Source organism: Lytechinus variegatus, chromosome 9 (assembly GCF_018143015.1).
Source record: "Lytechinus variegatus isolate NC3 chromosome 9, Lvar_3.0, whole genome shotgun sequence".
In the NCBI taxonomy this organism is placed as follows: Eukaryota; Metazoa; Echinodermata; class Echinoidea; order Temnopleuroida; family Toxopneustidae; genus Lytechinus; species Lytechinus variegatus.
The window spans coordinates 29,954,819-30,025,670 of record NC_054748.1 but is presented as its reverse complement, the minus strand read 5'-3'; the positions used below and the strand labels follow the sequence as shown (position 1 = coordinate 30,025,670).

Sequence of the window (70,852 nt, the reverse complement as noted above, 5' to 3'; positions counted from 1 at the left end):
GTTCAATCTCTAGGGTGTAAGTTTAACACCTTAGGGTGTGGTCCTCTATTAACACCAATTGGTGTCAGTTTTAACACCACAGTTTTTACAGTGCACTTTTTGTCGTCATTGTAATCATATCTCACTAAGCAAATATTGCAAGCGTGAAGTGGGAGCTGAAATTTTTTGAAATGCAGACCAAAAAGAGGGGCATTCTAAGACTTGTTTGTGGGAATCCATTAAGACCATACGTATTGCATCAGCCATTTTTTTTTTATTCAGACCAGAAAAAAAGGACAATAATATAACTGTTCATGGAAGAGAATTCATAAAAAGCAGACATATCTCACCAATCCTCTAATGCGAACTTAACCCTACCTAAGCCGGGCTTTTTTGGCTGTTCTATGGCCGTGGGGGTTAATTCAACTCCACCCCCCCCCCCCCCCGAGATCTCGGCCGCCGATCGCGTGAGCGCCGCAAAAATTTGCACGCTGGTAGTGTGCGATGTAATCTACAAGGCTGTATGGTAAAATTTTCCAAAATAATGAGATTTTATTTTATATGAATTAATTATGCTAATTTATGCATAAATCATACTTTTTGCCCTAATTCACTAAATAAAGCTTCTAGAATTCAAATTTTTGGTAAAAATATTCTTTCTGGCATTCTTAACAATCGCAATTGAAAAAACTTCGTTTTGGAAATCAATTTCTTATGTTTTTTATTGTTTTATGAATTTCTTAAGTATTTCTATGTTTTTCAACCTTTTGTTTTTCTTTGTTTTTTCACCAGATTTATTGCACAACCTTTTTGAAGCATAATTATGCTAAAATCAAATGATTTCAGCTGTTCAAAGTAAAAATAATCATATCTTTATGAATAAGATGAGAAAACTCAATTTGCATTGACTTTGTACACAAAATCACGTTTTGGAACAATTTTTGGTCTGACATGCACTTAAAAATGTTGCGTAATTTCAAAACCGCGTACCCGAATGTCGTTAATTTGGTCTCAGAAGATGCGCAAGACTTTAAAATATATACTCTGTGAGTGGCGCGGTCAAAAAAATTTGCGCGGCGGAATGATCACAGAAAATGTTGAGGGGGTCGATTCAACCCCCCCCCCCCCCCGGCCATTTTAGAGTTAAGCACGGACTGGAAATGTTTGTATTCAGACCTAAATAGGGGGCAATCATATAAAGCAGTCATGCAAAAGAAACATATGTCACTATACTGTCATGACTGTATAAAATTACAAAAACTCGAGGTGCGAGGAAATATATTTGGTGTATATTGTCTTGACAACGGGATGTTTAAGTAACATTTAATCACCTTTAACATGATTATTTATCTCATTAACGGACAAGTATACCCCAACAAAAAGTTGATTTGAATAAAAAGAGAATAATCCAACAAGCATTACACTGAAAATTTCATCAGAATCGGATGTAAAATAAGAAAGTTATGACATTTTAAAATGTGGCTTAATTTCATGAAACAGTTATATGCACATCCTGGTCGGTATGTAAATGAAGAGACTAATGACGTCACCCACTCACTGTTTATTTTGTATTTCATTATATGGAATATGAAATATTCTAATTTTCGCCCAATTGTCAAGTAAAACAACGATTAATTCCTCCCTGAACATGTGGATTTTGCATTGGTTTATACTATATGGTTCAGTCAAGTCGGTCCCTATTGTCAAATCTGTAAGAAATGAAACATTGTACAATTCAAGCAATAAAAAACAAAAGAAATAGTGAGTGATGGACATCATCGACCGCCTCATCTGCATGTCGCTGAGTTGTGCATATCACTGTTTTGTGAAATAATGAGGGAAACTTTAAAATGCCATAACTTTCTTCTTCTAAATCCGATTTTGATGAAATTTTCAGCGTTCTGCTAGTTTGATTTTTCTCTATTTATTCAAATCAACATTTTTCCGGGGTGGACTTGACCTTTAAACAGAACGTGCGAGCACCAGGAGTAATGCACGCATAGGTACTTAGCAAATTATGTTTAAAGTAAATGTTTAAGTACCATTTAATCACCTTGAACGGGATTATTTATCTCATTAAAGGACAAGTCTACCCCAACAAAAAGTTGATTTGAATAAAAAGAGAATAATCCAACAAGCATAACGCTGAAAATTTCATCAGAATCGGATGTAAAATGAGAAAGTTATGACATTTTAAAATTTCGCTTAATTTCACGAAACAGTTGTATGCACATCTTGGTCGGTATGCAAATGAAGAAACTGATGACGTCACCCACTCATTGTTTATTTTGTATTTTATTATACGGAATATGACATATCTAATTTTTGCCTAATTGTCAAGTAAGACAACGATTAATTTCTCCCTGAACATGTGGATTTAGCATTGGTTTATACTGTATGGTTCAGTCAAGTTGGTCTACTTATTGTCAAATCTGTAAGAAATGAAATATTATATATTTCAAACAATAAAAAACAAAAGAAATTGTTAGTGAGGGACATCATCGACCGACTCATCTGCATGTCACTGAGTTGTGCATATCACTGTTTTGTGAAATAATGAGGGAAAGTTTAAAATGCCATAACTTTCTTCTTCTACATCCGATTTTGATGACATTTTCAGCGTTCTGCTAGTTTGATTTTTCTCTATTTATTCAAATCAACATTTTTCCGGGATGGACTTGACCTTTAAACAGAACGTGCGAGCACCAGGGGTGATGAACACATAGGTACTTAGCAAATTATGTTTCATAAAGTTATGAAAAACTATATCTTATACAAATAATGTAATATGATATACATTATATAATATACAATAACTTCTTCTTCCACTACTTTTCTCTTTCTCTGTCCCTTTTTAATCATTTTCTCCCATTTTTTTTCTGCCAGCCGATTGGGGGAGGAGCACGTACCCCATCCCCCCCGTAGTTACGCCACTGCCATCATCATACAATCAACTTTTTTCTCAATATTTTGATATCTGCTATAAGACGAACACTTCATGCATTGATGAGCAATAGAGTTTAAAATTTTAATTGTTCGTGATACGACAACCGTGTTTATCGACAATTGGCTCATTAAAGCACTTCTTTTGTATTCTTTGTGATCCTTGAAATAAGAGTTAATTCGGATTCACACGTGAGTGCCTGTGCATACCATTTCTGACATGCCTCAGTATTAATTGTTTGTAATCTGCCACGCGCGAACGATTTGCTAAGATGTTGGGCTTATGTTAAGATGACATTCCACTCTTACCATAATATATCAGAAAAAAATGATAATTGTGAGATCTGTCTCTGAAAACGGGATTTCATTTTTTTGGGACGCACTAGACTTCCCCACCAAGCCTAAAATTAGTATTTTATCATAATAATACCATGATATGCAAAGTCTACATTATTATGTATTTGCTTTCAGATATATAATCGTTATCATTTCTTGATTACCCATTCACCTGAGCTATTTATAGTTCTTAGATTATTGATTTAGAGCGATTGAGGGTTGAATATGTATGACAGTTTGATTTCAATTATTATAAACTCCAACTTTATCAACAAAGTCACTTTAAGGGCAAGTGGTACGTGATGGAAAGGAATGGACGACAAATGTCAGAAAAGGTTCGTTGACATGGTTGAAGACATGGTATGATGTAAACATGGTTGCAGATATTGTATTCAAAAAGACCAAAATTGGATGTGCACTGCAGAAATTGCTTATATGGACTGAAAAATTTATAATTAATAGAAAGGAATAAAAACCAGTCAAATTCAGGAAGACACTTTTAGGATATCTGTGATTGAAAAACAAAAGTCATTTGATTCATCTCCCGGGGAGCCTAATCATAACACAGGTGAATAAAAGGACATTTAGACATTGCTTCGGGTCACTTTGTCACTAAGCCCTCAGGTTTTATCTCAAATTAAAGACAAGTCAATGTCAGTTCAATGTCAACTATCTTCATTAATGTTTGTATTTGACAAGACGTGTCAAGGGCACGCAAATGATCTTCTGATGTTGTTGACACCCCCCCCCCCCCCTCCCATGGAGAAGTTTATTGTATTTCCTACCGATCCCACCTTACATAATTGAAACCAAAGAGCTTAAACACAAACACCCACACTCCGCATGCACGCACACACACTACCAAACTCACACCACCCACCCACAGACACAACATCCACCTGCACCCACACACACCATGCAGCTCGGGAAGGTGCAAACTTTAAGAGTGACCAATCACGATTAGCAAAGCACCTGGCACAATCGCTTATCTGACCAATCAGAGTTCGTCATCCACTTTACATGTACAGGTGAACTTGGATAATACACCGTTATTCGGACTTTTGGTCTCATTAGGCATGAAAGAAAACGAACCTTGTAATATAGTTTGTTGCAATATATATCACAGACCTGAATTTCTTCCTTCATTTCTTGTCAAAGGACCAGTCGCTGAAGTTCTTCTTGCTGCTTTCTGTCGCCTTTTTGTCAAGTCTCCTTGTGCATCCCGTATCAACAGGTAAGTCAAGTCGAGGGAGCGATCAGCACCAATGCTCATAAAGCCCTCACTCTAAAAAATATTGGGTAAAAATGCTCCATGAGGTAATTATGTGTCCAACCAACATTGGGCATTTCTTTTTGGTATTTTTATCTATCCAGTGTGATAAAAATTTTGCCCATCCTAAACTAATTGCTCCTTATCTGTTAACCTTGTGGTGCACTCAACCCAGGTGAGGTAAATGGGTACCGGTAGGAAGTAATTCCTTAAAAAGCTGTGTGCGCTATGAACGCCTAGCTTAGCCGGGTAATATAGAAGCGCCTTGAGCACCTAACAGGGTGGATATGTGCGCAATATAAATACCCTATATTATTATTATTGTTTATCTCATCATTACCATCATTGTTTAATAGCAAATAGTCTTCTTGGGAGCCTTCTTTGGAAGGGCGATTTGCTCTTAGTTTTCTTTAATATATTTCTATTTCGATTTAAAGTTTTGCGCTTCATCGTTTTAAAGCATAATCAAACTTCCTCTGTACTGCAGTCAATGTCAATACTTGTTCCTTTTTGACCAAAACCAATCAAACAAAAAACATGTGTATTTCATTATTAGAAGGAAAAAACAGATGTGATAAAATGATTTGAAGTTTGAATTTGGGGCACTATCGGATCTGTCAATTCCTTTTCACCATTATTTGAAAGACAGAGTTGATATAACAAAGAACGGCAAAATATATAAAGTTTGCCGTTGTGTTATGATTCGGCATTGAGGAAATTATTACAACTTTGAGATAAAAACAAAGCTTACACTGAAAGGCACATTTTTTTATTCGTTCGCTTTGCTCGCCTGAATTCCATTTAGAATCATCACGCGCTACTTCCCCCTAAGATTTGTAACGCCACTGCATCCCTCTGTTAAAGAACAGTTGTCCACTGACCATGCTGAACGGTTGGAAATCAGTATTGTATTTTTTTTTCTTCAACTTTTAACATAATCTGTGTTTGGTCCAAGTTTGTGTTTGCAATTTGATAAGACAGCCAAGGTTCTAAGCCAGGGGTCATGGCAATTTTTCCCACACCATTGTTCTTTTCTGTTTTCTTTGAGGAAACTGATCGACTTTATGTCGAAAAAAAAAATCAATAATTCTTGATAAGGAAATCAACATATACGTTGCGACCCATATAAGTTTCAGCCGAAACAGACAAAAAATTACAAAACAGACGTTTCGCATCCAAAATCACTCGCGTTTAGGATTTCGGTACGATTTCATAGTTTTTAATGATGGTGTTTTCAATTACTCTTTATAATATTTTATTTTGTTATTTTTATCATATCATGTCTTACTGTGCGAAAAAAATAAATACATCAACTAAAATTAATTTAGGGTAATGATGTCACAGGCCAATATTTACATGTAGTTCTTTTACGATATAAAAAAATTGATTTTTTTTTAAATCTTAAACACTGATATTTCAAAATGAGTCTTCAAGCCCAAGGTTATGCATTTGTAATTCAATCCGTGATTCTTTATTTATAGAAAACGGACCCATCCAGAAATGGCCCAAAAAGTTACGCTCATTACAGGCTGCTCCACTGGCATAGGGCTCACTATAGCAGCAAAACTTGGCAAGGATGCAGCGAAAAAATATTTGGTTTATTCAACCATGAGAAACCTGGGTAAAAAGGGTGAACTTGAGGCTGCCTCAGGTGACGCCCTCAACGACACGATGATTATTCGTCCTCTCGATGTCGTCAATGATGACTCGGTAAAGAAGTGCGTCGATGATATCATCAAAGAACATGGTCGAATTGACGTTGTCAGTAAGTCAAAGAAGAATATGCCTTCTATTATTTTTGTTATGATTGTGCTAATGATGAATTAAACATTTCCTGACACTCGATCGATTCCTTATTCTTCGATATCTAGTCTTAAAAATCCCACAATGACAAGCGATTGCAATCTTATATAAGTTTATTATTTATTTATTTTTCTGTTTGGACGATTTTATTTGCCATTATGTCCTTGTAAATTAATTTCATTTCAGGCTTCGCCGCTATGATGATTTGATTCTTATCAATAAATCATATCTACCAACCTATCTATAAATATGGATATATAGTAACAATATTTGTAATACTCTATATCACTAAAATGTCGATATTATATGTCATAATATAACTTGATATTCTCAGCACAATGGGTAGACTTCGTTATTGACAATTTACCTTCCATTGTCATTAATTTTTTATGAAGGTCATATGATTGAAAAACTGATTGAAACAAAAACAGATAAGACTAGCTCCATTTGAATATATTAATCGAATACGAATGACGTTTTCGTTGATAACATGGTTAGGTTTCTTTAACTATTAAATCATTTGGCATTTTAAAAAAAGTGTAAGTAACTTTATCGTTTAGATTAACTATCTACTACTAGCATGAAGAACAATGCTATACGTATTTTTAAACAGTTCTATGAATAAAACGGGGTAACTACCCCAATTCGTAATCCTATTTTCCGATTTTGATGACATGTTTAGTTATATGCAAGTTTAGACATTGACATTCTCTATGTTCGAAACTCGTTTTGGTTTTATGGTGCTCAGACGCGGCTAGCATCCACTTCCAAAGTTGTATTTCATTCGAATATTTCGTTTGAACCATACAAATTATTGATGATATACTCGAAACCAAATTGAAGTGGAATCGTCCTCATTGGCACAAGGAGATAAAACTAGGCAACATTTCAAATGCTCCTTTTTGCGAACTTTATCTGATAAGGCCGGGTTAGACAGTTCAAGTGTAGCCAAAAGTAGCAACGGCGCGACGGCTGGGGCCTACTCGAAAATAAAACAAGCATGTTGGTAAATTCTTTTATCGATGTATTTCTTTATCAACACATGCACGTGTTGAAGGTTAGGTCACGTATAGTAAATAAGAACTACAGAGAAATAAATTTCCTATCTACTGGTAATTAATATAAGCTCCTCAATATGTTCTATATTTTTACAAAATATTTTTTACTGCCATTTTCGCTAACATTTTCAGGCGTGAAACCTATACTCTTTAAAAAAGAAAAATGTTCGAAAGGTAATGTCACATACCTAGAATCCACCGGAATAAGCTCTAAGTTAGATCGTCCGTATACACCGGAATTATATGCGTATATATAATATATGTGTATGTATATGTGTATATATATATATATATATATATATATATATATATATATATATATATATTATATATATATATATATATACAATTATATATATATATATATATATATATATAATTGTATCTCTCACTATGCTTACTTTCTTAGTTTCTCATATCTTTCTCCCCGAAAAACCCTTTTTGCAGTTAACAATGCTGGTGTCGCCTCATTCAACCCGATCGAGTTCTCACCAATATCAGACGTTCGGGACGTGATGGAAACAAACTTCTTCGGCGTTGTCCGCATGATGCAGAACGTACTACCCTACATGAAGGAACAGCGCTCGGGACATATTATCAATGTTAGCTCCGTTGCTGGTGTCCTAGGTATCTACCTTTACAGATAACAGTTTGAATATTAAGTTTAGTTTACGATTCTTACCGAAAATGCTAAAATTAATAAACTGATACTCGGGTTTTTTTTCTAAAATATTCTAAAGATGAGGCGGGATGGTGAAGAAGGGTAGGAGGGGTCGTCTGCAGGTAAAGCAGTATTCATTGAGTGCTTGGAATAAGCCAGTTCACGGTTAGCTCATGATCAACTTTTCTCAAATGACCTTTGTGATTTTACATTAGGATAAGCACTATCATTTTTCAAATCTAGATGTTGCGTAAGCTTTCCCGGTTGAGTATTCAAATTCTAAGAACTAAAGGCATTGTATAGACCAGGAGAGTGTTGCATCAAGGAGGTTTCAAATGAGATGGAGTAACAGCAAATAAAATCTATTTGAACAAGGTTAAAAGCCGCCAGCAGAAAGTATGTCAGGCATGCACTTTGCTCAACATCTCGTGCAATTGTGTAGACAAATGATTTCCGCATGATTCTGCAGCTATAGGTCATATATAAAGGGAAACATGCAATTGTGATGATAATTACTTTTTCGCCACATCTGGTCTGGTTATATGTGTAGTACATAATTCGGAGGTATGCGAAAATAAACTATGCAATATGTCATGAAATATGACTCAAATTTCCTCGACTGGGCATGTGCGGGCACTCATCTGGCATATACAATAATGAATAGCAATATTCCATCGACCACATTTGAAATTTTCATTTGCCGCAAACGATCGGAAAAGTGTTAAAATCTGGTTTCAGCGAAGGTCAAATTCTTACTTTTTCCACTAATTAAAGGTAAATTGATATAATCTGGGCAAATATCTTAGCGTAATAGTGCTTGGTTATTGATGTCTTGTCATGCGTACAAATTTCTGTTTGTTTATTAATATAAAAGATGGAAAATTGATCCAAATGGATATTCGTAAAATTTCACTCGTCGGATTTCTTCACTGAAACCAAAACTGGCGGCTTCGAAGGCTAACATCAAAAAGGTCTTAACCTTCGTTCTTTCTTTGTGCTTCTTTAGAAATGAACAGCTGCTTGAATAAATGTGTTGCCTGTTGGAACTCCAGTCATAGAAACTTCTTGGTTGCATCAACAATTTTGTCCGACAAGTTGTTAGATCTGACATCTTTCTCTGAATCTGATTGGCTGTGAGGCATTGTTACTATGGTAACTGTCGGATAAAATGGGACTTGTCGGATAAAACGTCCGACAAATCCTTTCATGAAACACTCCCCAGGGGAATAGAATAGTACATCGGGGATAAAGTTTGGACATCTGTTTTATTGCCTGCCTTTGGCACATTTGACTATTGTTTAGGCTACTGTCAAATACCAGTGATTATGAAGGCTCAATTTATTACTCTTCAGCTTGGATGTGACAAAATGAATATTTTGAAAAGAATACATGAATAATCATCAAATCACAAATGCCTATGTCAGTGAATTTGAAAGCCACCTTCCTGGTCTATCTGAAATGACCTTTTCTGCTCGTGCGCAGTTTACAACCGTGAACAGGCTCATTGTTATCATATCACTCAATTTCAGGTAAGACGGAATTCATGACGTGATATTGAACCGGAAATTACTTTCCAATCTTTTTTAACAATAGGGGCGTGGCACGGGGGTTAGGTAGTTCGTCAGTAAAATATTTCTATGACCCTTTTTTTTTAATCACCCCTCTAGCTCACCCTTTTTATGACGCGTACTGTGCTTCTAAGCACGCAGTGGAAGCGCTTACAGAAACAGTGGCTTTAAGGATGAAACAATTTGACGTCAAGTAAGAATTTATCGTCTTCATTCCTCATACTTCTCATCTCCGTCTTCATTAGTTAACTCTTTGCACGCTGAATTATTTTTTTGGGAATAATAATGACAATTGTTTCCATGTTATTTACATGATAAACAATTGACACTGATGATTATTATATTTTTGCCACTTATTAGCTTCTTCAATGAAATTAGGGGAGATGACTAATTATTAGAATTGTTGAATTAATTAGTACGAATGTGCTAAATTGCAACATCAGCATGCAAATGGTTAAATTGTGAAATTATGTTTTCCTTAAAATAATACATACAGTACCCATTCTCCTTACAAATATATCTATCAATTTAATGATTTAGCGTCTATGTTTTTTAACAATCTGCCTATAATTATGATGACTTTCCCTTTTCTGTAAATTGTGAATGTTAAAATGATTCGGTTGTATGTAATTTTTGTTGGGAATTGTAATTTGAGCACACTCTATATATGATTCTTTCCTAAGAAAGTGATCACAGTACGAAGTTTGTTTGAAATGAAAAACTGTCCTCCGCAGCTAGGGCCACGAAACCGGGGACTGGGGCCTTCAGCCCCTCCATTTTTTCCTAAACCGTGTAAAAAAAACACCGTAAAAATTGTCATCTGATCATAGTTTTGTATGTTCAGCCCCCCCCCCCTTGACTCAGCCTGCTCCCACTATCAAAATCGCGGCCCCTGTTTAGAATGATAAGAACGGAGCAAAACAGAGAGAACACATTTTTCGTCTTCCTCCTCATCTTCATCATCCATCATCATGTACCATATCTTCCATAATAATCATCATCATTGCCAATATTCTCCTCCTCATCGTCATGTTTTTAACATGTTATTATCCTCACTGTTATACTACTGGCCCTAACATCCTTTGTGATATAAGATAATCATCTTTTCTTATTCATTGTGAAGCAATATTGTCGTCATCGAGAGTGACATAGATTAGTTTCTCAATATATAAATATATATATATACATATATGTATACCTAACATGCGCACAAAAAGAAAAATGATCAAACATTGAACGCAGAGAAATCGGTTTTAAAAACAGGTAAACACATTTTTATTAATAAAATTAGAAGTAAAGATTGAAGGCAGTCCAATATAGGGGTGGGTACCTGTTTTACAAAAATTGTGAAATGTTATGTTGTATGTTGTTCATTCATTTATCTATCCTCTTTTTCTAGAGTATCATCCGTAGTACCTGGTCCCATTGCTACAAACATAAACGAAAACCTTGTGGAAGGGAACCGACTTCCACCAAGACAAAAGATTGATCCTATCACCAGAGAACAACTCCGATACCTAGCTACTCATCAGAAGTAAGGAATGAGGCAGGGAAGGACCTTTTCCTTCTCTTTATTTTTTTTTTTTTTTGGGGGGGCTTCAGGTTTCTGAAAAGTGTGATTAATGGTATTATGTTTGATTTTTTCTCTGTCTTTCCTGTTAGTTTTTCATCTTTTTCAAGAGGGCCCCTACCCCCACCCCGATTAATCCATGGCCCTGAGATGCTGACCCAAAGATTTTTTCTAGGAGTGCAGCGTACGATGTTGTACCACCTGCAACCCCCCCCCTGAAAATTGGGTTGGTATGTTAAAATGTAAAGATTTGACTCAAATCTGCTTTACTAGGGAGCGAAAACCTTTTTTTTTTTGGGGGGGGGGGTTCTTTATGAAATTTTATCTGACCAAAATTACCTTCTTTTCAACAAACCAGCACCCCCATTTTAGAAATCGTTCTAAGACCAATGCTGCACAGCAAAAACTGTGGTGTTAACCGGTGTACATAGAGGACCACACCAGTTATTTTACACCGGTGTTAAATTGGTGGTGTTAGTTTTACACATATAGGTGTTATTACAACACCTTTTGTTGTTACATGTACACTCTTTGATGTTATGTTTAATCTCTAGCATGTCTAGGGTGTAATTTTAACACCTCAGGGTGTGGTCCTCTATTAACACCAATTGGTGTCCGTTTTAAAACCGTAGTTTTTACAGTGTGGGTCCGCCCCTTAGATAGTCTAAACTAAGTGCTTTAAAAACAATACGAACTCGTGAAGGAAATTGAGTTAGAAGTAGTTAAAAATAACAATTTGATTTAATAATCCTATTAAAAGGCAGTTTACAATGAATTGAGTGGTTTTACATGTACTGTATGTGGTAATTTGCAAAAAAAATCATCTCTATGGATAATATAATCATTTTAGTGCTTCAAAAAATCTTTAAGAATAAATTTACAATCCAAATCAAATCATATCAAACGATATTTAATACAGTTAGAACCCCCAGCTCAGAAATCTAAAGATATTTTTTCAGTCGCACATACCGCACTGCAAGTGTCTTTACAAAATTGATCATATTTTTCATTCCTGATTTTTTTATTTATGAGTAGCATTCCAACACACGTCAAACTTTTTCAACAACGAATGTGTTAATGCCTTTAACAGAATCTAGTTCACGATCTTTAATCTAGACCTAGCCTGGCCCTTTAATAGATTGAGAAACCAAAAAAAAATACCAGTGTTGGGCTACAGGTAAACTGCGTTATCTTTCCGGCCCGTCCAAAATCTAGCCGTGTTATCTGTATAAATATTTACCTGATAGGGATTTGATCTCAAATGGAGTGTGCCAGCGCCACAGCATTGACCTTTCATTTAATATCTAAAAATCTATGCCAGTTATTATCACTCCGAAGTAATAATGACACAATGATCTGTGGCGTCATTAGCTAAAAAAAAAGAACAATTGAGGTGCCGAATATTGCCTATCGGGCAAGATTTATATAAAGCTGCGATCGAGTGAACTGACCGAGCACAATTTTCGTCATAACAATTAGAAATAAATTTTGTGATCAATTTTGACATAATATTATATTTCAAATTTCTATCTTTCTTTCACCCGTTTTCTTTTATTTTCTTGGTGGTGAAGAAAGTGGATGTACGCCACTTATAATGACATTTTTCCGAAATCAAAATGACAATAAATTGTTTCTACATAATAATTCAATTCAATTCAACCATGGTTTATTTTGTATAAAAACAGTACATGTTACAAAGCCAGAAGGCTGAAATTAACATGTTAACAAAACACGTTCACAAGTCATGGATAAAAGCAAACAATTTACAATGTACATAGATAATAAATACATTTTAAAGAGCAAGTGTACATAAGAATTCATTAAATAAAATAGAACGAAAAAAGAAATGCAATATTAAAAAGTGATGAATATTAGACAATTAAAAATTCAAAATCAATTGGATTGAAATTGAGACTAAAACAAAGGCAAAATTTCGAGTTGATTTGAGGGTAAAAATTTATTTAGAATTTAGTAAATCAATTAAATATGGTATTGCACTTTTTCTAAAGCGATCTGTTTTGCATTTTAAATGAGCAAAGTTTGAAACACTCCTTAATGAGATTGAGACATTTTTCCTTTTTGGTAGCCAGTTATTACAGTGAGGTTTTTTTTAAAAGAGACTTAGCAAACTCCATACACAGTCTTTTTCGTCTTCTTTCAAGACATTCTAATCCACATTTTGTTAGTGCAAATTTATGGATAATTATTTATTCATTTATTATTTCACTTATTCACTTAGATATCACTTTGAGAATGAAGTCCAGCCCGTAGAGGAGGTTGCTGAGATCGTTCAGAAGATCATTGAGATGGACCTTTCTAACGGGCCGGTTCGGTTTCAAACCAGCGACTATGTACGAGAGAGAGCCGACATGAAATATTCGGATTTCGGATCTGTCACGTGGATGAATCATATTCGGAAAGTCATCTATGAGACGGCCGATTCCGATTCGAACCCGAAGCAAGATGAATCCAAGGTCTAATATGTATATTTTTTTTTCATCAAAAGTTGGACTGAGCTTGTTCTCTCATGCAATTTATTGAGAGTTTGAACATTTTTCCTGGGGAAAAGTCATGAATCTCGGATAATGGTGCCCCCCCCCCCTGTTTAGAGGAGTTCTTGTCATTTGAAATCGAACCTCACTCTTTCATGCTGATATTCAATTTTCGACTTGAGTGAGGGTCTTTGAAGGGGCATTGTGGGAGAAAGTCGGATCAGCCATTGCTTGTTGCAACAGAGGAAGACAAAGAAAATAAACTGTAAAAAAGAATATCATGTGACCAATTAAATATGAAACGATCATCCTCTTTGAGTTGATTCGACTTTAACTTTATTAACTGGTTCAACCTTATTTCATTTGTTATTTATGGCTCTTTCTTCTTGATTGCCGTGGCTGTCAAATTCCAAATTCATCAATTTGAACAAAATTCAACATAAAATGAAAAAGGTTGGGTTTTTTTCATCAAAACTTGTTTTTTGTGGAGGTATAAGTAGAGATATTTTTTTTTACAAATTTTCACCTATAAATCAAGATTAAGGGTTTTAACTTTATTAGGTCCAAACATACATGTATCATGCTAGTCACACTGAAACGTCACAAATATACAGTGCGTCCCAGAAAAAAACGAAACCGAGATTTAGCGATACTATAATAACTTAATCACAAATACAATGGACAAATGACCTACCAATGCAAAGCTTAGAATCACTTCTTTCATCTGATATTACTCATATTATTCTTCATTCACGCATGAGTGAGCAAAAACAATTTGAAGAAAGGATACCAAAAACTCATTTGGCGGGGGTATCTGAATTTCAAAATGAAAATCACATGCCTAAAAAGTTTTTTGTGGGACGCACTGTATATGTCACATTTTTACAGTGATCAAGACTCAATTTAGAATCGATGTATGAAGAATTCAATCATGCTCATGCCTTAAGTTTGAAATAAATATTCCAGATAAATGCTTTCTCTACTGGAAAAGAATCTAGGGAAAAGAATCTAGTCAAGCAAAATTAGCTCAGAATCGTCAACGCGTCGCGTAACGTCATAGCTAAAAATATAGTAATCTTAATTAAACATGAATGCATTGAATATCAAATTGATATTTTACAAGTTGATATAGGCACGATAGGATCGCTGTTGATGCCAGTTTAATCCATGTAGTTCAAACGTTATTTTATAATACTAGTATTCACTTTTTCAGTCTTGCAATATTCTAATCTCAATGACTTCGAGGTGTTCTATTTTTTATTACTTATGTATATAAAGAAACTGATATTCATTGTATAAATTTCCAGTCAATTTGAAAAACATTCCCATTTTCGTTGACGTTTAAAAACTCCATGCTATTGTCTTTAAGGTATATCAAAAATAGATATTTGGGTATTTTCAACTGTGAAGTAGAATGTGTCTGGTATTGCACCGTAAAATGTCATTTTCTCTGTTAAATGGCTAATAGTCATGTGATGGTGTAAATATGAAATAACCCATTCGTTGTTTCATCAATTCGAATTGAAAATTCCCTTTGAAACTTCGATGGATGGAAATGTATTTATTTTTAAAATATTTGTTAATGCCATTCGTATCATTTCTTTCATGATGTAATATATTGTCCTTTATTTTCATTGTATTTCATTGTATTTTCATTGTATTTCTTATTCTAAAAAAAATCATTTCATATGAATTTGCTATATTGTAATTTTAATCACTTATGAGAACTAGATTCTTTTATTACTAATGTACATAGAGAATACAGGGTTAGTCCCAAGAAAGTGTCTTCTTTCATCCAAGTGATATTCATGACTTCACATGTTTTGCATATTTAATGAGCTTGATGCGGACCAAAACACCTCTTTTCATGTAAAGGAGAAGAATCATTCTTTGAGGTCATGTGTTTAGATTTATTCAAAGATTTTGTAATATAGGTTAAAACTGTGATCTAAAATATGCTACAAAATAAATATTTTCACCTGACAAAAGCTGCTTTTTCACACTTTATTTTTGTTTGAGCCCAAATGATTTCTATATCATGATAAAGCTAACTATATGTATGCTTTGAAATGATATAGGTTTCAAATAGAATTGGTTTAATCGGGTCAAGATCACACTTTTCATTTGCCAAGTACATAAAGCAGTTTGAAAACAAGAATACTGCACTCTGATTGATCAAAGAGACCACACCATGGCAAATTCTAACGGTCCCAGTGCCTGGGTTCGTGGGAAGGTCACACTTCCCATGTGGTAATCTCCTCAAATACCCCGCGCCTGTTGTTCTGTGAACCTTATCCAGCCAATCAGAACTCTGGATTTCATGCAAGTACAAAATTTCAGAAATCTCGCTTTGTACCTTGGTGGGAAACGTGTGATCTTGACCCGATTAAAAGGTGCCGCATCTTAGGAGTGGCATTGTGAGAAAGTAGAGAAGTTCAGCTTTATGGTGATCATTGAGGTTCAAAATAAAAAAGTTTTGCACAATTTGCAAAAGAAAACAGAGTAAGAAAATTCAGTTTTGAGGCACATTTTTAGGCTAGAAATTTACTTATTTAACAAAATATTGTATACAAAATAAATGACCAATATGAAGGAGTAACTTTTACTCTACCTGATGGTCCAATAATATTTCATTTAACTTGAGGTTAAAAATCTTAAAAATCTTAGAGAAAGAAAATCTCACGAATCACGAGATTTTGCGAGGAGGATTCAGCCGAGTGATGATTTGGATGGCCTTTTTACTCATTAGCATAGGGACCTGCGGTCTGACTGATAAGAAATGTAAATATCATCAATTATTATTAATTTCGTCATTATTATCATGATGACGATGGTGCTGATAAAAGTAAATAGAATATTGTAATGAAAATAGTAGTAGTAGTAGTAGTAGTAGTAGTAGTAGTAGTAGCAGCAGCAGCAGCAGCAGTAGTAGAGTAGTAGTAGTAGTAGTAGTAGTAGTAATAGAAGTAGTAGTAGTAGTAGTAATAGTAGTAGTAGTAGTAGTAGTAGTAGTAGTAAGTAGTAGTAGTAGTAGTAGTAGTAGTAGTAGTAGTAGTAGTAGTAGTAGTAGTAGTAGTAGTAGTAGTAATGATAATTATAAATTTAATGAATAGATCTGAAAAGCTACCGGCCTGTTGCGAACCTCATGTTCATTGCTAAGATCTTGGAGAAAGTCGTCTCGGTACAACTACGCGCCTATCTGCATGAACACGGGTTGTTCCCACTTATGCAGTCTGCATATAGACACTTCCATTCAACAGAGACCGCACTTGCCAAATTGATGGATGATCTCCTTCTCGCCGTTGACAGGGGCCAAGAAGCGATTCTTGTCCTACTGGACTACTCTGCAGCATTTGAGACAATCAACCATGAACTACTCATTCACACACTGACTCATAGATATGGCATTCAAGGAGTTGCACTGAAATGGTTAATATCCTACCTTGAGAATCGCCATCAGAGGATTAGAATTAATGGAACAAATTCTAAAATGTTTCCTCTCCCCTGGGGTGTCCCCCAAGGGTCAGTGGTTGGCCCCCTGGAATTCATCTTGTACACAGGTCCGCTGACTTCTATCATTGCTGCTCACCAAGGGATTCATCATGTAGTATACGCTGATGACACTCAGATATACATTGTTGTTAAGCCTGGTGATCAAACGGACGCTGTGGGTAAACTACAGGGATGCTTGGATGATGTTCGACGGTGGTCCGTCGACAACCAGCTCATGCTGAACGGATGTAAAACTGAAATCCTCCATGTCACTTCACAGTTTAGGAAGACCACACCACTCTCCGGTCTGCGGATTGGTGACAATGCTACCTGTTCCACCTCTGAAACTGTGCGTGATCTGGGCGTCACACTGGATGACAAACTGACTATGAGACAACACATCAGAAACACGTGTCGGTCTGCAGGGTTTGGATTATCCAAAATAGGAAAGATTAGGAAGTATCTGGATAGTGCGAGTGCGGAAAGACTTGTACATGCTTTCGTCACAACACATCTTGATTACTGCAATAGCCTTCTGATCGGACTTCCCAAAACTCAAATAACCCCATTACAGCACATCCAAAACGCCGCCGCAAGGCTCATAACACGCTCAAGGAAATTTGAACACATCACCCCAATTCTCCAATCCTTGCACTGGCTCCCAATCCAACAAAGGCTGCAATTCAAGATCCTTCTCCTCACCTTCAAGGCCAAGCACGGCATTGCACCTGCATATCTCACCTCACTGATCACATCCAAAGCGACTACTGGTTCCCGTACACTTCGTTCTTCAGCACATGCACACCTAGATCTCGCACCTGGACCCCGCACCTGCACGAGAGACGGCGATCGCGCATTCTCTTCAATTGCACCCACGCTCTGGAACAGACTTCCTACCCAAATCCGTGATGCTCCTTCTGTGAATGCTTTCAAGAGCAGACTAAAGACATTTCTGTTTAATTCTTCCTGAATTTCTTAATATCTTTATTATGTGGTACTTAAGTTATTTAAATTTCATTATTATTATGACTATATTATGAATGTATGTTGAACTTAGATTTTTGTAAAGTATTATATACCTGTATATTAATTTGTTATTGTAAAGCGCATTGCAATGTCATTTAATGCGCTATATAAATGTAACTTTTATTTATTTATATTAATATGTAATCAAGCAAGTAATGATCTATTGCAATGTTGTTACCGAATAAGACAATTTCCTATTAAAAAGTTTGAAAGCTAAGGATTCCTTTGCCAAACAAGATAAAGTTACACCTCGGATCATTATCCATTTCATTATTATAAGTTTAAGTAAACCTATTACTAGCACAACGACTATATCATCAGTAGCTTTAACCGTAAATAAACTAATATGAAATCTTTTAATAGCTAGAAGTTAACATGCCATGGGATATTTTGGTGAACCATTGGTGAACCAAGACTAAATTTTGTATAATTATAACTCGAAAACTGTAATCATATCGATAAAGAGATTTTAAACATCTTTGGTGAAGTATTACATTTCTTTTATCTCTAAACAAATAAAAACAAAATTTAAGCCCTTCAAAATCTATTTCAGGCATTAATCCGGGAATAGCACCATTGAATGAGCTATTTTTGTGAACCAAGACTAAATTTGGTATACTTTGTTATTATAACGCGAAAATTGTACCCATATTGATATCATATTTAAAAAAAGATGGCCTACCTCTAGTGATATATCAAATTTCTTTTATTCTCTAAACAAATACCCCAAATAAACCTTCACAATCTACTTCAGGTATCAATCCGGGGTAAAGGCACCAATGAGTGAGCTATTTTTGGTGAACCAAGTCTAAATTTGCTAAAATTATAACTCGGAAATGGTACTCATATCGATAGAGATGACCAATCTCTTTGGTGATATATCAAATTTCTTTTATCTCTAAACAAATACATTACAACCAAAATTATTCTCTAAACAAATACCCCAAATAAACCCTTCACAATCTACTTCAGGTATCAATCCGGGGTAAAGGCACCAATGAGTGAGCTATTTTTGGTGAACCAAGTCTAAATTTGCTAAAATTATAACTCGGAAATGGTACTCATATCGATAGAGATGACCAATCTCTTTGGTGATATATCAAATTTCTTTTATCTCTAAACAAATACATTACAACCAAAATTATTCTCTAAACAAATACCCCAAATAAACCCTTCACAATCTACTTCAGGTATCAATCCGGGGTAAAGGCACCAATGAGTGAGCTATTTTTGGTGAACCAAGTCTAAATTTGCTAAAATTATAACTCGGAAATGGTACTCATATCGATAGAGATGACCAATCTCTTTGGTGATATATCAAATTTCTTTTATCTCTAAACAAATACAATACAACCAAAATAAACCGTTCAAAATATACTAAGGTAACGATCCGGGGAGAAAAAAAAATATGAATTAAGATTGTTTGAAAATTGTTTAAAGGTTAAGACCAACCCAGAAATGTTGATGTGAATCAAAAGGAAAGTCCAACAAGCACATCACTCAAAATTTAATTCATCCAAATCGAATGTAAATAAGAAAGTTATGACATTTTAAAGTTTCGCTTATTTTTCACAAAATAGTTATATGCACCACTTGGTGACATGCAAACGAGATAGTTCAAGATGTCCCTTATTTACTATTACTTCTTTTTTATATTATTGTTTGAATATTTCAATTTTTACAGATTTGACAATATGGACCAACTTGACTGAAACACAAAATGTTAAAACAATGGTTATTCCACATATTCAGGAAGATATATAACTCCTTTCACGTGCAGTGAGGAGAAAATTAGTATATTTCATAATTCCTTTAATAAAATACAAATTAGAGAGTGGATGATGTCATCAGTTGCCTCATTAACATACCGACCAGGATGTGCATATAACTGGACTTGTCCCGCAACAACAGAAAATGCTCTATGATGTTTATTGAAGATCAAGGGGACATTTCACAAAGAAAACAATAACGCAGAAAACTAATTTTCAAAGTGACTTATTTTATTTCACAATATAAAAATTTCGGTCATGCCGTCTTAGACAGTATTCATAATTTCATTTCATCAACATTGAAAATAAGAAACAAAAGAAATACACGTCCAAAAATTCTTAACTCTTCATTCACGAGCCATTAAAAACACGTTCAAGTTGATGATTTTTTTCTCTCTCTCTCTTTACATTTCATTATCTTCAATAACATTACCTTTATTTTTTTCTCATAAATTTTAGCGATTATCTACAATTTTTTTCCAAAAGAGGTCATAAAATTCTTATACATCAATTAGCGAAACTTTCAACACTTTCTCAGTTTTGCATTCTAAAGGGGTACTCCGTACAAATGTTAAAGTGATAGGAATAATTTGGGTAAATTCAACACAACATCACATTTTTTTCATCAAGTCAGATGTAAAGTCACAGAGTTAGGCAAATAAGTTTCTATCAACACAAAGTTAGGCAAACAGGTTTTCTGTAATCATATCGTTAGGCAAATATATAAAATATGACAGAAAGGTATACTTGTGACATCGCCTCCCTACACAGGGGCAATACTAAGGATGGGAAGGACTGCTTCCATTTATTAAAAAGAGGGGAACAAAAGAAATCTGGATGAAAAAGGAAGAAAAAAAAGAGGCCGGAGACATTGCCTATATTACTCTTTTTTTAATCAAGAGGGGAAAAATGCCACCTTAAGCTCATCTAGTCTCCCCCCCCCAAAAAAAAAAAAACCCTCATCAAATACAATTGACCTGCCTCAGTAGAAATAATCTGAGTTCATGCTTTAGGAAAACGATAGGAACTTCGAAATCATATACATTGGTTACATTTTATCTGATTTTGATGGATTCATCACCACTTTGCTCATTTTTATTTCATCACTTGAATCAATTTAATCTGAGAGTGATGTACTCTTTCAAATAATTGTTAATGATCTCGACAGGCTTTTCAAAGAGTAATATACTATGAAAGGATCAATTTACAGATTTACCAGAATTTGTCGACTTAAATAAATATTAGCTTTTTTATTCCAGGATAGAAATACAGAAAAAGATGACTATTTTAACAAAAGAAAATATACATGTTTCTAAACGTCAATCTTCACTGTTTTGGTAGACAGAATTTGGGGAAATGCAAAAAATATGTTTCAAACAGAACTTTGATAACTTGACACTACCCAAATCAGCACTTTACACAGAAGCAATAGTGAAGCGGATTATACCGCAATTCGTACCCACTTTACAGTCCCATCATCAAAAACTAATATCAGAGCTGTCATCCTGAACAAGAACATTTCAGTATTTTTAAAGCTGAAAATCAGTATTTTTGTGAGGAAATCAGTATTTTCAAAGAAATACCACAGGACAACACATAAAACTTGAACTTGAGAAATCAGTATTTTGCATGAAACCATCAGTATTCTTCTCATTTTCAGTACTAAATACTGAAAATCCGTACTACTTGGCAGCTCTGTAATATCAATGTAGCGATATCAAAAAAATAATTAGACTTAATTGTAAATTCATTATAATCATCTACAGCGAACTTTAACTATCGCTACACGCAACACATTATGTTTGAAAGCTTCTATTTTCAAGGAAATAATGGAAAGTGAATTCCAATCTTGACTCCTAATTCAAACAAGCTGATAGGCCTACCTTTTAGATTGAGAAATGTTGTACACTAATTGAATGTGTTAAAAATGAAATATCTCACAACCAATCTGTTCATCCAACTCTCCCTTCATGCAATACATTACGTTTGGAAGCTATTTCGGTAAAAGGTACTTCCACTTGCAAGGAAATAAGGGAAAATACATTCCAACCTTGACTTCAAATTCAAACAAACTGATACCCTTTAGATTCAGAATGGTTTCATACTAACTGAATGTGTTAGAAATAGAATATCCTATGGCCAATGTGTTCATCCAACAATCACTTCACGTAATAATTTGGTACATTGTATTTCTATTTTCAAGGAAATAATGGAAAATCATTCCAACCGTGACTTTTAATTCGAACAAGCAGATAACCTTTCGATTCAGAATTGTTGTACACTGATTCAATGTGTTCAAAATACAATATCCCACAACCAATCTGTTCATCCACGCAATATATGTTTGAAAGCTCTTTCAGTACAATGTATTTCTATTTTCAAGGAAATTAAGGAAAATACATTCCAACCTTGAATTTTAATTCAAACCAACCGATACCCTTTAGATTAAGAATTGTTTCATACTAAGTGAATGTGTTAAAAATAGAATATCCTATGACCAATGAGTTCATTTAACTATCACTTCACGCAATAATTTGGTAAATTGTATTTCTATTTTCAAGGAAATAATGGAAAATACATTCCAACCTTGAGTTCAAATTGGCACCTCTTACATTCAGAATTATTTCATGCTAATCTATTGTGGTAAAAATAAAATACTTTACACCCAATCAATAACTTTTGGAAAACAAGATAGAATTACATATCATCTTCCAATCATGATAATGGTTGCAAACGTAAGACTCAAATCATGAGGAGTTTTCTATTTCAATATGCATTATTTTGCTGCAAGACTAAAATTGAACGATATCCATGTTCATCCAAGCATAAATATATACCACACAAAATATGAAACAACATAATTTGAATCACTTTCATATGATGTTTAATAAAAAAAATCATCCTTTCATAGCTGATATTTAGAATTTACTAATTATCATATTATCAAATAATTACGAAACACTAATGATTCACTTCATCTCCAGGGGTGTGAGTGGTCAAAAATAAAAAGATCTGAAAAAGCTGAGTGGTGAAAAAATCTCAAACAGAACGAGCTCCCATTCTTTTTGTACAGAGGAAAGCCCAAAAAAAGCTGAAATTAAGCTTAAGACATTACAAAAAAAATCTGAAATCAGATAAAAATCTGAACTCTCACACCCCTGTTCATCTCTTACTGTTTAGGAGTCAATTTCAATGTTTTACACAGAGGGGATAAGATGCCTTATAAGGAAAGCAACCCCAAATCCAAATATATAATTATTCTGACCAATATTTCCGAGAGGCACCTGATTAAAACTATGAGGATTTTCAAATCTACTGATGAATGACTGCAAAGAGAACGTCTGCAGCCGGAAATCCTAAACATAGCTTACTTATGTTTTGGTGATCTATAATGTGATGTGTGATGATCTCGGGGGTGTGTTTCATGAAAGCACATGTCGGACGTTTTATCCGACTAAGTCCGTCTCATAGGACAGCTACCATACTGACAGTGCTTCTCAACCGATCAAATTCAAGGAAAGATGTCAGATCCGACAACCTGTCAGACGAAAATCTTTATGAAACGATATCTGGTCACTGATGTAGAATACATGGCACAATCTTTTAATATTCTGGCACCAAACTACCCATATTCAGACTTGACCTATGCATTCACGAGATGTAATTAGTGTATGAACTCAATGACCAAACCTAACAGTAGCACAGAGCTTAGTAAATGATCGTAAATTTGATTTCCATGACTGATTGCACATAATGACCACTCTAATTGATTGTATAAATCAGCCCTGCGATCCATCGCCCAAAGCTTTGTGTTAAGAGGCACAAACTTCAGACACCATTTTCACCTATGATATGCATGGCAGATGAAAAGTAAAAATAGCAGTCTTCACTGCTCAAGGCTAAAATGGCCCGTCTCTATTCTAATTCTAGTTTGAGACAGTAGACATATATATATCCCAGAGAACATGTGACATACCTGTTAACGATTATGTAAGCCTGGACAATAATATTTACATACAGTGAGAATCAATACTGCATACATAGAACTCACAGATACTCTTTGTTAGGCTTGAGATATCAGAAAAGATAATTCTTTTATTTTTGTTTTTTATTGAAATTCAGATGATATTTGGTTTGATGTCCTGCAAAAGAATGTAGACTGACTCAACTTGTGCAAAATTGATTATATTTTACAAATTTATAAAGGAAGACTGAGAATAATAGAATCAAATCAATTCAAATAATAAAACATGCACAAAGATAAATATGATGACATTAATTATTTGTAATACATATACATGACCTGATGAGCAAAGAGACGCAAGTGAGAGAATTGTTGAAAATAGGGAACATTTTTTTATTTTCTCAAGAGAACAGTCAAAGACTTCTGCCTCCAAATGCAAAAGACAGAACCAAATAAATTATCTTTTTGTTTTTACCAAAACAGGGGTTTACCGTAACATAGCGTGAGCAGATAGATTGGTAATATATAAACAAAAAAGTAGGACAATACCTTCTTGGTATATTTCAAGAATTTTTATTCAAATAGGTACTACTTAAAGTTGTTTTTATGATGTTGATTTTTAAAATCAATAATTCCCCTTTTTAAAAAATTATTCATCTCTGATTTGTCCTGGTATAAGATTATTTAATGAAATACCCCTAAATTAATATTAAAAGATTATAATAAGTATCTATATTTTCTTCTGGAAAAGGAGTACTTGAATTGGATAATGAAATGGTTTTATTTCTTTTCTAATACAAAAAAAGATTTAATATTGTATTGACACCTTAAGCATGACTGACACACGACCAGGTTAAAAATGAAGAAAAACATACAAATTGATGTCACAGATTTTCAAAGCATTAATACATTTTCTGTGAACATCTCAATATTAACAATATCAATGACAATAAATCTAGCAACCTCCACTTTTTAACCTGGCCCTATATTATTCATGTATGCTCTTTACATTTCATAATTAAAAACAAAAGAGAGTATAACTACTATAAAATGACATGAACAGACATTATTTCTCTTTTTTATTCAAAAAAAGTTATAGTAAGAGATTTATTGAAGAAATACCTAGTCAAGATTAGTGATTAATCGCTAAATGAAATGGCCTATCAAGATCCTTGCATTCGCATTTTGCTCAGTAGATGGACTAGAAGCTAATCAGAACTGGGGCCCGTCTTACAAAGAGTTAGGATTGATCCAATCAATCGTAACTCTATGGAAATCCACCAGTGGCAAATATCTAACATACGATAGGCCTACTTATGCAAGTGAATCCATCATTTGGTTAGTATTTGTGCCATTATTTGTATATTTTATAAAGAATTGATGGTGAGAGTGGAGAAACAAGGGGCAGGTTGGCCTTCCATAGCCAACCAGGTGCAGGATGGCCTTCCATACCAACCAGAGACTGGACTCCTATCTACGGTTCTTATCAACAGCGCATACAATAGAAAGCTCTGCAAACTATCTGATATCATTCTCCATGCAGTGCATCAAAAACAAACATTTTCCCAATAGTATTTTGTGAATTTTATTTCATATGTTTGATTTTTTTTTTCATTTCAAAAGAGATTACACAACAAAATTGGTGCATGGAGCTAAAATAGGAATGAAGTTCATGCAAATTAACCACTTTTGTTCTCTTAATTCATGTTAAATATCTTAGAACTGCATAATTGAAAATCAATTTAATACACTTCAATAATCATACATCACCCACGTGAAGATGGATTGTAGGACAAAACAGCATCCTATTACTAAGATTTGTCCGACAACTCTATTTGACCTTGACCTTGTCAAGCTGTGTGTGACCTAAGTTCGAAGGTCAACCAAATGTCAGATATCATTCCCAGGTGATCCGCGAGCACAGTGAACTTTGACCCCTTGACCCAAAGTCGAGATACACAAAGGTAATCGGGTCAATCTTTGTGATGTCCATAACTGCCAAAGGTGAGGAGTAACAACTCTCTTTTCTTTCCTTCAGTATAAGAAAATAAACGAGATGAATGGGAATTCCGATGGAGATGCAGATACCGTTATAAAGAGTCATTTGGATTTTGTATGGATGTACATGTAGTGCTAGTCTTGAAGTCAGACACTCATGATCCTCCGTTTCCGAAGTTGAAAGAAGTAGGAACTGTAGTGGTCTCAAACTTGTAACCACCGGCCTGCTCGATCTTCTTGGATTCTGATGAGAGAAAAAAATTGAAAACAAATTTAGAATAATAGCAGAAGAGTTGCTAATTGGAACAGAATTCCTCTATCGGCAGATGCAACTAAATTTAGACCCCAGTCTCATCTGCTTTCCTGTACTGGTCTCATTTAAACCAGTTTACAAGATCGCCTCTCTACAGACCTGCCCACCTTTGGGAATGAAAAAATTGTATTCTGTGATAAAAAAACAGTCTTTTCCCCAAAAAAGTGTATTTCATAATGAAACGTGTGGCACAATCGCTCATCGCGGCGCTCAAGCTGCATGCAAGCTAAAATGCACACTGCTCTTGCAGATGAAAAAAAAACATTGAAACATGTGTAGATCTCATCCTGGTTTTAAACAAAATGATTGAAAAAAGTTACCTGAAATTACATTGATCTAATAACCATATTTGTGGAAGTTTTATGAAATAGAGACATATAGAGATGATTTTTCTCAATAAATTACAATTTTTTTTTTTTTACAAAAAAATATTTTTTTTAAAAGAAAAAACGTACTGCCGTATTTTGGTTGCAAAAACGTACTACATACGTCAAAAACGTACTGGTTGGCAGGGCTGTCTCTAGCATCCTCATCATCATCTCCTGAAATGGTTTTCAGGATCACTTGATGTTAAGTGGTCCCATTGCTAAGGGAATGCTTTCAGTGTAGTCCAACGTTTCACATGAAATTGAAACAGTAGGACAGACATTCTACACACAGTGTGCACTGAGTAGGCCGGGCACCCAACGTGCATACTCTCACTTCTGTGCAAAGAACAGCTGTGTCCTCATCTATGCTTTAACCAGTTTTAAAGGGGTAAAGTGGTCTTGAAAACCACCATCTGGGGCCTGTTGCATAAAACTTTTTACCTGAGAAAACTCTGGTAAAAACTGACAACTAAGGTTAGTCTGATTTCTGCCATTGACTTTAACACAGGGCAAAAACTCCGGTAAAAACAACCTGAGTTTTCTCAGGTAAAAAGTTTTATACAACGGGCACCAGGAGGTGGCTTTCCAAACTGGTTTGAAAGACTGCTTGAGACTGCTACCATGACCATTTTATGTGTTCCCATTACACATTTAACCTATTTCCACTGAACGAGCGTAAGGAATTAGATGAGAATGGGGTGTTAATTCCATTCTTAAAAAAATTACTGGCTGGTATGGCTTCTGTAAAATTGGTTATTGTTCCTTTTGATTCTATTCATCTGCTGAAATGCGGTGAACCAGGGGATGGCCCACAAAACTATAATAGGTTCGGGTGACTATCGGTAACCAATTGCATAGATCTATCAACAATGGATTTTGGACTGCAGACAAATATATTGTCATCTTATACGATGAGGAGTTTTTTTCAGCTCCATTAGTGTTGCATATTTTGATGCCTTTTCAGAGAGTTTAATCATTTTTTTCATTCAGAGGTATTTTACCTTATTTTACTAATCGATTCACTTTCCCTCATGCATATCAAATAAATTTACAAATCTGACCCTGATGATGGGTTCAGATACAATTTAAGAATTTGAAGATTAGAAATGCAAAAGTTAATATGACTATACTCTTCATTTTCTTACAAGCTCTGAAATGATTGCCACTTGAGGCCTGCAACACAAAGGTTAACAGAGACCATAGATAGTTTTTCTATGATTGATTGCATTGACTACAATGTACAATCCATCGTGAAAATCAAGCATACAACTAATCACCTGCCTTTGTGTTATGGAGCCCTGGTAACACTCCATTTGTTCCTGTGACAATTTCTCCGGGCTTAATTTCGTATAAAGGCCACCGCACACCTTACAACCCGACTGGTCGCCGACTGGCTTACGACTGGGTGAGGGGAGATGTGACGCCACAGCTCTTGTCAGCTTGAGCGTCGAAGACCGGTCAGAGACAAGTCGCAAGGAAAATCGGAAAGGATTTGACAGGTCAAATCCTTATGACTTGATCGCAAGCTCAATCAAATCTCCAGCTAATCAGACAGCAGAGTTGCATATCGCGTATTATGATAAACAACGCGCATACGCAGTAGTAAGTGCAATTTCTCAGATGCTACGCCAAAAAGCAAAAAGCGCATGCGTGAGTGGCAGATCGGATCACAAGGTGTGCCGTGTCGAGGCTTATGACTACCTTGCTATTCATTCCCCCTCACTCAGTCGCAAGCCAGTCTCAGACCAATCGGGTCGTAAGGTGTGCGGTGGCCTTAAGATATACCGTAGGGTTAGGGTTACAATAGGGTTTCATATTAGGTTTCGGGTTAAGTTTTAGGATAGGCTATAATTTTAAACCAAGGGATGAAGGTGTTTATTCGATTAGTGTGTTGAATTTAGACTGGACCAATTGTCGCCGGAGCAAATTTCATGGAACCTGCCACCTATCCCATAATGCTCACTCATAAAAAAAATGATGCATAGGTCTTATCATGAGTCGGTGGAACATAGCATCTTGACAACCTTACCTGCTGCTGCAGCTCTTTGGTCGGCTAAAACAACTATTTCTTGAAGCTCCTGCTGTTGCTCCGGTGTCAACTGACTCGTGAGGGCGTTGTACCAACCGTTATCTGTCGCCTGGATAGCTATTCAAAGAAAGAAGTACGAATTTCAATGAGAACGTATATGTACAGTAATCATTAATTCATGAATGTATCAATCAATATTTTTCTCTCATAATTATCTTTATTGGATATGTTTAGTTATTAATTCAAATACATGTAAATACCTTATTCTCTTTATTAATTAACAAATTATTTATTTATTCATATCTAAGTATTTATTCCTTCATATACATGTAAATTCTTTAATTCATTAATTCATATATTTCATTTATTAATTTAATTATATATTTAACGTTTCATTCAAATTGCGAGAAAAATCAGATGAAACACTCAATAAACTGTTCAGATGCTAGATAACAGCAGAAATTTGAAGGCCTTTTCACACGCTTGTCTGTAGAATCATTGGACCTTTCACACGCTCACTCGAAAACTGTGTTTTCAATGAAATGGGACTAGAATTCACCTACGGAGTAGAATTTGAATTCATGATTGTGATTAGCGTTCATGATTCTAGTCATGTTTTATTTTGGTTTCACACGTGCTAAAAAATTGTCATTAGCCTTATTTTCACTGAAATCATCATTCAAATTACAAATGGGCGGGAATGTACAAAAATCAGATTTCAACTTTAGCTGACGATAATCGAAACGAATGAGAATATGCATTGGCCGCCAAGGACAGGTTTACGAAACACCAAACAGAATACTTTCTTTTTGGCAAGAGAGACTTACTTTTCATGATGTTCTTGAAGACGATGTACTCATCATCAGCATCTTCGTCATCATCTAGAATTGTGTTGTATCCCTCTAAAGCAGTCTCTTCATATACCTAATCATCATCATCATCGTTTCTATCAGCAGCCTGTCAATGATGAAATTAAATATGTTAGCTGTCTCTTCATACAAATCACGACCATTGTCTTTATCTGCAGCTTGTTAACGAAAAATGACAAATCTTGGCTGTCTCCTGGAAATCAAGATTGACATCATTACAAGGAGACCATCAATAATAAAATTCTTACTATTTTTTTTACAGATTTAGTCCATGAATCTATAAAAAAGGACAAAAAGAATACCTTTTTTCTCTTATAAATTTTCATTGAAAGATGGAGGCCCTGTGTAGAGGAGAGTCACCACATTTGCACGTTAAGAACCCACTGAACTATTCATATAAGAGTAGGGGAAAACCCTGGTGTAGTGGTCCATCGGCACTCCCCAAATCAATTATATCGGGAGAGACCTGCGGGTCATAGTGATTCAGTTCGCTTTTTGGCTCCCGGGCACAGGTGACTTCAAAGCAATAATGATACTGACCGCTTTCTCTAATCTCTCCAGATATTCGGCACCATCTTCATCAATCTCATCTTCGTCACTGTCCAGCTCATCTTCTTCAAAATCACTATCATCCTCCTCTTCATCCGAATCGTCCTCCTCCGCTTCAGCCCGACCTACAAGAAAAACACAAGCATAAAAGAACTTAATATATAGTAATTAGAGCTGTGATTTGGGAATTTCCAACTGTTCACCCTCAGACCCCGAAGTATGTTGTTCAGGTGAAACATTAAAGGTCAAGTCCACCTCAGAAAAATGTTGATTTGAATCAAAGGAGAAAAATCAGACAAGCACAATGCTGAAATTTTCATCAAAATCGGATGTAAAATAAGAAAGTTATGACATTTCAAACTTTCGCTTATTTTCAACAAAATAGTTATATGAACGAGCCAGTTACATCCAAATGAGAGAGTCGATGATGTCACTCACTCACTATTTCTTTTGTTTTTTATTGTTTGAATTATACAATATTTCAATTTTTACGAATTTGACGATTAGGACCTCCTTGCCTGAAGCACAAAATGTTAAAATAATAGAATTCCATGTGTTCAGGGAGGAATGAAACTTCATTTCACATGACAATGACGAGAAAATAAAAATATTTCATATTTCATATAATAAAATACAAAAGAAATAGTGAGTGAGTGATGTCATCAACTCTCTCATTTTGATGTAACTGGCTCGTTCATATAAATATTTTGTTGAAAATAAGCGAAACTTTAAAATGCCATAACTTTCTTATTTTACATCCGATTTTGATGAAATTTTCAGTGTTATGCTTGTTGAATTTTTCTCTTTTTAGTCAAATCAAGTTTTTATTGGGGTGGACTTGTCCTTTAAAAAAATATCTTGTGTTCGGGGGAGGGAGAGGGGGGATTCTGAGACGAGTCAGCCCCTGCCATGACTCGTTTTTCCCCTGATGTTGTTGCTAACTATGGTGGATGAGGAGGGTGCTTTCAACATCCAAACAGGCGTTGGTAATATAATGAAAACAATGAAACAGCTACAAATTGGCAACATGTTAATGAAATCATACAATTTCTGGTCACATTTAAACTGTGTTAGATCTCTTTTTTCCAACCTGTTCACTAGGGAATTTTTCTGACAATATTGAGAAGTGAAGGCAAATTTATTGAAAAATAATCTGTTTTGGTTATTCATCTGCAAGGGCGTAGGGCGCAGAGGAGTTTCGACACTGGCAAGGAAAACAAAATTTGTACCGCTTCTTCTCCTTTCAACAACTGATTTTCCAAACTTTAGTTCCACCTCCCCAGGATATGTATGCACCTCCCATGCTCAAACCAGCCTGGGCCCTTGGTCTGATACTCACATTGATATGCTCGCTTGAGGCCTTTGAAGAGGAGAAGAAGAGATGGTAAGAACTCGTTGGCCATTTCATTGACGACAGCTGGTCTGTTTGGTAGCGATAGCAGCATGCACATACCAAGGACACACATCTTACGATCATGAAGCCTGTTGAAAATAATCATATCAGCATCTAATCAATACCCAAGACACTTATGGTACATTTCCTTCATTATTTGAAGCTAGTTTATGCCCCCACCCCGTACCACGCAGATATGCAAATTAATGACAAGTGGAATGCCTCTGGCCGTCTCACCTGCATCACGCGGTTCAATATAGCAGCAGTGCTCACTCTGAATACTACTCTAACTCCCACAAGATGTTCAGTGATACATGGTTACTCTTATTTCCCTTTTTTATGAACTAGACCAATAAACTTACAGAGATATGATGGTTATTCAACAGAAAAACCCCAACATGGCCAAAGTTCATTGACCGTACATGACCTTTGACCTTGATCATGTGACCTGAAACTCAAACAGGATGTTCAGTGATACTTGATTACTCTTATGTACAAGTTTCATGAATCAGATCCATAAACTTTCAAAGTTATGATGGTAATTCAACAGATACACCCAATTCGGCCAAAGTTCATTGACCTTTGACCTTGGTCATGTGACCTGAAACGCGCACAGGATGTTCAGTGATACTTGATTACTCTAATGTCCAAGTTTAATGAACTAGACCAATAAACTTTCAAAGTTATGATGGTAATTCAACAGATACCCCCGATTCAGCCAAAGTTCATTGACCCTAAATGACCTTTGACCTTAATCATGAGACCTGAAACTTGCACAAAATTTTCAGTGATGCTTGATTACTATTATGTCCAAGTTTCATGAATCAGATCCATAAACTTTCAAAGTTATGATGGGAATTCAACAGATATCCCCAATTCGGCCAAAGTTCATTGACCCTAAATGACCTTTGACCTTGGTCATGTGACGTGACATTTCAAAAACTTAACCTCAGGTTAAGATTTAGATGTTGATTCCTCCAACATGGTCTAAGTTCATTGACCCTAAATGACCTTTGACCTTGGTCATGTGACATGAAACTCTAATAGGATGTTCAGTAATACTTGATTAACCTTATGGCCAAGTTTTATTAACTAGGTCCATATACTTTCTAAGTTATGACGTCATTTCAAAAACTTAACCTCAGGTTAAGATTTGATGTTGACGCCGCCGCCGTCGGAAAAGCGGCGCCTATAATCTCACTTTGCTTCGCAGGTGAGACAAAAATACCATTTTACCTGATTTATTGCCACAAAATGTTAGCAAAGCAACTCAGTACCCTTCACTTAAAAAAAAGCTTTCTCTGGCACATCTTCACTGCCAATGTGCATATAGAGTCCCATGTGTATTTGACAAAAACTGAAGAAGTACATTACAAAGCAAAATTTCCTGATTTATTGCTATGATGTTACCATGACAATGCAGTACCCAACACATCAAAATACACGTGCGCAAAGTTTCATTAGCACTAGGCAAAAAACTGAGCAAGGACTTGGCTCTTCCTTGATTTATTGTCATACATGTACTATGCTGTTAACATGGCAAGCATATACCCAAACCCAATCGTGTTGAGTGTCTTTAAGCCATTGCTCGATGAACTGCACAGTAACCGCCTCATTGGTGTTCAATATCCTAACCTTGTCTTAAGAGTTGTATGGACACACATAACACAATAGGAAACAATCAGTGTCTTTGAGCCATTGCTTAATGAACTGGACAGTAATAAATGCCTTATTGGGGATTGGTATCCTAAGTTTGTCTTAGAGTTATCAGGACACACTTACCCTGGGAAGAAATCTGTCTCTTTGAGCCATTGCTTGATGAACTGGACAGTAACAGCCACATTGGTGTTTGGAATATATATCTTGTCTAAGAGTTCTGAGGACATACTTAGCCCAAGAAACAATCAGTGCCTTTGTGAAGTTCTTCATGAACTGGACAATTACCATCTGTCTGGTGTTCCATATCCTAACATTGTCTAAGAGTTCTAAGGACACACTTACCCTAAGAAGCAATCTGTGTCTTTGAGCCATTGCTTGATGAACTGTACAGTAACTGCCTCATTGGTGTTTGGTATCCTAACCTTGTCTAAGAGTTCTAAGAGTTTGAGAGGGCTGTAGTAGAGTGCTGATATTACAACCTGAAGGCACATCTGCCTGAGTTCAGTCGTCTTCACCTCCCTCGTCAGCCTGGCTAGGGCAAGCTCAACAAAAAGTGGCACCACCTGTAATAAAAAGGTGAAACAAAAAGTAAACCACGGTGTATAGTACAGTTAAAAGATTGACAGATGTTTTACGCTCGAAAAACAGTGTACCCAATATTGGGTAAATAAGCAACATGCACGTTTGTGAGGCAAAATTAAACCTAATATTGTGTAAACTTTACCCAAGTTTTCGTCGAAATTTATCCATAAAACATGCATTTTGCCGCAATATGGGACAAAATCTTCCACAACAGCATGTTTGCTTCATTAGATTTTGTTGGACTTAAAATCCTTCATCTAGTACAGGCAGCTATCTCAATTCCAAAATAAGAATGGTCCCACCAGCAGCCTTGAGGGACATTCCAGCATAAGGGGCAGATTTGACTGTTCTAATCAAAAGAGATATTCACATTGCATAAATATTAACAAACGCCAGATAAATTGTATTTTATTCAGCACAGACCGTTCATCTGTCATCAACACCCCCCTCCCCTCTTTCTCAAACAAAAGGCTTGGACTTTCCACCTTGGCAGTATTAGCACAAGTCACAGGTAATTAATATGTTGATATAACACCAAAATGAATCTGGAAAACATCTACTAAAAAAAGGGACGACAAATTTGAAGACTTACATCATCTATCTGTCCCTTGTATTGGATAAGGACGACCTCAAGAAGTTTGGCAGCATGGCTTTGAGCATCTTCATCTGTTTCCTCAGTTAGTACCTGCAAGAATTGAAAGTTCTTACATTACTTGTCTGAAATCATATTACTTCACCCCCCCCCCTGTATCCTCCATTTTCTGTCTTTGAAGCCTGTATCAAACATAAATGGCAGTTGTAGTAACAATCTATGAAATGAATAAGTTTTACCACCAAAGTGTTTATATTTACTATGATTAAGCAAAACGCCCCACATGGCACTGGTCCCAAAACATGGAAAGATAAATAATAATAATAGCCAATTTTTTATAAAGCGCTTTTCCCAGAATGGCCCAAAGCGCGTTACAGCATATTATTACCCGGTCATTGGATTCATTTCAATCAAGCACGAAAAGTGCACAATTTCCACTCCCAGGGGAGCATTCGTTGCATTTGTCGCAGCCACATTATGGCTGCGACAAACATATAATATCTTTCGCATCCTACCGGGTACCCATTTAGCACCTCGGTCGAGAGAGGCAATGTGTGGATTAATGCCTTGCCAAAGGACGCTACACCACGGTGGGATTCGAACACACGACCCTCTGTTTACAAGGCGAGAGTCAGAACCACTACACCACGGCTCTTCCACACACTCTAACTCAGTCAGTTAGAGCGCCTGTTTCAGACAAGATCATAGATCTCAACACATATATGGTTTGAGTCCCACTCATGCCAAGCAAAAAACTGATGCTAGCATTGTGTGTTAGCATGCCTTGCCGCTGTATTCAGTGCAGGTGTGAATGCAGTTGAAAACAAAACTTCCATCAGAAATGACAAATGTTGGTCCCGTGGATCAGAGAGTAACAACTAGCGCACAATAAAACCAATACACTATTCATCTAAGAGCAGGGTATTCACCTCATTGCACCTGTCAGTGCCCGGTAAAAAAAAAATCAATAGTATGATAACACACCAGTTTGTTGTCTGTACTCAGAAAGAAAGATGAAGAAAACGCATGAAAAAATGTGTTGGAAGACAAAATCGCGACCAACTTACCTTTTTACACATCTCATAGATGATTTGAAGATGTCTAGGCTGACTAACAAAGGCAGTAGGGTCGGTGGTGACGTAATTATGAAGAGCTGGCATCATTTCTATAAGATAAAAAATCAATTGTACAGATTACAAGATGAGAGCAGTCAAGATGATTTCATGACTGAGATTGAGAATGCAAAGCAGTGTGCTGAGCCATGGTCAAATCTCAATGCATCAGCATATTTTGCTCGATGGTAAAATTATGAATTTGAATAAAAATCTTTGCTAAAATCCTTGAATTGGCAATGCAATGGAAACTTAAATCAGTTATCAGATTTTTACAACTTCAAAAGATATTCTGTATTGATTCCTACTACGAGTATTTCAAAACGAGTGCAGCAATGAATAAAAATATTTGCTATCAATTTGAAAATTTAACAATAATCAAATAGTGCTTTAAAGGTGAATTGATATAACGGGGGGCGGTTGAGTAGCTAGCAAGTCAAGGCCCCGTCTTACAAAGAGATATGATTGATCCAATCAATTGAAACTGTATGGAAAACCATCAGTGTCATACCTTTTTCTTTCTAAACAAAGGCAAACACACCAAATTGTCAAGAAAACAAATGAAGTTATGAATATACATCTACAAAACAATTTGAACAAAAATGCAATTTAGATGTGGGCGTTGCTGGCTTTCGATAGTTGCGATTGATCGGATCAATCGTAACTCTTTGTAAGACAGGGCTCAGGTTTTACTGTATATGAATGTGAATAAAACTAATGAGATGTCTTACCAACAAAGAAATCAAATCCATCAGCAGCAAAGGTCTCAAAGAGGTAATAGAAGACTTCCCAAAGGGGTGGAGAGACGTGGGTACATGTCATACTGAAGATCAACGAAAACACTTCCTCGTAGAAATCTGCAAAATATGATATCGTCATAAATAAATAAAATACAACTACTAATAGGTGCATCATCTGTTATACAACACATACATAGATAATAATAAAAGGCATTTGTATAGCGCCATTTATCTAGAAACAACCTATTCCGAAGTGCATTGTTATTATTATTATTACCCCAGCTTTAACTCGAGCTGCCTATCAATGCTAGTGCATTCAAGGAATTAATCCTACCGGGTACCCTTTCACCTCAACTGGGTCGAGTGCAGCACAATGCAGATAAATTTCTTGTTGAAGGAAAACACGCCATGGCTGGGATTCAAACCCATGATCCTCTGTTTGAAAGGCGAGAGTCAGAACCACTAGACCATGACGAGCTCACGAAGATCACTGACAGCTGAATGTATGAATGCGCATCTTGAGACATCAGCTATAGCACGCCAACACATGAGAACCATGCAATAGTATACAAATAATGCACATAAGCCGAATATTGAACGATGTGCGAGAACAGCCAATGGATATAGCGCACCGAAGTCCGAAGGACCGAGTGCGGTATATCCATTTGGCGAGTCGAGCACAGAGTTCATTATTTAGGTCCTCTATGCACAAGAATGCGTGCATTGTTTGTTTTATACAATCCCCTCCTCCCCCATGTTACTGAGTTACCCCGGATGCTATATTTGATCTAAATTCTAGATAATTCCAGACCTCGTACTATCCTGACGTCAGAGTGCAGGATAGTACATTTAGTACAACGTCAGAGTGCAGGATAGTACATTTGGTACAACGTCAGAGTGCAGGATAGTGCATTTTAGATGCAACAGTGCAATTCGCTGAATATCATGTGATCTGATTTGGACCATTCAGATAACAGAACATTCTTGGGAATTGTATATTTGATTATTGCACACTCGAGGAAGAGAAAGGCAGTGAAATAGATCCCAACTCAACAAACGCGCGTTCCCTGGACTGTGCTGTTGAACAGGCTCAACTTGAACATTCATTTAACATTCGGAACGTTCAGACTCATTAAATATTTATACAATATTAAGATGCATTTAAAGGGGAAGTTCACCCTGACAAAAAGTTTATTGTAAAAATAGCAGAAAAAATAATAAAAAATATTGCTGAAGGTTTGAGAAAAATTCATCAAATAATTAAAAAGTTATTAGAATTTAATTTATTTGATTTGTGACGTCATAAGCGAGCAGCATTCCTACATAGCGAATGGTAAAAAATCAATGAAATGTCATGTCATGTCATTTTCTCAAAAAATTGAAAATGGTTTTCACTGTACCTTTTGTATATCAATTGACAAATCACTTCACACCCGATCATGAATAGAAAACAAAATTAAGTCATCAGGAACCATACAAAATTTGAAATTCATGCATTTTATATTACATAACACATGGGGCAGCTGCTCGTTTATGATGTCACAAATCCATAACTTTGAACTCTAATAACTTTCTTACTCATTAACAGATTTTCCTCAAACCTTCACCAATATTTTTTACTATTTTTTCTGCTATTTTTACAACAAAGTTTTCTTCAGGGTGAACTTCCCCTTTAAAACTAGTGTGCACATGATTTACAACTTAAACAAACTTTCTTCCCCTTGGACAAATTAGATCATTATATCTGACAAGGCGTGTAATGCCAAATCGCCCAGGAAAATCGCTTTATCGCAAATGACTATCTTCCCACTTAACCAATTATAGTTTATAGTTTTATACCTTTACAAACCATGCAATTTACCAAGCTATTACATGACTCTTGAGCACAACACCTCACTTGGATCTAAATAAACCATGCAATATACTTACCTATTACATGGTTCCTAAGCACAACACCGACAACCTGTAGAATCTTCTTCTCAAGCTCCAAAACAATCTACAAAATAAAAAATAAAAAAAAATAACTATCGTTAAAATCTTCATTCATCCAGTCATACAACCATATTCACGTAAATTATGAATAACTGAAGACATAACTAAGGCCTAAAAAATGCAATATAATTAGAGAATGCAGACTAAGTGCAATTTGACCAATAGTTAGTAGACCAAGTAGGTTTTGCCCATACGGTAGTAGACTATCTGTGAAGTAAAACTGCTTGTAGACAGAGCTGCCAATCTGAACAAGAACATTTCAATAATAAAAAAGCAGAGTCAGTATTTGGCGAGGAAGTCTGTACTTTCAAAGAAACACCATAGGGCAACACATAAAACTGAAACTTTACAAATTAGTAATCAGTAATCTTCTCATTTTTCAGTACTTAACCGTAATAAGACTGGGAGCCCCCCTCAACATTTTTCGCAATAAATCTGCCGCGCAACTTTTTTTGACCGCGTCACTCGCTTACTTTTTACTTTCAAGTCTCGCACCCAGTGTTCTCGCCAGTGTATAATACGTATGGTTCAAACACCATGCGTGCGGAAATGGAGACCAAGTGGAACCATGCGTAAAATTTCAGCGACATGAGTGGAAAAATTAAATGGAAATATACAGACAAAAATAATACACTCCATGAACTCCTCTTAGTGATATCAACTTCATTTATCGGGTTGCGCCGAAGTCCCACCAACTTAAGACCACTTGCAAATGAAAATCAGTGCAGGGCCCTAGCTAGCGCCGATGCTCGTTGGATGCGCATTTTGTATACTGTACCGTACATGTATGCACAGATCGCTAACTAGGTGCATGCACGATACGCGCGCGCTATATAGACGATCGACGGAGCGGCGGACATGTTTTGCAGATCCGGCCTAAATCTAGAAACACGACAAAGCCCTTTGACTTCTGATGTCTGGTCCGACCAGGGCCCCGACTCTTTTTTTTTTCTCGAAAAGCTGGAAAGCTGCACTTCTCTTTCTTTGGACTGAACAGCAAGTATCTGTGCATTTATGTGAATTTTGTGGGCTTAAAAATACGCCACAATGGGGCTTCCTTAGCGTCTCTATTTGATGAAAAGGCCGTCGCTTCCGCGCACCCACCCCCCAGGAGTGGCAGCACAAGTCCCCGACATGGGTGAATTTTTTTCTGGCGAGAACGCTGCTTGCGCCACTTTTGAAAACAGAATAGTGTCCCCCGGGTACGCAGTTCGGAAATTACGCACCATGCAAAGTGCATGCAGACCCAAAATTGCTCAAAAAGATGAATTTGTGTACATAAACCAAAATTCATAAATGTATCATTATTTTTTTGCAGAATTTGATCTTACAGTTTTGCGCTGACAGCCGAGATCAGAAGGGGGGAGGAGCTATATCAGCCCCCCCCCCCCCCCCCCCGTCTTCTTAGGCGTGCAAATAGCCCAGTATATTTAGGATTAATAATAAGAATCAGTACTAGTTGACACTTCTGTGAAGAACAACAGAATATTAACCAAACATTTTGCCTCCTCCTTGTCTTCAACGACATAGAGAATTGTTTAAGTGTTGAGGATAATAATAGACCAAGTGGGTATTAGACCAACTGGTAGTAGACCAGGGGCCCGTTGCATAAAACTTTTTACCTGAGAAAACTCAGGTTGTTTTTACCAGAGTTTTTGCCCTGTGTTAAAGTCAATGGCAGAAATCAGACTAACCTTAGTTTTCAGTTTTTACCAGAATATTCTCAGGTAAAAAGTTTAATGCAAAAGGCCCCAGGTGGGGGAATTTAGACGGAGAAGTCGACCAAGTCAAGATAAACCAAACATCTTACCTCCTCTTTGTCTTCGACCACATTGAGAATAGTCTCTATCGTGTTGAGTATTCCCATAGCTGTTATAGCCTTGTCATCAGAGGCATCATCACTATTTATTACATTTGAAAAGGTATCAGCCTGGGAAGAAGAATAACAAAGAAACAAGGATTTTGAACGAGCAGGTATATTCATTTAGGAGCAGAATGTGCAGTATAAATGGAAATTTGAATGAATGCTGTAAAACACTACCAATGAATTAAATCGAAAAAATGGCCTGGAAAATTAAATTTTTATGTGTGAACACTATCCACAACTTATATTATCAGAGCTGCCAAGTTTTATTTACAATTTCAGTTTTTTTCGACCCAAATCAGTATTTTGGCAAAAAAACCTTTAACTATTTCATTAGTGTTGTGCAGCAAGGCCACATTCCTGTTTTGTCTTCAATTGATGAGGAAAGAAATCAAACGGTCTTTTGGAAAAAAATAATTACTTCCCAAAGATATAAATTAAGTTGGATTACAAAAAAATGATCGAGGATTACACCTAGGACTCACATGTCCATGTGATACAGAAAGTAACACAAAACAATCACAACATAAATGATTAACATGGACATAACACAAGTTACAAGAATGAAATCATATTTCTACATTTTACCATGTAAAAGCATACTCCTGTATTCCTTTTTAGATTTCCGTACGAAATACAGAAAATCTGTACTACTTGGCACATATATGTATTATGTTCATGACACTTGTATGCAGTCAACTACCTGTGATCACAAGACAGGGTCTCCCACTCTCGCCCAGGAGGGAATGCTGGGAAGTACTTCAGACGTACAGGGAGGGAATGCTTGAATGATAAATGGGCATTCCATGAAAAGATATCAAGGACGTTTTGTATTTCCCTGCATTTCCAAAGATTTCCCTTCTTCCTTGAAAATTATCAAGGGGGCATTTACCGTATTTAGCACAATATTTCCCTCTCCAGCCAACCCTGTCACATGACCATAAAGTGGTCACATGACCATGAAGTGGTAACTTACCAAGTGGGTTGTGATGTCAACAGCGATGGGTATAATCTCGTCACCGTAGGTGCATATGAGCTTCTGCATTACATTGGTCAAGTCATCGTTCTCTGTTTCTCGTATCACAACAAGAAGAGCTATCATCAAAGATAAAAAAGACAGATAACCATTCACTTTCTCACGTAACAAAAAAATTCGAATGAAATTGTAGGTTTATTAAGTGCCATCCGCTCTTTTCCTTTCTGCTCTTTTCCTTTTAGTAACTGAAGATCAACAGAGTAAGAAGAGCAATGTACTTTAGTTCACTGCACATGGAACTTTCACTATAGATAGTACAAATTGCAACACACTTTCATCAGTTCTTTTCCTGTCTCAAGACAAGAGATCAGCATAGCATGCAATAAACACAATTTCACCGAAGAGAGTTCACTGTGCACAGAACTTTCACCAAAGATAGTACAAAGTGCAACGCACTTTCATCTTGTACCTAACTGTGATAATTTCCTTGATATGCTGTTCCACAGGTTCTTTTCCTGTCTCCAGACAAGAGATCAGCATAGCATGCAACAAACACAATTTCACCAAAGATAGTTCACTGTGCATAGAACTTTCACCAAAGATAGTATAAAGTGCAACGCACTTTCACCTTGCACCTACCTGTGATGACTTCCTTGACGTGCGGTTCCATGAGTTCTTTTCCTTTGTCATGACTGGTGATCAACATCTGAAGGGCAAAGGCAGCTTCAACCCTAACAGGCATGTCCGTATCGCTGATCAGACACTTTCTCGTCAACTCTAAGGCTTGCATCAGGTTCGCTTCGGAGCGGAATTTCACCTCGCTGAAAGAGTGCACCACCCAGTTGGCCTAAAAACAACAAAATACAAAGCAAAAAAGAATCATATCTTAAAGGTCAAGTCCACCCCAGTAAAATGTTGATTAGAATGAATAGAGAAAATGAAACTAACATAACGCTGAAAATTTTATCAAAATCGGAACAGTGATATGCACAACTGGTGACATGCAAATGAGATGGTCGATGATGTCCCTCACTATTTCTTTTGTTTTTATTGATTGAATTATACAATATATCATTTTTTACAGATTTGACAAAAAGGACCAACTTGACTGAACCATAATAGTATTAAACAATGCTAATTCCACATGTTCATGGAGGAAATACCTGTTGTTTCACATAACAATGAGAAATTAGAATCTTTTGTATTTCATACAATAAAACACAAAAGAAATAGTGAGTGGATGACGTCATCAGTCTTCTCATTTGCATACTGACCAGGATATGAATGTAACTGTTTTGTGAAATTAAAATGTCATAACATTCTTATTTCACATCTCATTTTGATGAAATTTTCAGTATCATCCTTGTTGGATTTTTCTCTCTTTATTCAAATCACCTTTATGTAGGGGTGGACTTGTCCTTTAACGATGGACTACTTTCCCAGATTTAGTGCCATAATATAATTTTACCATGGCAATGTGGTTTCCACCACTCCAATAGTGGATGCTAAGTCTCATAAGCTTTTGGCAAAAGATGAGGTACTATAAAACTGTATATTTAACCCTAATTCTCCCGGAGGGGGCCATAATGGCCCCCCCCTCAACAATTTTCACGATATATCTGCTGCGCGAAATTTTTTCACCTCGCAGCTCACTGACCTTTTACATTCAAGTCTCGCGCAAATTTTGAGACCAAAGTTGTGACGCCCGGGTACGCGGTTACGACATTACGCAACATTATGCAAGTGCATGTCAGACCCAAAATTGCTCATAAACGTGATTTCATGTACAAATCCAATGCAAATTGCGTATTTAGCCAAAATTCATAAATGTATCATTATTTCTACTTTTACTGATTAAACTTAATTAATTTTGCCTTGTTTATGATCAGAATTATGTCTGGAACAATTTCCATTGAAAAAACAATAAAAAACAAAAAGTAAAAAAACAAAGAAATACATAAGAAATTCATAAAACAATAAAATACATAAGAAATTTATTTCCAAACCAAAGTTTTTTTGAATTACGATTGTTAAGAATGCTACAAAGAAATTAGCATTCTAGGAGCTTTATTTAGTGAATTAGAGCAAAAAGTATGATTTATGCATAAATTAGCATAATTAATTCATATAAAATAAAATCTCATTATTTTGGAAAATTTTACCATACAGCCTTGTAGATTACATCGCACACTACCAGCGTGCAAATTTTTGCGTCGCTCACGCGATCGGCGGCCGAGATCTTAAGGGGGGGCCATAATGCCCCCCCCCCCCCCCCGGGAATGACAAGAATCAAAATACCCCGGGAGATTTAGGGTTAAGAGGGATTCAAAGTAACCTGTCATCATTGCTTGTTATAAAGCCAGATACTCAGCAAGAATGCTCTGCTTCTTTTGTTGATTTCTCAGCAATAATGTATTTCTTAAGTCAGTGGTTCATATAATTTGATTCTGTTAGAACTCATTCAGGGACTATTACCAAGGACCGTTACATGAAAGTTACTATCATGGTAACTTGCCATCTAATAGTAACTACCACGATTACGATGATCAACAGCCAATCAGAATCAAGGATTCCTTGAAAGATACATTTGAATGGCAATGGGGCCCGGAACTAGAATCCAGGGGGGGTACAGCCGGCTGATGCCCCCTAAAAAGGCCATTAACACAAAAGTGTGCCTCCCCCCTTTTGATCTTTTTTATCAAGTAAATTGCCATGGAACAAGTTCTTACCCTGGCTCTCATGTAGCCATGAGGACTCGAGAATTCTGGGAAAATGTGGGACACCAGCATCTGCTCCATTTGGTCCTTGTAGATCTTTTTCTATAAGAGAAAAGAAAGAGAGAGTGAGGTACAAATACATCTGAACGGTTATACAATACTTGATGTAGTTGCAATAACAAAGACTTCAAGAAAACATCTGTAACACCCAGATTGTCACTGTATGATTGTTAAAGAGAAATGCCAGTAGTTGCAGTAAACATTGATGAGAATGTCTGTAAAACCAAGCTTAATTGTCAGTATATCATCAAGGATCTAGACCTGGTACAGTTACATAAACTGAACTTTGTGAAATCCTGAAATCTAGGCTAAAAATTTTCACACTGAGATCACCAACACAGATAAGCACACGTGGGACAGAGTATTATTATTGCTTTGAATGTCGGCCCGACACTTGACCCGAATCCTGTGCTTATTTGCTACTTTCTCAGCAATTACACAATTTCTTCCAGAATCCTTTGGCACATATTTTTTATTCATACCAACAGACACTTTGGTGGTCATTTCATTTGATTCTCTATGAAGTGATTTTGATATCGTTACCACAACTGACATTTACCTTTAATGTACTGGGCCCCGCCTTACAAAGTGTTACGATTCATCCAATCAATTTCAACTGTATGGAAATCCATCCATACCATAGTTTTTTCGAAAAGAAATTTCCACAATATCCCTAGAAAACAAAGAGCATCACACCCAATCTCCGAGAGAATGATGTATGTAGATCATATCTAGAAAGTATTTTGAACAAATTTGCATTTTAGATGTTGACGTTGCTGGCCATTCATAGTTGTGGTTGATTGTAAGACCAGGGCCCTGTCTTACAAAGAGTTGAGATTGATCAGATCAATCACAACTATGGACAGCCAGAAACTCTGAATATCAAATGCATGTTTGGTCACAATCTTTTCTAGATATTAATGTATATCCATAAAGTCATAGATTTCTTAAACAATTTGGTGTGTTTTCCTTTGTTTACAAAGCACATTTTGCAAATTTCCTGTAGAAGAAATTATGTCATTGATGGATTTCCATAGAGTTGCGATTGGTTGGATCAATCGTAACTCTTTGTAAAACATGGCCCTGGGGCCCGTTGCAGAAAGAGTTGCAATCAATCGCAACTCTAACAATCATGCGCAACTTGATTTTCAACCAATCAACAGCGCGCATTTGGGACTTGCGACTGATTTTTTTACTTGCGTTTAAACGCAACTCTTTCTGCAATGGACCCCAGGCGCAGTTACATAAACTAAAGATTGTGAAATCATGAAATCTAAGCTGATAAACAATCATACTGTACATCACTAACACAGATAAGCATACGTGGGACACTGTACTATTATTGCTTGGAAAAAATACCGGGCATTAAGGTCGAATCCAATGCTTATTTTGCTAATTTCTTGGAATTTCACAATTTTTTCCAGAATCCTTTGGCACACTTGGGTAGACATTTTATTGGATTCTGCGCAAACTCATTTTAAAACCATTACCATAACTGGCACTTATCTTTTAGCATAGCTGGGGAGTATAGTGGAAAGATTTGCAAATAAACCAAGTTCTATAAATCATACCCAACTTAATAACAAACTAATCAAAAGTGACTCAGCACTCGATATTTTTTTCATTAGGAATCTCAAATTTTTCATCGGGTGGCCTACCTTGAGGAGGATTTCAGCAAGCGTTCCAATCATATGAAGGGCGCCATCTTTCTTGCGAGGGTCTACATTGGGTTCAGTGATGACTTGTATACAGAAGCCCATGGTCTTCGAGAGAACCTCTTTCCTTTTGCTTGCGCTAGAGTGGAGGACCGTCTGAGCGGCAGTCACAGGAGATATGAAGTCTTCAAAGACATCTGAATTCGAACAAAACAAAACAATTGGTAAGTATAATAAAAAAACAATTATGACTGGGGGCCATGTTTGCACACCTAAAAAATTAAACTTAAGATTAAACATGAATTTCTCTTTATACCATTAAAAAATTCTCAATTGATAATATTCCTTATATTCTTATAAGTGTACCAAAAGTCTCACAAAAATATGAAAGAAAATATGATTTTCTTGTAAAAGAACCTCAGCGAGTAATTTCCAGATTGAACAAAAAATGGTGCCCCATTTCTGCGCACCCATTAACCCATTAACACGCCTTTGGGGAACTGAACCTGAAGTTTCCTATTGTTCCTTATATACCACACATGCTATGGCGCCACAAAATTTTCGAGCACTTGACACCACTCGGCACCTTTTTGGTGACAATAGGCACCACAGCACAGCTGCTTTGCATTGGTGCAAACTGGCACCAACAAGCCCCCCCTATGGACTCTTAGCAAACAAGTGTGACCCGAGCCTTGTAGAAATCTTACCAAACTTCAGTCTGATATATTCATAGGGGTCATCTCTCCAGAGTTCATCATCTTCATCGGTGTAACACATCAATGGAAATAACACATCTTGGATCATCGTCTGGAGGAGGAGACAAAAGTAATTTATCCGTTTTCAACAAATTATTCAAATAAATCCTGTTCTTTATAGACTGTCAGGTTTATGCAGCACGTTTGACAAATATGGGATATGATTTCTATAATGAACTCCAAATGTGCTTGATTGATCAGACTTGGTAAGCTAGATTTATAATCATACATGTTTGGATTCATGCTAACTTGTATCATCATGTAGTAAACCAAGACACAGAAGGATATATAAATATCAAGAAATATTCAAGTTCCATAATCCCCTATAAACCAGATATTGTAGTCCATAGTGAAAATGATCTTTTACTTATTGTTGTAAATAAACAGTAAACTTATTTTCAATATTCACCATGTGATATTGACATTTGTCTTCTTTTCTAGATTTTTAAACATATTTGGTCCAGAGCACTGCTTTAGATGCACCAACATTTATAAACCCAAAAAATATTATCATTATTTCTCTTTTGACAAAGAGCTAACATTTTTAACATTCACTTTTCAGGAAGAATTTACCGAGGAACGAGGAAGGTAATTCTTCATTACACATAATCCAATGAAAGAAATCAATGTATTACTTAAAGGTAAAATAAAGAAGTTCCAGCAAACAATTAATTCGAAAGTCTTTGAAATCAAGGTTAAATGCCGCAATATCATCATAGATCTAGTTCTGGTACACTGAAAAAAAATTATCTTTGTGAAATCATGAACTCTTAGATGAAAATTCTGATTGATCACTAACACAAAAAGGCATCTTATGTGGGACAGCGTGTTAATATTGTTTAGAAAAATACCTGACATTTGATGGAATTCTGTGCTTATTTTGCTCAATTCTCAGCAATTACTCATATTCTCCCAGGGCCATTTGGCACATATTTTTTTTATTTATGCATGCAAACACTTGGGTCGTCATTTCATTGGATTCTGTGTTAACTCATTTTGAGATCTTTACTACAACTTGTATATATCTTTAAGGAGACAATTAAAATCTACACTTTTACATTAAAAAAAAATCAGTCAATTTTTAGGGAATTTCCCTCTCTGATATTATGAGAAAGAAAACAGATTGAACGGACAACTCCAAAACACTTTTCCTTTTGACAACAATCACTAATATGAGGCATGAAAAGAGGGTTTATTTCCAATTCGTCTAATGCCATTTCGTCCAATTACCTACTCGTCTACTATCATTTAGTCTACCGTCATTTCATCCACTCACCATACGGTCTACTTTTGTTTAATAACCAGTTGATCCAATGGCCATTTGGTCCATATACCATTTGGTCTAATTGGACAAAGTGTTAAATTGTGCAAAATGAATGAAAAAGAAATGGATATTAGACCAACTGGTAATAAGACGAAATGGTCACGGTGATTGGGCTAAGTGATGATTGGACCAAATGGTTGTTAGACGAAATGTTGATGGAGGGAATGGCATTAGACTAAATGAAAGTAGACTATGTGGTGAGTGGACGTGTTGGCAGTACACGAATTGGCAATTTACCAAAAAGAGAAGGTGAAAACAGGAAACTTACATCAATATGAGGTTTGATAATCTTCCAAGAGTGACCGTGACTGACACTGTGGAGACAAAAATAATCATAGTTCGGTCATGTGAGCAATAAAAAGAAACTCCACAAATGTCATTACATTTCACAAACTAGTAATCCAAATTGGATGTATCATTAATTAAAGTTTTAATCTTCTGATTTTGAAGATGTTTTCAGTGTTATGCTCGTTTGATTTCTCTCTATTCACTCAAATCACCATTTTTCTTTGGGTGACTCAACCTTGAGAAGTATATCATATGACAACAATCTAAGAAGAAAAGGGTAGAGGGGGATGGGGGCTGAGGAGTTGGCATCGGTTTTGCTGGCCTTGGCAAATCAGACTTGGTAAGCTAGATTTAGAATCACACACGTTAAGATTCAGTCTCACTTTTATCATCATGTAGTAGCAAAGATGCCATGGAAACGATATCAGGGTTCCCAGCTTTTCAAGTAAACAAAATTCCCTGATTTTTCCCTGATGAAGTTTAAAAATTCCCTGATAATTATTTCAACCCATTCCCACTTTTGCATCTTTTCTAAGTTATTGCAGTGAATTACATGTATTTTCAGTATAAAAACAATACTGTAACCCTTATCAGTACTATTACACAGGCACCATAACCACCATAATCAGTCATTCAATTGATGTTGTTTTGATATGCAACAAAATGTAACAGAGTCTGACTGACTACTGTGCTTTCAACTTTTGCGCCCATCAAAGTTCCCTGATTTTTCCCTCATTTGAGGCATTTCCCCTGATATGAGGTATTTTAAATCAAATTCCCTGATTTTTCCTTGACTGGAAAAAGTAAAACAATTTTCCCTCATTTCTCTTATGGGCTGGGAACCCTGAATATTGCATAAGGGAAATATATGTTCCTCATGCTAAGCTCCCAATATAAAAAAAAAATTTATGGGGCCCTGTACATTTTACAACTCACGAGGGCCAGATTGTATGCACATGCATTTTGATAAAGAATCGTGAAGTGGTTGGCTTTCCATAGGTGATATTTAACACGTAACAAAAATGTCAAGATGAATAATTTCATCAACTGATATGAAATCAGTACCTGCACTGAAAGTATTTTTCTTGTATTCAGTGTATATTTTTTTTCCTTTGTAATCATATTCAAGATGGGACTGCTATCATTTAGAAAAACAACAGAAGGTTTGTGAATGAAAAAAGACCTTTGTAAAACTTACGCTGTGTTGAGATAGTTGAGAGCTAGCTGCATGACTCGAGGAGCTACATAGTTCTTCAGTCTGTATTGCTCCAGTATGCGCAGCACATTGGTCAAGACGCTAACTGCAGCACACACAAAAATTATAAAACAAGTATTTGCATATGATATCAAATTCTGGTTGAATGAGTGAACTGCTGAGGAATATGTCAAAAATGTGCTGTTAAAGGTCAAGTCCACCCCAGAAAAATGTTGATCTGAATAAAGCAAGAAAAATCGAACAAGCATTATGCTGAAAATTTCATCAAAATCGGATGTAAAATAAGAAAGTTATGACATTCTAAAGTTTAGCCTATTTTTTCACAAAACAGTGATACTCAGTGATATGCAAATGAGATAGTCATGATGTTCCTCACTCACTATTTCTTTAGTTTTTTATTGTTTGAATTATACAATATTTCATTTTCTTACAGATTTGCAATAAGGACCAACTTGATTGAACCATACAGTATTAAACAATGCTAAATCCACGTGTTCAGGGAGGAATGAATTGTTGTTTCACAAGACAAAAGGGAGAAAATTGGGGTATTTCATAGAACAAAATAAAAGAAATAGTGAGTGAGTGATATCATAAATCTCCTCATTTGCATACTAAAATGGATGTGAATATAACTGTTCTGTGAAATTAAACAAAACTTTAAAATGTCATTACTTTCTTATTTTACATCCGATTTTGATGACATTTTCAGTGTTATGCTTGTTGGATTTTTCTCTTTGTATTCAAATCAACTTTCTTTTGGGGTGGACTTATTGCCAGGGGGGGGGCATCTCAATGGTCCTAAAAATTCTCTTATTACCAATAGTAGCCCCAAATAAAGCAAAAAGTAGTATATAAACTTGTTGGAGATAGAGTATGGTTTAGGCCCGGTTTGAAAGTCCATTTTTGATGCACGTGTACACGGCGTGTTTTTCGGTCGTGTACACGTTGTAAACACTGAGTGAGAGTGAGTTACAGTATATGTTTTCAGTGTTTCCCAGATGTAGCCTAAGTCACGGTTTTAAAACTTACCTGAGAAGTTAGAAGTATCAATCCACAAAAATTGGTGCAATTAAAAAGTTTACTCAGCTTAGCAGCGCATTAAATTAATAAAGAATGCAAAAGTAAATCAGTGCAGGGCCCTAGTTAGCGCCGACGTTCGTTGGATGCGCATTTTGCATACTGTACCGTACATGCATGCACAGATCGCTGCAGAATTAAGTGTAACTGAAGTTATCGATTGATTTTCATTATTTTATTGCCAATTTGAGGAGCGTGTGTTTGTAGGCTTGTAGTATATGTTTATGAGCGTATAACACGTAACTGGAGCAATGATCGCTGTCGCAATTGGTGATTCTCAAATTGGCTCAAAAAGTGATTGAAGAACGCTTTCGAGAGTCTCGTTACGTGTTATACGCTCATACACATGTGCTACAAGCCTACAAACACACGCTCCTCAAATTGGCAATAAAATAATGAAAATCAATCGATAACTTCAGTTACACTCAATTCTGCAGCGATCTGTGCATGTATATACGGTACAGCATGCAAAATGCGCATCCAACGAACGTCGGCGCTAACTAGGGCCCTGCACTGACCGGAGCATACCCATTTCGTGTGGTACAAAAACTTGAGTCTCCAGAATAAATGTGGATTAAATCGGCGATTTTGGTAGTAAACTCACTCTAGGTTAATTGAAATATATTGACATATTAGTGATTAAAACATGTGCAGTGTCTTAGAACTAAGAATTAATGTGAGGCTGTGAGCTTGTTCACTGACTTAACAGTCCCACGCAAGCTTTATGCAGATGCTACCGTGTACACGGTGATGGAATTTAGTACACGTGCACTGACTTGACCGTGCATGTACACGTGTACCCGAAACGGGCCTAGTATGGTTATACAACATTGAGCAGACGAAACAGGAGTAGGCCAATCATTAATTTACCAAATTAGATACGACCGAGTCAATTTGACACCAGCTGTGTTTAGCAACATCAGACTTGGTAAGCTAGATTTTAGAATCATACATATTTGAGATTCATGCCAACTTATGTCATCATTTAGTTGCCCAGATAGTCAACAGCATTTGATGCGTCATCTGATTAAGGGGTCGTTTCACTAAGATTGAAGTATAACTTAAAATTATGCTTAAATTCTTATATATGATAAGGGCAGTCATATTGACTTGTATGCAATAGCGTGCATCCAATTTGACCAATGCAGGGATGCCTTTTCACTGCACACAACCGGGAATTTAACTGCGACTATAAGTCACACTTAAAAATTTCTGAAACCCCCCCCCACCACCACCTCAAGGCTTATATTTCTACTAAATTGGCAATATTAGTATTTCCTTTCAATGTTACAATTCAATCGTCAATGAAAGAAGTGTATCCATAAATGTAATTTACAGTGATTTGCAAGTGACCATTTTAATGTCAATTTGAGGAATTTAGTGATAAATTTCCATCAGCCTATTGCATAAAACATTTTACCTGAGAAAACTCCGGTAAAAACTGAAAACTAAGGTTAGTCTGATTTCTGCCATTGACTTTAACACAGCAAAAACTCAGGTACAAAATACCCGGGTTTTCTCAGGTAAAAAGTTTTATGCAACAGGCCCCATATCATTTATGTTGACATTGAACAAAATCCACGCATTATAAATTGTAGTATGTGTATTTTTCCCCTTTCTTACAATATAATAACCAAGATCTTGTTTTTTTATGGCTTCATATCAAAAGATATAGGTCGTAACTATAAAGATATAGTTCCTTATCCTAAAAATAAAATTGAAAAAAAATAATAAAATACAAAATCCCAAGGAGTAGGCCTGCTTTTCCTCACCTGTGAATTTTTTAAGATACCAGTCCGAGAACTTGACATATTCCTTAGTAACATTACCCGGACTTCCATACCTAGAGGAAGGAAAACAAATCAAGTATTGGTCAAGTATTCAATCTATTGGTCAAGTATTCAATTCAATCAAGTATTGGTCACAAAATAAGTTTCAGCCCAGATTTCATGATTGGCAATCAATTTATGTCAATATTTAGTAGTTTCAATATTATTGTATATTATCTTGCAGCCAGTAACTGAAATGCACACAACCTAAATTTCAAATTAGATAAATCCATAGTATTCTGGGTTATTTCAACATCTCAGTGAGTGGCTCAGAAGTACTGTATATGTGCATGTATCATATGTGTGAGAGGGCCTTTGTTCTGACTCTGTTGGCATTGGCACATCAGACTTGGTAAGCTAGATTTAGAATCGAACACATTAAGATTCATGCTAACTTATATCATCATGTAGTAAACCAAAATACCAAAGAAATATCATCGTGTAAGGCAGGGGCAGATCCAGGATTTTCCAAAAGCGGGGGCACATTTTTCGGAGGAAATATTTGACAAGCAAAAATTATTTTTTTTAATAAAAAAAGGTCTTCCATTTCAAAAGAAGGGGCACACCTCTGTTTCAAGGGTATTGTTTACATTACTAATTATAATTTTGCTTTTATCGAACGATATATGTGGAAAGCTGCTCGCATAAGACGTCACCAATCAAAAAATTGAAATTCTAGGAACTTTTTTATTCTTTTTATGGATTTACCTCAAACCTTCAATGTTTTCTTTCTGCTATTTTTACAATAAACGTTTTCTCAGGGTGAACTTCCCCTTTTATGCATGAAAGGTCAAATATGCAGCATCAACTTATTCCTCATTGGGTGTTATAGCCTAGGGTTACAAATGTGAATTTGAGATGTTTTAAGAATCGTTCTTACCTTTCAAAGACTCTGGAGAGTATATGAAGGGACCATTTCTTTGCTTTCCACCAAGGTAACTCTGGTCTATCATCTACATCAACCTCTAATGTGCTCTATAAATAATAAATGAACCTTAGATTAGCACAGCTGCCAACCTCTATTAAAGGGGAATGAAACCTTTGGAACAAATAGGCCCATGTAGAAACAGAAAAATCAAAGAATAACAAAGAAAGTTTGAGAAAAATCGGACAAATAATGAGAAAGTTATGAGCATTTGAATATTGCAATCACTAATGCTATGGAGATCCTCCCGTTGGCAATGCGACAAGGATGTGTGATGTCACTGATGAACAACTTTCCCTTTGGTGGACTATAAAATACCCTCAAAATGTCTCTTTTTGCTTTTTCTCATGATGATACAAACTCTTTATCCATGATGTATTCTTAAAAAATATGTATTACATGCCCTCATGTAGAAAGAACACATGATCTATGGATAGATGTGATAAAAGAGGCAATTCAAGTGAAATATATACAAAAGTAATGGGGAGAGTTGTTCACAGTGACATCACACATCTTTGTCGCATTGCCAATTTACTATCTCCATAGCAATAGTGATCGCAATATTCAAATGCTCATAACTTTCTCATTATTTGTCCGATTTTTCTCAAACTTTTGTTGATCTGTTTCTCTGATTTTTCTGTTTTCACACAAGCTATCTTGTTCCAATGGTTTCATTCTCCTTTAAGTACATGTAAAAGGTAGTAATCCAGAAACTCAAAAGTCATAATTTTAAAATAACATTAATTTCATACGCACTGTGCAGTAATGTAAATTTCTTTGAAGAGGTGATAGCACAGCACCTCAAGTGCAGAGATGCCAATCCGACAGGAACATTTACCCAGGATGCCACATAGCTTTCTCAAGCACACTTCAAGAAAACACTGTGTACACGTATGTCACAATAACATGCGCAGCAATGAAAATAAAGTGACGCGATCATGCGCGAAACGAACATTATCACTTGCCTACAGATGAGTTTGCCACTGTACAATGTATTTAGCAGTGTATCAAATGTGCACATACCAATTCATGCTCAAAAGCATGACTCTGGTCAAGAGTCACGGCGTAATTTGACATGAAAACTGTAGTAATTATAATAATAATTGGCATTTATATAGTGCTATATCAATCTACCACTGTTCAAAGCGCTTCACAATTATTATTACCCGGTCACTGGATTCATAGCATTTATGGTGGTATTTGGTGTTCCAAGATGGCGGTTATTAGGTTACAATTTACTTACTACTGGTATTGGTTGTTCCAAAAGGGAAGGGATTGGCTACATTTTACTTACTGCTGGTATTGGGTGTTCCAAGATGGCGGTGATGATATCCATCCACTGGGAGAAGACTTCCCTGGTGACTACATCTTGTGGTAGATTGTACTGCCGGAGAAGGAAACCAACAAAAAATTCACCCACCTCAACATATTCACGACAAAACCCCCATATTTTGCAGTTTGACCAATAACTTTAATAGCCCAACATATCATGAACAACACATCATAAGAAATGGGAAATAATCTTCCACACACGGCTTACAATGAAGTGATCAGTGTCTGTATTATATGACATAAACTAAGTGAATGACAATATTCCATGACATTTTTATATTAGCGGTTCCATGAACCACAAATTTTCTTTTTTCACTCATAACTTTCCACATTTTTAACTTGTAAAAAAGTTCATATATCTGTTTTACTTTCCGATACCTAAATTTTAAAAGCAGATGAATAACTGATAAAAAGTAAAAATCATTGCGACGATGAGCGTTGAATTCTATGACCATTGACCTAGTGACCAAACTCGGGTCACGCAACGAGCACAACCATATGCAGTGGAAAACTCTGTCTTCACAGACGTACATAAACATGATTACGTGTACTCTACTTGCAAGAAAAAAAAATTATGCTAAAATCTAGATGGAATTTAATGAACTTATACTTTAGTGATTACTCTATTTGCAAGATAATTTTTCTTGAAGTTAAATAAATTCTAGGTGAAATTCAGTGAACTTATGCTTGGCATATCAGACTTGGTAAGCTAGATTTAGAATAAATCATGTTGACATTCATGCTAACTTATATCATCATGTAGCAGCCAAGACACCTCCACCATGCTCCTATATTATGATGGAAAAAGAGGAAACATCCAAAAACATTTTCTGAATCAACATTTGCTAAGTAAATTTCTGCTTTGACAAAAGGGAAAAAATAACATTTTGTTTATAAGAGGGATTTTTTTTTCATTAAAATTTTATTACTGGGAGCATAGGTCTATAGTTTGAAATATTATGGTGCACTAATAAGGTTTGATTGACAAACAAAAGTTGATATGTTAAGACATTTTCTTGAGAAATGCTTTGTTTTTTTGTTTTTTTAGTTTTGGGGTTTGAAAAAGAATGAACAGTAGGGTTTCCCAATTGGCATTGCTGGAAAACCTTGTCGGGGGGGGGGGGGGGGGGGAATTTTGACTGAAAAAAAAGAGGACCAGTGTCACATTTACTTCCAGAAGGACTCGTCAAAAATTCCTACCAACTTTAAACAAAAAGACGGATCAAAGATCATTGCAAGTAAGATAAGCTGTCATTTTTTTTCTACAAAACAAAGAAAAGGTCACTCCTCCCCCCCCCCTTCCCCTCCAGGTACACTGGTAAGTAGTGAGTTTAGACAATGAAGATGAATACATGTAGTTACCTGGATAAGAGCATAGAAGATTTTGAGGATGAGTTTCTGGAGAAGCACCGAGGGTTCCGATGCGTCCGGTAAACACTGGGCGCATCGCTGTGACATCCAGGGTAAGAGTAACTTCATCGCATCCTTCAATGGACCTCGGTCCTCAGGTTGCTTGAATCTACAACCAAAACCAATCAAACATTTACAGGAGAATGAAATCAAATCAGTAATAGTTCTACATGTAAATCACCCTGGCAGAGCTGCCACAAGAACAAGAACATTTCAGTTTGGGGGGTTAAGCTGAAAATCATTATTTTTGGATAGGGAATCAGTATAACAAGAGAATTTATGGAGCAAATAAATATGCAATATACTATACTGCACACCCCTATTTCAACAATGGACTCACTCGTAATTCTTGACTAGTTGATAGACTGCCAGGAATCCTCCAAACCAAACGGAGGTGTCATCAGAGCTTATGTATCCCACAATGGATGGTACAACTCCTTCCCACTTTCCAGGGTAATCCTGTTTCAACATTGTGCTCAGACACACACATAGCTGAACTCTGTAATAAAGAGAAGAAATAGGAAGTAAAACAAAACATGAAATTATAAAGCAAGTCTCATCTGACTGTCGAACGATCAGACGGTTTGAAATGACCAGCTTTATTGTAGTTTTATACTTGAAAACTTCAAATCCTATTTCAAGTAATGGTTCCAAAATGAATATTGATTTGAAATTGCATGTACATGTATAGTGTCAAATTGTCCCCCATTGAGCGCAAATGTAAATGAACATGTACATGTCCAAGCAACGTGCTCAAATGTTGTAGCCAAATAACGCATGTTAGAGTGAGGTATTGTGCATTACCAATAGTTCAACCGGGTTGAATCATCCCTTTAAAGGGGACGCCCACCACAACAGAAAGTGGAGTCGGATAAAAAGAGAAGATCAAACAAGGCTAACCACTTCATAAAAAATAGTTCTATCTCACTTCAAAATTGATTTTGAAGAAATTTTCGACACTGTGATTGTTTACTCATTATATTTTTCTCTAAATACTTTTTTGTTAGGGTGGGCGTGGGCTTTCCCTGTAAGTCACTCGATAATTTCACCTTAGGAGTTCTGGGAGAGAGATGATGGCTTTGATGATGTTGTCCCGGATGAGATTCTTGTCGTTCTCGTGGATGCTGAACGGGATCGGTTCAAGAGGAGTCTCGACCTCCCTCTGTTGCCAGAACTGGGTTACCATGTTCTTGAGATAGATGACGCCGGCCTGGCGGACGAGGAAGGGGTGATTCTCATCCATCACTGTATGCAGCAATGTAGGAGTGAATCCGATGATTTTATGAACCTTGAGAGAGAGAAAGAGTTTGCTTTTAAAAATGAAAAATCTGCACCATATTTCCAGAGCATGAGCATGTGGCAGCTTATCTTAAATTTAAAGGACAAGTCCACCCCAACAAAAAGTTGATTCGAATGAAAAGAGAAAAATCCAACAAGCATAACACTGAAAATTTATGACATTTTAAAGTTTCACTTAATTTCACAAACAGTTACAAATGAGGAGGCTGATGACATGATCCACTGTTTATTTTGTATGTTAACATACTGTACACGTATGAACTATTCTAATTTTCTCCTCATTGTCAAGTGAAACAACGATTAATTCCTCCCTGAACATGTGGAATTAGAATATGTTTCAGACATCAAGTTGGTCCTTATTGTCAAATATGTTAATAGTTGAATAATGTATACCGTAAGTAACGGTGCATTAACCGCACCCGTGTATTAACCACACCCCCAACTTTGGACTAAAAAAAAATCTTACATTTACATGCATATTTCAGGTACGAAGAAACAAAATCTAAGTTTTTAAGATTTCAAAGTATCCAAAGAGATTACCGGTATGCGGAAATCTGCTGTTCTTGATCAATTCATCTACAAATGTTAGAAAGAACGGTCCCGACAATATTGGCAACTTACACACTCACTCACCTCACAGTGTACACGCACACACACAGCACTGCCATTACATTGCAAACTACGATACAGTACCAGTCATGCCAGTACATCAAATTATGATCTGTGTCTTTCCCAGCGTAGGAGGAAGAAACATTCACATTTCTTGCATCACAACCTCACAATCACTTTCAGAAATTTGATGTCTTAGCATGACTTTTGGATAGGGGATTACAGGAAGATTCAAGAAACAAAGAAATTGACATTTTGTCCAGTTGTTTTTTATGGCTTCGTGCCGTCTCTCTCGTGCATGGTTTACATGGTATCTTATGAAAAGCAAACAGGAAGGCAAAAAAAAAGCTGGCGCCAAACGGGACTTTGAATAGCGCCAGCTTAAGTTGCATTATAACCACATTCCAACGTAATCTAAGCAAGCTCACTCAACTCTCGCTCATCGGTGACAAAAATATTACCGAGTATGCTTGGCGTCCCTTTTAAATTAGCCAGGGAACTTCACTACTTTGAATCGAGAATAAAGTCAAAATAAGTGTCATGAAGGTGGGTGAGTTTGTTATGGACATCATTTAAATAAGATCGTTCGCTTCCCATTACCCGCGGCTCATACCCCTCTAAACGACATTGCCTGGGCGGCTACACCTGGCCACTCGATGTGTTGTGAACTGACAGACATCGTACATGTACGGGAGGGGTTACGGCGGGCTGGCTCGGACCCGTCACCGTGTATAAACCGCACCCCCAACTTTTGCTTCTATCCCGCCGAGAAAAAGGTGTGGTTAATACACCGTTACTTACGGTAATTAAAACAATTAAAAACAAGAGTGGTAAGGATCACATCATAAACTGTCTCATTTGCATGTCACTGAGTTCATGGAGTTGTGCATATGGTTATCACTGTTTAGTGTTTTGTGAAATTCAGCAAAACTTCAAAATGTCATAACTTTTCTATTTTACATCCAATTTTGATTAAATTTTCAGCATTAAGCTACAGCCTTAGGCCAGTGTAACTGTTCATTTGATTTTCTCTATTCATGCTATTTAGGCCAAGTAAAAAAAGAAAGTAGTTGATCGTCCGGGTTTTTCGAGAGCGGTGATGAGGGAGGTCCTTACTATTTGCTATCTTACTATTTTTTTTTAAAATAAGGAGGCATTTTCTCAGCCCGTTTTTTGACATCAGTGATGAGGGAGGTCCTTACTATTTACTATTTTTTTTGCTATTTTTATTCAAATGGTTGTCAGTCCATGTCAAGCTTGAAATATGTGATCGATGCATGCTCAATATTAATAATAAATGAGTAGAAATGTATATTCATTTTTTACCTTTACAATATATTCATAATATATTCATAATATTCATAATATTCATAATATATATACATACAATTGATTGGAAATCTCTGGAAAATGTATTATGCGATAAAAATTTATTGATGTTTTTATACTGATGTGAGCATGATCGGTTAAGGGTTCGCATTGAGGTGAAATTTTTTTTTAAGGTACTTCTATCAAATTTGCTTTTAAAATGATCTTTGATATCTCAGTTTTCAAAAAACTTAGTTTCATGAAGATTGATGATTCCGAAAGTACCGGAATAGTCCATTTTATTCATGGGGGTGCTGCTACCTCTCATCACGGACGGACATTTGTACTCAAATTAAATTCACTCTAGTTTTATTGTTTTTAAAGTTACTGTAATTTGGTTTGAATGTTCTTGCACTCTGAACATTACTCTATTATCAGACATAATATAGTAGAAAAAAAATATTGGGAAGTAATTTTTTTTGGTAGGTGTTAACATTTCCATTTAGAAATTTCCGTCCGTGATGGAAAAAAAGATGAAAAGTTTTTTTATTCTTTATCAGAATAGAAATAAAAAATAAAAAGGTGTAGAGGTATCTCTCTAAACACAGTACATCATTTTATTTGAACATAGCTGAAATCCATACATTTTATCCATATCATAAAGTCAATCAAAAATGATCACGGACGGACATTAATTTCATCACGGACGGACAAAGTTAATTCACTCAAATTCAATTCACTCTAGTTTTATTGTTTTCAAAGGTACTCCATTTTTTTTTAATAGTCTTGCACTCTGAACATTACTCTATCATCAAACATAAATTAGTAGGAAAAAAATATGGGAAGTAAACTTTTCTTGTGGATGTTAACATTTCTGTCCGTCCGTGATCATTTTTATTAGGATAATTTCTATGGATTCAGCTTTTTATTCTTTATCAGAATAGAAACAAAAAAAAAGTGTGTAGAAGTATTTCACTGGACACTGTACATCATTTTATTTGAACATAGAGCCTAAAATCCATACATTTTATGCATATAATAAATCAATCAAAAATGATCACGGATGGACATTAATTTCATCACGGACGGACGAGTGAAATACTGTGGAAAGATTCATATATGCAAATGAGAAACTTTGCTGAGCAGATTATGAATTTAATTTTAGCTTCTAATTGCTGTGAAAAGTATCTCTGAGAATTATTCAGAACTCAAATGGAATAAACCTACAACTCTTCACAATTTTTTGAAATATCTTTGTTTGGCCGTTATTGGGGCTATATTGTTGTCAGGAAAAATTGTTAAACATTATTGGAATGCAGATAGAGTTGGAAAGCTGCATGTACATGTATATGCCAAAAAGCAGGAAATAAAACATGGGAAGTACAAGTCCAAAGCTGTAGATTTCATCAATTCAAGCTTGCAGAAAGTGATGGAGAAGAAGAAAGTACATAAGTAGAAAAATCATCAATTTTTCTATTCACAAACCTATGGATTCACAATGCTTTATATAACAGAACATGACATCACTGTCTTGAGGCTCGTGAAAATTACATGAATACCTTTTTTCGAAGTCCATTTTGGAGCTAATTTTAAGCAAATCGCTTATCTGGTAAACTGTGAAAATGAATAAAGCTTGCACTGCAGTGTTTAGAAGTTTTAATAAACTTAGGGTTGGTGTATCAATTTCAATTTTGGATTCGGTCAGGGCCTAAATACATGAGGGCTGTTGATATTATGGGGTGTCTCTACTTTGATATGTGCAAAAGATGGATTCAAATAGAGCCCCTGAAGTGTTGATCCAACAAACAAGCATAAAGATCAATGACCTGTTCATCTTTTCGATTTAGTTTTTGGATTAAAAAAAACATCTTTGCTACTGGAAAATTAATGCCTAAAAATCATCATGATCATAAAAATACTTGTATCAACATGATCAATAGGTGGTTTCAGACCGCCTCGAAGTTCGCCAGTTCCAGGTATTCTCTGATCGGGAAATTTACCCTGATCAGAAAATACCAGGTATTTTGGTAATGTGAAAGCAAACTACGCGTAATTTCTCCGAAAGAAAATACCCGCTAAATAGTAGGTACTTGGCGAAATTACGAGAACTTTCGTGGGGATTTTTCGAAGGTCGCAGGTATTTTGGCAATGTGAAAGCAAATTACAGGAACTTTTATCCCAGCGTGTCGTTGGGCGCGGCGGCGTGGGTGGCTGCTGGGCATGTGATTTTTAATCTCCCGCCTTGCCTGCTTATCAGACCACACTGCGCATGCTCGTAACTTCGGGAACTTATCCCGAAGGATGTGTTTCGGGCGGTGTGAATGCAGGAATAATTAACGGGTATTTTTTAGCCTTAAAAAGTTTTCGTAATTTAACAGGGATTCTTGTGATCGAGGCGGTTTGAAACCACCTATTGATCAACTAGCTGTTGATTTGGATCCTACATGTACGAGTATTCTACAATTTAAAAAGACAATATTCTTTACATTCGATTTTGTGTTTAGAGCAATCATATGTCTAGATTATACTGTGCGTCTTGCATAGAAATCAAGTTGCTACATCTTAAATCAAGTTGCAGCAACTTGATTGAAGTTGTAACAACTTGATTGTGCAACTAATACTGTTTAATAATATTGAAATATGTATAAAATAATCAATACAATAGCATTTGTTCCCCCAAAAAAGTATTAAGAACTTGTTACAGGGTACTTCCAGTGTATTTTGATTGTGTCCGTCCGTGATGTCCGTCCGAGATGTCCGTCCGTGATGGAAAATATTTGCAATTCTCTCAGAAGTTTGATATTGATTAAGAATTCAATGTGGTGAACATAGAAGCTAACATACCTGAGTGTTAGTTGCATTAACAATTATTGGTCAATGTTAAGCTGTTTAGATAGAAACAATAAAAATGTACAAAAATTCTAAAAACCATATTTCTATCATGTCCGTCCGTGATATGGCACATTTAGTGGATACCTATGTTTGTAGGTAACCATGGCAACAAACTTTTTTCATCATTCAGCATACTTTGTCCTACCCTTCACTATAAAACACAAAGACACCTTGTTCATCTTATTCCTAATTTGTTACAAGCCTTCAAAACTTTCAAAATCTATCAAATGTCCGTCCGTGATGAACCGATCACGCTCATGTATACCGGCCGTATTGTAAAAAAAAACGTTCATGTCAAGTAAATGATTTAAAACATTATTCTATATATTGTAAAGGTAAAAAATGAATGGGGGTGGGGTCATTTTTATTACCATGGAGCCATGTTTAGTTTTCCAGAGCCAATCTCTTTTTTTAGCTCTGGGCATGGTTTCGCATCGCAGTTTTCCAGCTGCTTGTATATTCATTTAGCCTACATGTTTTTAATAATGTTCAATTTTTATTCATTTTTAATTGATATCAAATGTTTAATGATGATTGAATTAATTATTACATGTAATTGTTCACATAATGTTTATTATTTCATGTTTGTAACTGTAGTGTGTTAGATCTATTTACTAATTTTTACAATTTTCCAAATTGAATAGCTCAAAGAATATAATTTATCAAATTTGAACTGAATTGGCACTTCTTGGAATCCCATTAATGATTTTCAATCTTCATAAAGAATAACCCACTTGAATTATTTTTTGAATATTCAATGCACTGCCTGCTGACGTTAGTAAACTCGCCAGAAAATCGGGCAGAAAATTCAATTCATTTCACAAATTCACATGTTGCGCCAGCACAGTCAATAACATCATTCCAGCACACAAGTCATGCATTTAGAGTCACAACAAGCACAGTCAATCACCGTAACACACATCGAATTACAGGTGCTATCACTCACCAAAAACCCCGCCGAAATACAAATTTACGTCATTGAAATTGATTTTTCTGCTCCATATTTCCAAAGCATGCGACAGATTAGTTCAGATTCAGGAAGCGGGGTCCCCGAAAATGCGCTAAAAATGAAGAAATCCGTGATCTTCCCCGAGTTTGCAAACTTTATTTTCTTGCTAATTTATGATGGTATCTTCAAAATTCCAATAGAAAACCAAATCAGATATTTTTTTATTTCTTGCAGTTACGGCGATATCGGACTTTGCAATTGTTTTTGAAGTTGCGAGAGAGATCCCAAAGCACATGAGAGCAAATCGCTCGCTAATTTTGTGGTTTTTTTCGCTATTCAGCAGCCATAAAAATAGTAAACATCAAGAAAATTGATGCTGCAATCAAAAAGGGAACATCAAAAAAGGAACATCACGATTTTTTTTTTTTTTTTTTTTTTTTTTTTTTTTTTTTTTTTTTTTTTTTTTTTTTTTTTTTTTTTAGCCAATTTTTGAAAATAGTAAATATCAAAAATTTCCATGCGGCGGCCAAAACAGATGCGCGCGAGGACGATCAACTACTTTCTTTTTTTACTTGGCCTTATTGAAATTAACATTTTTCTGGGGTGGGCTTGACCTAGTCTTGAGGACGCAATGATGATATTTTTAGATATGTCATATACTTCTTCATCATTGACATCTTGACACTCTCTCCATAGTGTCTTAAGCAAAGGACCAAAACAAAGATGGATTTCCCGAGGAAATCCACCTTTTTAAACCAAAATCACGAGAATTCTATTAATTTTATTCATTCTTACACCTTCCTACGCCTAATGCGTAGGAAGGTTTTAAAAATTATATAAAAATATAAAAAATGAAGATTTCTTACCTTACTGATGCCGCGTAGACCCCTCGATCCACATGTAAACAACGGAAATACAATAGCGTCGACCCTTGAACCTCTTATGTATGACGTACTTCCGGAAAGCAATGCCGTCTTAACGAACAATTTAGAGATAATAATTATTATTTAACAAATATTAAAATTTATTTCGTGATCATAAATAATTTATATTTATCAATATGAATTATTTATAATCAAAAATAAATTTTAATATTTGTTAAATAATAATTTTTATCTCTAAATCGTTCGTTAAGACGGCATTGCTTTCCGGAATTAAGTACGTCATACATAAGCGGTTCAAGGGTCAATGCTATTGTATTTCCGTTGTTTACATGTGGATCGAGGGGTCTACGCGGCATCAGTAAGGTAAGAAATCTTTATTTTTTATATTTTTATATAATAATTTTTAAAACCTTCCTATGCATTAGGCGTAGGAAGGTGTAAGAATGAATAAAATTAATAGAATTCTCACGATTTTGGTTTAAAAAGATGGATTTCCTAAGAAAATCCATCTTTGTTTTGGTCCTTCGCTTAAGACACTATGGAGAGAGTGTCAAGACATCAATGATGAAGTAGATGTCAAGTAGATCTAGGCCTATATGACATCTAAAAATATCATCATCTGATCATTGCGTCCTCAAGACTAGGCTTGACCGTTAAGAAGCGGGGTCGCCAAAAAATGAAAAACAGAAATCAAGTTATCAAAGCAATGTTTAATTTTTAGCTAAAGTCTCAACTGTTAATAATTAGATCTCGACTTAACCCAGTCCCAGGCCAGGCGAGTCAAGGCTTGGGCTCTGGCCGGCTTTTTTCGCGGGCCGGAACCCAAGACTCATCCGTGTAAGAAAATGCAAATTTCATTTTGTGAAATGACATTATATAAATGCAGAGAAGCTTTACAATAACATGTCAAATTCCAGTAAGGTTACCCTCACGTTACATTGTCATTGACATTGGTATTGCCACACTCGCACTCTCAGTCTCCGACATGATGAATGCATGCACTCGTCGTTTTCAATTTCATTCATTCTGATTCTTGTCCATTGACACACGTGTGACATGCATGCGAATGTGATGTGGTCGACGAATAGACACTACGCAAACTACTTACTTCATCAAGTTGTTTCTCCGCAGTTTCTCTCAATTCCGGATGAATAGTCCCTTGTAGGATCTCAACTAGCTTCTGTGGGTCCATTATTTTCGTGATGTTATTGATGTAAAGATGAAAATCGAAGAAAAGAACCCGATTTTGGGTAGTATCGGACTCATTCACAGAGCCTTGGCGCGCGGGATCTCAAATTAACGAATTTACGACAAAAGGTGGCGCTAACACTGCGAGTGCGTAAACGCGCGATCGAGAGAGCTGATAATAAAAAGGAGTGGATTTGATGGAAGATATATATACAGTGCGTATCAAAAAAAACGGGACAGTTTTGAAGTCTATACAAAATTTGTTTCAAAATATTATATCTATACTTTGATGTTCATAGATGCTCTGCAATCTTATCTTTGAATTGCCATTAAAAATACAATTTTGTTAATGCTTGAGCAAACACGGGACGTTTTTGTTGGGGTTTTAAAAGAAGCTTGCGCCAAAATGGCAGAAATGATAAATTTGATGATTAGACCTTTGGCTAATCAGCAGACTTTCTCTTTTCATTATCTTTGCCATAATTTTCGAATAATGCTGTCAAATTTCATTTATAAATTTATGTATTTACTTGAATTATTTTTCTTTCATTCAAACTTCTTTTACCTTTGTATTTTCCTTCATAAGTAAGAAAAGAAGACTTTTTGTCAACCCAAGTGAGAAGAATTGCATTATTAATTGGGAGGATTTGTAATCATTCAAATCCTTTTATTATGTGAAACAATTATGTTATGGTACCTATAAAAGACATGAATCCTATTTCCAAGGGGTTATTGAATCCTTCACCAATTTTTAATTATGTCCTTGACAGGACAAACAGGAAGGTATTCATGTCTTTCAATGGCAATGGTGTATTGAGTCAATTTTGAAGGAGCAAGATTTGGCAGATCGGGTAAAATGTATCAAAAAGTTGCGAAGCGAGCAAGCAAAATTTTCCACTTTTTCATTAAAATATCAAATTTTGTGATCTTGACATGATATTCAGAAAATGATATCATATTTCACTTTCTATGTTTTCTGTTATTTTTTCCACCTTTTTTGGGTCATGATTAATGGGGGGGGGAGCACCCCGAGCCCCTAGCCATCAGTATGCCACTGTTCAAAGGCACCATAACCTTTGTAGCACACAATGAAAGGATTTGAAAAAAAAACACGGTCTCCCTAACTTCGGTTTAAAAAAAATGTTCTTGCCTAAAGAAGGAATATTCAAACCTAAAAGAGAACATATTAAAATTGAACAACAACAGAAATATTCAAGCAAATAAGTAGATTTGGAAATGAATTTCGACCGCATAATTAAAAAAATTATGGCAAAGATAATGGAAAGGTTAAGAGGAAGTCTGCTGATTAGCCAGAAGTCCGACCATCATATTGATCATTTGATGCCATTTTGGCGCAAGCCTCCTTTTTAACCCCTGACAAAAACATTCCGTGTTCGCTCAGGCATGAACGAAACTATTTTTTTTTAAATAACATTTGAAGGATAAGACCCAAGAGCACCTATTGACGCCAAAATCATAATTTGAAACAAAAAATGTATACACTTTTCAAATCTGTCCCGTTTTTTTTTATACGCACTGTTTAGAGATGATGTACTAGTATTATGGAAGGAAAAGGAATAAAGATGAAGAAATGGAAGAAAGGGGAAAAAATATGTACATGCATGTGTGTGTGTGTATATATATATATATATATCTTGTTTACTAACATCATCTCCATGTCCATCTAACTTACAACCTTGATCAAACAATGCACCATTTCATTTATTAAAGCCCTCATTTTGGATGCCCCCATAAATTTTGAATCATCCGAATCTCCCCATATCAAATTTTATCTTTTTATTTACAAAACAAAACGGACATACATGTATTTGATTGGTATATGCGAGATCATTTCACGGGAAAAGACTCTTTAACAGTTTATTTCTCTATTTCTTTTCCGAGTTTCAAGACTATATAAAGAGTATCTCAAAGGGAGCCCCCTGTCATGCCTGTCACACCGGAGAGACAGGATGATGAGTGTCTGGACGGTGTCGTATGAAGGGACGGGATCATGTGGTAACCTGTAAGACACGATAGTCTTTATATTATTGTAATAATAATAATAATTTGAAGAAAAAAAACAAAGAAAGAAGGAGAGGAACGATTTTAAAGGACACGTCGAAGAAAAGAAAGAAAATAATAGTAGGCCTAATACCATGGTCACATTTGTTCTACGGCGGCCGTACGGCGAGTCGACAACAGCCGTTTTATCCATTTTGATTGAAACCACCTATATGTAGTTGGACAAAAAATGTTAAAACGGCTGTTTTCGACCCGCCGTACGGCCGCCGTAGAACAAATGTGACCATGGCATTAGGCCTAATGGGTTGGCGGTAATAGTCAAATATGACTGCTCGCCATTAATATCCAACAAACAACAAGGCATGTCGGGTCACAGTCGGGAAGACTCACTGGTCAGTTCAATGATCAGTTTTGCAACTTATTTGGTGCCCTTCAGTGCCTCCCTCTCCAGCCCCCTCCCAACAAAAAGATTAAGACCGCTGGAACAGGGGCGGATCCAGGATTTTCAAGCAAAAGAAAAGAAAAAAAAAACACGAAATAGGTCCTCGCTTTTAAAAGGGGGAGGGGCATAAAAAACGGCGTCTACAAATTGTGATTGTGCCCGGGGCACGGGCCGCCTGTGCCCCCCCCCCCCCTCCTAGATCCGGCAGTGCGCTGGAGACCAAGAAACTTGACTGGTCTTAGTCTCCCTGATATCTTTTGATGATGTCATTTGTTACCCGACCGATCTCTTTCGATGGCATTCAGTGCCCTTTTTTGGTTCCAAAACTTTTGAAAAGGATTCAAAACAGTCAGTAGACCAATGGTCCTCCATGCAGCTGTCTCTCAATGGACTCCAAAAGTCTTGGGGTTTTTTTATGATCTTTCGATTTTTCTCTCCCATTTTTTTTTGGGGGGGGGGTTCTTCAGAGATCACAGACTGCTGAGATCGAGAATGACCCTTAAAATATTTTTTTTTCAAAGTTTAAGTTTTGCTGAAAGATCATTTTACTGCGGCGTGAAGATGTCTAAAAACCAATGACCACTGCAGATCAATGTATCTCAGTTTGGCGCCCCTTTACTTCCGGGTCAATTTGACCTCCCTGGCAAAACTCATTCATTAGCCTACCATATTGAATTCGCCCCTACCCCCACCCCCCGCATTTTTTTTCATAATTTTTATTGCTTTTTCTTCTCTTTTCTCCCCTCCTTAGATTTGTATACATTTTATCTCGTCTGTCTTTCCTTTCTTCTCTTTTTGCTTTTCTTCTTCCTTTTCCCTCATTTCCTCTTCTTTATTTCTCTAGTCTCATTTCTATACCCCCCCCCTTTATCTAATTTCTACATTTTTTCTTTCCTATGCGTTTTTCTTTCTCCTGCCACAGGCATGTAGCACTAACAAATTTTGACAGCTGTGGACCTACACCGTATTACTTTCAAAGAGGTACTCCTGCATGACAGGAGAGTAAAAATTCACCAAGCCGACAAAATTTCATCAAAATCTGGACCCCCTCTTAAAAAGAGTTGCGATTGACCTGATCGATCGCAACAATGGACGGCCAGCAATGTCAACAACTATTATGCATATATGTTCAAAAAAAAATTAGCTATGATGTATATTCATGCATTCAATGTTTTCTTGAAAGTTTTCTGTGCTTCTCTTTGTTTACAAAAAACATTGTGCAAATTTCCTGTAGAAAAAAATTGACACTGATGGATTTCCATAGAGTTACGATTGATTGGATCAATCGTAACTCTTTGTAAGACGGGCCCCTGATAACAACCAAGAAAGTTATTCAATTTTGAAGTTTAACAATATTTTGTGAAAACGATTAGTATGCATATCGTCATGATTTTTGTTTATATCATATCCCCACTTTCCTTTTTTTCATGTTATTACATGATATAATTATTCAATTTTTCATACATTTTTATTGATAATTATGTGTCCTTTAATTCATATTAAAGTAAGTTGCAGCAAAAATTCAGCTGCCAATCCATTTTTTTTTTTACTTTGTCATTCCTTGTTCCGATTTTTATCAAAATTTCAGTATTTTCACTATTTTGTATATACCGCGTTAGCTTTGAAGTCGGATCTTAGTATAATTGGTTTCGGTAGAAGCTACCGACTCAGAGGGAACACAGACTGCCTAACCAAGCGTGTATGAATTCCTTCAGTGGGAATTACATTAAAATATAAGGTCATCATTTTCATTAGTGCAAATTATGTTTAGTATCATACCGGTCCCATGTTTCAGACAGTTTACCATTAATAGAGATTGTCGATCAGCCAAACAAAATCAAGGAAAGATGTCTGGGGCCCGTTGCAGAAAGAGTTGCAATCAATTACAACTCTAAAAATCATGCGCAACTTGATTTTCAACCAATCAACAGCGCGCATTTAGGACTTGCGATTGATTTTTTGACTTGCGTTTAAACGCAACTCTTTCTGACAACTTGTCACGTGTTGATTACACGATCCCCTGTATATATTTTTCAATTATTTTTTTTGAAGATCTGCAAGGGGGCGGTTTCATTAACAACTATATGGAAACCTTGATTGTGATTGGTTGGTGACCCCTGTTACCAGCAAATGCTAGTCGTTACATAATGATAAAGTTATCTCTTTATGAAACGGGCCCGAGAGACTATTTACACGTCTCGTCAATATTGGTCCATCCATGGATTTTAAATGACAATGACACGTCTATACACTACAAATCGAACGCATGTACGCGATAGACAGGATTAACTTATGGGCCCTGTTGTACAAAGAGTTACGATTGATCCGATCAACCGTAACTCTATGGAAATCCATTAGTGTAAAAAAAATGCTACGAAAAATTTGCACTAAGTCCTTTTAATGCAAAGAGATGCGCAGTGAATTTAATAAAACAATGAATGCATGAATATACATCACAGCTAGAAAATATTTCGAACAAACATGCATAATAGATGTCTGACGTTGCTGGCCGTCCATAGTTGCGGTTGATCGGATCAATGTCCAACAGGGCCTTGATCATTCAAGTGTAAACACATATACCCAGTGGCGTACCGTGGGTCACGGCATTGGGGGGCACCAGCAAAAATTTCGGGTCACTTAGGGAGCGCGCGAAGCGCGCTCAGTTGACAGGTATACTTTTCAGATTCAGATTCAGATTTTATTTCCAACAGAAATAGCAAATATACAAATCATTTTCATACATTTTAACAAATATTTACAATACATTAATGATAATAACATATAAAAAAAAATACAAAATATTTTATAGAAAAAATTATAATACTTTGGAAAGAAAAGTATCTGTGGAAATGGGGGATTCACTCAAAAGCATCGCTTGTATAATGTGAACCCCCCTAAAGGAAGAGAATAGAGGAGAGAGAGAGAGAGAGACGCAATGGTTGCTATTTGCCTACGAAGATTTACAGAATAGATGAAAAAGAACAGGATAACTCACAGAACAAGACAAAACGAAGAAATAATAAAAAGAAAAAAGAAAAAACAAAACAGGACGACAAAAGTAGAATAAACGTAAAATAGAATCAGGACAAATTACGACCGAAAAGAGAGGATAAAACAAAATGATAAAGACAAAAACATAACTTGAAGTCTGAGAGGAGATGATAACAAGCGGGAATTAGTAATGAAGACCTCGGTAGGATTGAAGTAAGAAGTTTTTCAGTTTTCTTTTAAAAGAATGTATGGAAGGGCTGTTTTTTATGTTAATGTCGAGGGAGTTCCAAAATCTAGGACCATCGAACATAAATGTACTCTTTGCCAATAAAGTTCTAAAACGGGGTAAATGAAATTCGTTAGATTGCCTAGTAGGGTAATTATGAAAAGACCGATTAAGAGGAAACATAGAATCAAATACACTTGGAAGTGTGTTTTTGTCAAATTTAAACATAAATTGTCCTAAATGAAATAAGTATAGGTCGCTTATCTTCAGCAATTTGCTATCAAAAAATAGTGGGTCAGTGTGTGAACGAAAAGCTGAATTATGAATAACACGAAGGGACTTCTTTTGCAGTAATAACAGTCTATCTAAAATGGTTTGGTGGGTGCTGCCCCAGGCAAGTATCCCATAATTCAAGTAAGGCAAGATCAGGGAAGAATATAGCATTAAAAGTGATGACGACGAAAAATGATATTTTAGTTTATTGATA

General features: G+C 36.0%; 2 protein-coding genes across 2 annotated transcripts; one reads left to right on the top strand and one right to left on the bottom strand.

The window, feature by feature from the left end:
- Positions 1-6,028: 6,028 nt before the first annotated feature.
- LOC121421595 (retinol dehydrogenase 8-like) lies at positions 6,029-14,132 on the top strand. Its single transcript, XM_041616349.1, has 5 exons — positions 6,029-6,293; positions 7,837-8,016; positions 9,718-9,811; positions 11,018-11,152; positions 13,428-14,132. Exons 1-5 carry the CDS (start codon positions 6,029-6,031, stop codon positions 13,666-13,668), a joined length of 915 nt encoding a protein of 304 aa, XP_041472283.1. The 3' UTR covers positions 13,669-14,132.
- Positions 14,133-26,046: 11,914 nt separating this feature from the next.
- LOC121421697 (importin-7-like) lies at positions 26,047-64,803 on the bottom strand. The gene is given in 25 exon segments (XM_041616485.1): positions 26,047-26,173; positions 28,640-28,756; positions 29,467-29,596; positions 30,049-30,182; positions 31,397-31,539; positions 33,452-33,672; positions 34,284-34,376; positions 35,351-35,448; positions 36,127-36,252; positions 38,065-38,131; positions 39,938-40,057; positions 40,968-41,086; positions 41,607-41,814; positions 43,697-43,786; positions 45,403-45,596; positions 46,107-46,206; positions 47,747-47,792; positions 48,965-49,067; positions 51,832-51,902; positions 52,769-52,863; positions 54,108-54,197; positions 55,508-55,664; positions 55,896-56,054; positions 56,605-56,843; positions 64,605-64,803. Coding segments are annotated over 25 exon segments (3,093 nt in total). The 5' UTR covers positions 64,689-64,803; the 3' UTR covers positions 26,047-26,084.
- Positions 64,804-70,852: the final 6,049 nt, after the last annotated feature.

What these genes read in the sequence shown, in the direction of transcription:
- LOC121421595 (XM_041616349.1), top strand. Translation starts at nt 6,029, where the DNA reads ATGGCCCAAAAAGTTACGCTCATTACAGGCTGCTCCACTGGCATAGGG. An exon ending in TGGTCGAATTGACGTTGTCA is followed by an intron (nt 6,294 to 7,836) that starts GTAAGTCAAAGA and finishes CCCTTTTTGCAG; the next exon opens with TTAACAATGCTGGTGTCGCC. An exon ending in ATGAAACAATTTGACGTCAA is followed by an intron (nt 9,812 to 11,017) that starts GTAAGAATTTAT and finishes CTCTTTTTCTAG; the next exon opens with AGTATCATCCGTAGTACCTG.